This window comes from Vigna umbellata, chromosome 8 (genome assembly GCF_029865625.1).
Source record: "Vigna umbellata cultivar VRB3 chromosome 8, Vumbellata_1.0, whole genome shotgun sequence".
Taxonomy (NCBI): Eukaryota; Viridiplantae; Streptophyta; class Magnoliopsida; order Fabales; family Fabaceae; genus Vigna; species Vigna umbellata.
The window spans coordinates 24,097,087-24,169,175 of NC_142172.1; the positions used below are offsets into that span (position 1 = coordinate 24,097,087).

A 72,089-nucleotide genomic window follows, 5' to 3' on the forward strand; every position below is an offset into this window, starting at 1 on the left:
TTCTCCAAGTTGATGGAACATTTCTAACGGGCAAATATCATGGAACTTTGCTCACCATCATAGCTCAGGATGGCAATAGAAATCTTTTTCCATTGGCATTTGACATTGTAGAAGGTGAGACAAAGAAGGCCATGATATGGTTCTTTCAACTACTTCGACAACATGTTTTCCTTGAACAAAATATTTGCATCATCACTGACAGAGGAAAGGGTATCCTATCCGCCTTAAGATCAGAAGAAATTGGTTGGGAAGAAGATGGTTTGAACTCTGTTTATTGCATATGTCATCTAGCCTCCAACTTCAACAACAAATTCAAAAATCAGGACCTCAAAAAACAATTCATCAACTTAGGTACTACTACAAACTTTTTTACTACCAATTTACTGGTTATATTATGATAAATAATTGTCCAAATTTTTTATTTATTACGTCCTTACAGCTTACGAGGTGAAGCAACCCACTGTCACGGCAAAGCTTACTGCACTAAGACACCAATACCCACAACAAGTTGATTGGATAGATAAAATTCCATTAAAAAAATGGTCTCAAGTTGTTGATGGAGGGAGAAGATATGGACATATGACTACTAATCTTGCTGAGTGCATGAACTCCGTTTTAAAGGGAGCACGTTCATTACCAATTTGTGCTCTCATCAGAACAACATTTGAGAGGACACAATCATGGTTTGTTGAACGAGGATTAAAAGCAAACTACATGCTACAAGCAGGCCACCAATTTCCTGAACAAATCGCCGACATTATTAGGATAAATCAACAACAATCCGCATTTTGTCATGTTCATCGCTACAACCGTGAAAATTCTGAATTTAATGTTCAAGAAATTTCAACACCTCACCATTACCGCCCTATTCTAATTTCTTATAAGGTTAGGCTAAATGAATGGTAGTGTCATTGTGGTTACTTCCAAGCTACTGGTCTCCCCTGTTATCATGTCATTGTCGTTTGTGTATATTCCCATATACCACTAACCCAAGTAATTGATCCAGTGTATAGTCTTAACAACATTTACAAGGCATACGAAGTATAATTTCACCCAATCCAAAATGAAGATTATTGGTCTGCGTATACAAGTCCGAACTTCATACCAGATCCTCAAATGCGACGCAAGGCATCCGGAAGACCATCTACAAATAGGATTCATAATGAGATGGATCAATCCACTCCAGATAAGCCAAAAAAATGCTCTTACTGCCGCAACGAAGGTCATCATAGGGGAAATTGTCCATTTCGTCAGTAGTTATTTATTAATCTTACCATTTTGTAATCCAATCAATAATTATTAAATACCTATTAATTTTTCTTATTAAGATTTCATATTAATTTTGTTTTATTTTTTCATTAAGTTTTTCTCCATACACTAAATTATAATGACAATTTCTTTTTTTCTCTAACACAAACAACAAAACAAAAATGTGAATAAAAAAAATTGTCATTCAACACCCAAACACTCTGGTAATCCATTACAAGAAGGTTGTAATCGCTTACCAGGGAGTTTTTGCCCACTGAACACTCTGGTAATCGATTATAACCTTTGTCAATACCAAATTTCGTCCGGATTGGTTTTTGGCTTTATCGTATTCTATTGTCTTATGTTTTATTATTTACTCAGTTTGATTTACATTGTTATTTTCATTTCTTTTCTTTTTTCTTATTCTTATTTTATTTTACTTTTCCTTTCATAATTTCCACTTTTAAACTTTGTCTTTACTTCTTATTTTTATTTTTAGTTTTGCTCTAATTACTATAAAAAAAATAAAAAAAATAAAGAGATTGGAATGTTCTATTTTGTCTTTAGTAAAAAAAAAAGTAAAAGGAAAAAAAGGAAAAAACTTTTGTCGGGAGAAAGGACGACGCATGGGAGGAGTAAGTTGGCACAGACGCGATTTGGATTGGCAGAGAAAAAACGGTTACGAGGAATCTCAGAAAAGGTAGAAGAAGGGAATTTTGAGGGAGAGAGTGGGGGACCGAAAAAGAAAAGACTGGAGAGCCTTCAGGAAAATCATCATCGATTCCTAGTGAGAGCTTCCGCGATTCACCGAGAAAAAACAAACAAAGACGCCAGCCACAAGGGGGAGAGATAATCGGAGACGAAGAGGACAAAGGCAAGCAGAGCTACAAGAGGTAACCCTGCTCATATAAGCTGGCTGCATTGTATGTCTTTTTGTGCGTGATTTTGCTCTGTTTGAGTATGATATTATGGTGTGAATATTTTCCTTTCTCTGGTCCAACGCATAAGCACACTTCCACTTTAACCTGAAACCTGCTTGATTCGTTCCTTAATTCCTATTCCATCTTTGCCGCCAAAACCATCACCATCTCCATTTTCATCCTTCTGGATACACCTATTCACAGTTCCCCTACATAAAAAAAAAAAAAAACAACAAAACAATGGACAGAAGAAACCAAATCCATCCCAACTCACGCATTACATTTATCATCCTCCCCAGCCACCACTGATTTTAGTTCCGCTGCTCTTGAAACCCATCCCATTCGGTCAACATGAACCACACCTCACGAACATCATCGTCACCCTTCCCACACACAAGCTAGTATCTTGCCTACACTGAACACTCTCTTTGGTCGCTGCGAAATGGTATGCTTAGGCGTTTAGCGAGAGTGAGAGTGATAGCAGTACCTTCGTCACCTAAATACCTTCTCAACTTCCGATTCCATCCACTTTCAAACTCGCTTTCTCCCTATCATCCTCTGCCATGGCCGCCACCGATGACTCCCTTCGCAAATCCCCTACCTGTTCTCCCCTTTTGTTTTCTGCCTTTCTGCTATCACACAACAATGTATAAATCGAGGGCTGGAGAGCATGGCTTTCGAATGAATGCGACGGAGGTGGGGGAGCAAGGCTTGGTCGCTGTTGATGGCGTGACGGCGTTGAGTTCCCATGGCCTGAGCTGTTGAGAGGAACTCTGTGGCGCGATGATGGAGGAGATGAGGGCGTTGTCGCGACGGTCACGGGGGTTGGCGGTCCTAGTGGCGCCGGTGAGGAAGCGCGCTCCAGCTAGAGGCGACGGTGGCCGGCTCTGGCAGAGGCGGCGGCAGGAGGTGCCCAAGGTGGAAAAGCCTAAACCCTAGGCTAGTGCGAGAGAACGCCGTGGCCGGCCGTGGTTCCGGTGGCGCTTGGGGTCGCCGCTGACGCCGAGACGGATGGAAGGTGGTGGCGCGGTGGTTGGTTGGAAGAAGTAGTGGCGCAGGTGTTCAAGGGAGGCAATCCTAGCCCTAGGCTAGTCCGATCAGAGAAAGAGACCCTGGGTTTCTCATGTGCTGATTGTGAATGGTGGAATGAGTTGAAAATGCCAAACCCCTAGGGGATTCTAGGTCAGAAACCACCCGGATGGGCCAAGCCCAAAAATAACGCGCGACCGAGAACCTTGAGCCTTTTTCGAACGTTCGCCCAACGAACGCTCGTTCTTTCTCATCATTCTCAACGAACGTTCATTAATTCCCCCAAACACTCGTTCCTCCTCATTCTCAACGAATGTTGGTTAATCCACCCAACGAACGCTCGTTCTTTCTCCCCACTTTCAACGAGCGTCCGTTAAATTTCCCCCAACGCTCGTTCCTCCTCATTCTCAACGAACGTTCGTTAATCCACCCAACGAACGCTCGTTCTTTCTCCCCACTTTCAACGAGCATCCGCTAATTCCCCCCAACGCTCGTTCCTCCTCATTCTCAACGAACATTCGTTAATCCACCAATAGAACGCTCGATCTTTCTTTTCATTCTCAACGAGCGTCTGTTAATCCCCCCAACGCTCGTTCGTCCTCCTCATTCTCAACGAACGTTCGTTAATCCACCAAACGAATGCTCGATCTTTCTCCTCATTCTCAACTAGCGTCCGTTAATCCCCCCAACGCTCGTTCGCCCTTCTCATTCTCAACGAACGTTTGTTAATCCCCGAAACGAACGCTCGTTATTTCACTTCATTCCCAACGTCCGTTCATAATTCCCCCAACGCTCGTTATTTCTCCTCATTCTCAACGTCCGTTTATGATCCCCCCAACGCTCGTTATTTTTATTTGTTTATTTTTCTTATTTTATTTTATTCTATTTCATTTATTTTTGTCTATCTTATTTCGTTTGTCTTATTTATTTCTTTCATTTTTATTTTTATTTTTATTTATTATTTTATTTTGTTCTATCTACTTATTCTAGATATTTACTTATCCTAAAATATATATTTAATAATGCAATATTTACAATTTAAAGAAAGGAATTTATGAAAATACGTTTTAAAGTTTTAGGCACATGTGTGATCGCACGCATCGTCCTTGTGCTGAAAATCTTTTCTCTTTCTTAATTAAAATTACAAAAAATACGTTTTAAAGGTTTTGGCACATGTGTGATGGCACGCATCGTCCTTGTGCTGAAAACCTTTTCCCTTTCTTAATTAAAATTACAAAAAATATGTTTTAAAGGTTTTGGCACATGTGTGATCGCACGCATCGTCCTTGTGCTGAAAACCTTTTCTCTTTCTTAATTAAAATTACAAAAATATGTTTTAAAGGTTTAGGCACATGTGTGATCGCGCGCATCGTCCTTGTGCTAAAAACCTTTTCTTTTCCTTAAGTAAAATACAAAAAAAAGTATAAAATCTTCAAAAAACCCAAAAACATCAGCAATTTTAAACGTCAAACAATCCTCCTAACCAGAACTACGTGATCCTTGATTCTCCATCAAAAGTGGAGATACGTAGGAGCAAGGCCAGTCCTTGTCAGGTTCACTTTCCCAAAAAACCAAATTTATCCATAATCATTTTCCAAACAAATTGTCTAAACAATTTTCAAACAAATTTTCAAGCAGTTTTCTAAAAGAACTACGTAACCCTGATTTCTCATTTTGAATGAGAATACGTAGGACCAAGGTCAATCCTTGTCGGGCCCAAAAAACTAAAAAAAATATGTTTTGTTTATTTTAGAATTTTATTTTAGGGGATAGTTAAACATTTTGAAAATCACATCATATTCGTGCATTTAGTTAAAGGTACTGCCTTAGGGCAGGCGTTGTGGGGTGCTAACACCTTCCCCACGCGTAACCGACTCCCGAACCCAGAATCTGGTTTTCGTGGACCGTGCTTTATCGTTTTATGGTTTTTCCGTAGTTTCCCATAATAAACTATGGTGGCGACTTCAAATCTCTTTTCAAAACCCGTTTCTTTTTGGATCGTCATCCCGTCGCGATTCCGGTTGCGACAACCTTCTTGTAATCGATTACCAGGAGGTTTATCCACACTAAACCTCCTCGTAATCGATTACAACAATGGTGTAATCGATTACCACTATCATTTTTGCCTACAAAGATGAAGTCGTGCAGGGGGCACGACTTCAGCACGTTGTAATCGATTATAGTGGTAGGTAATCGATTACAACACCATGACTTCATTTTTGGGGTGCATGACTTCATCACTGGTCAAATGAATAGTGTGAAGTCGTGTAGTGGGGCACGACTTCTTCATTAGAAGTCGTTTGGGCCCCCACGACTTCCCATTTTCGTAATTTGAAAAGAATTTTCCTATTTTTGTAATATAGTATGCAAATTTTCCTAGTTTGGTACATTTTCTGGGAGGTTATCTTAAAATGTAAATCTTATATTAAAATATAATGGTAATGGGAGGTTATGAGAGGTTTTAAAAAGGAAAAAAGAGGCGCGAGGATGAAGAAGAAAACGTCGTATATCCGTAGAATACAACGTATCCTTTGTCTTTTGTCAAACTCTTTGTCTTCTGGCTGACAATTAGTACGTCGAAGCCTAGTAAAATTCGACGTAACCATTATATATTTTAAGCTGCGAAGTTGAGAAGTTAAAAACTACTAGATTGTGAAAGACGTTCCAAGAATTCTATACAGACATGGCTTCTTCATCATCATCATCTAGAAGAAAAGAGAAGGTTGCCCGAGTTACAAGAAACGCAAACCCATCTGGATGGATAAGTGATGAACAGATCCGAGGAAAGTTTTTATTCTGGAGAGTTATAAAATATGTAGTTCCTCACAAGTATCTGGACCTGCAATTGTTCAAGAAAGAAGGGTTCCTTTTTCAAGAATGGATTGCATATCAAGGGCTTACTGATTTTGTCCAAATGAAAGCAGATTGCTATCCAGATTTGGTAGAGGTTTTCTACACAAACCTAAAGGGTGTAAATGGGGTCATTCACTCAAGGGTAAAAAGTGTTAACATTACTATTGACGATAATGTTATGTCACATATTGCTAGACTGAAAGCTGAAGGTTTGGATTCTCATATCCGTGATTCTGAGTCAAACAGATGGCTAACAAAGAGAGCTATATATGTAAACTGCTTAAGATATCCACGAAGGTACAAGGTGGATAAGCAGTACCTACATGATGGCTTAAACAAGGAGGATAAACTGATTGCTTATGTGCTAACTTGGCTACTGCTGCCAAGAAGATTTGTCAATGACAGAATGTCAACAGAAGATATATTTTTGTTGAATGCTATCAAGACCAGAATCCCAACTAACTAGGTTACGGTACTAAAAGACCACATGATCACTGTAGGAGATAAATATGCACACAAATTCCTATATGGAGTATTTATCAGCCAGGTGCTGATACTCCAAGGAGTAGATGTATCTCAAGAAGTCAGATATGTGTGCAATAAGTCACAAGAAATTGATATGCTAAGTCTGTTTTCTATTGGGCTGGAAAGGACTGTGAATGGATGGTTCTTCAAAGATGAGCTAACTGTTGGAAGTACACCTACTCCTGCTGGAGATCATATTGCCTTCATTCCACAAAATGATTTTGAGAAATATGTTGTTGATCAATTTAGGAAGAAGTTTGAAAGGGATGAGAGAGTTGAAGATACTCTTTTCAGATGGGAGAACAAAAGAAACAAGAATGGCATTGTCTTTGAAACTGAAGATTTTGATGATGAGTCAACTAATGAAGATTGAATGGAATCTTCTTCGTAAGAATAGGGACTACTTTTCTATGTGGATTTTTTTTATATATTTTGTAATCATGGCTATTAAGTCACCTCTGGTTTTATGTATTGCTTTTGGTTTTAGTTTGAAATGAAATGAAGATTTATTTTAGTAAACGATATGTGAATTGTGAATGTTGATTGCATTGTATGTGGACTAACCCTCAATCTAGTTGAGAAGAGAATATTATGCAGTTCTGATATTGATCAAAAATTGATCACTGGTTTAAAAGTGAAAATTTCAGTACACTGCTAACTTGAATCGATTAAGGAAGAAGTAAAAAGAAAAAATTTCGTGTCTGATTTTAAAGAAAAAAGAATCATAAGAGCGCCACATTTTGCTATTGGCGGAAGAAAAAAATGTCGAAGCCCCATCGAATATGACGTTCTATTAAGCACATAATTAATGCTCCCAAGTACTTCAGTTCCCTTCATGTCCCAGCCCGGCAGCCTACGACGTTCTATGGGAGGGCAGAAAAGAAAAAAGATCCGAAAGTATGGTACTTTTTGGCCTAAGAACAAAACGTCGAATTCCAACAGAACTCGACGTTCTATTGATGCTCTCGTGTTTAAAAGAAGAAACTAAAAAGAATTAAAAAGGTAGAAACTTTTGGCTTCCAATACTACGTCTAAGCCCCTTCTAATTGGACGTAACCTTTGCAATTTATAAGAAAAATTAATAAAAAAAGGTGCGCTGTTTTAAGAGAAAACGTCGAATGGTTTGGGACTTTGACGTTGTTTTTAAACATAACGTCAAATTTTTGTTGTATTTGACGTGAAATTTTTTTATTGAATGTAAAAACAAAACATAGTCTCACTGTTTATTCATGGTTCCATTTTTGCTTAAACTTTCTTCTTGGTGGACGACTGCGATAAAGAAAGAAGGTTATTTTTAAGTCGTTTCTATCTTTGTAATGTCATTTGGTTCTCATTTCTAAGGTTGACCGATTATTTTTCATTTATCTTTAGACTGTTTTTCATACGTGGTCAATGAACTTCATCATCTTCTTCAGTGACACCATTTGAAGTATGTTTTTTTTTCTTAAAATACTCTTACGTATGATGTATGTGCTCGTGTTTGTGTTGTGTTTGTCGATTCTGAACGTATGATATCTATATGTATAGCGATACTATGATATTTTTTTTTCCTTCAACATATGATATTTGTGTTCGTTCGTAGTCAGCAAACTTCGTCATCTTCTCTAGTGACACCATTTCAAGTTTGGTTTTTTTTTCCTTCAATATCTCTTACGTATGATATACGTGTTCGTGTTTGTCGATTCTGGACGTATGATATATGTATAATGATAGATATTTGTGTTCGTGTACGTATACTATGATAGTTTATTTTTTTCCTTCAACGTATGATAAGTATTTATTTTTGTTTCTCTACGTAAGTTAGTTTTTTTTCTTCCGTGGATTCTTTGCTTTTAGTGTAGTAGTATGGATCGAAGCTGGATTCATCAGCGTCGTATTAGTGAAGAGTATGAGCGAGGGGTTTCTGAGTTCATACAATACGTTAAAGAACACGCAAAACCAATGAACGGGGCATATTTTTGCCCTTGTGTTCGTTGTCTCAATCAAGTATATGAAGACTTGGACAACATCCATGATCATCTGTTCATTTATGGAATAATGAGAAGTTATACAGTTTGGACTTGGCATGGGGAAGTATTATATAAGCCAACAACTTTAAGAGGTTCGGATTATGTCGACGAATGGATGAGTGATCATTTAGACGAAATGGTATGTGACGTTGGCGAAGAAAATTTTGGAAGAGCTCATTTATACGATAGTCCTAAGACCAATTCAGAGCAAGATTTGTATCCAGGATGCATCAATTTTACAAGGTTATCGGCTACTTTGAAATTGTTTTGTTTGAAAGCAAGAAACGGATGGGCTGATAAAAGTTTAACGGAATTGTTGGAGTTGCTGAAGGAGAGGCTTCCAGAAAATAACACATTACCTATCCGTAATTACGACGCGAAGAAAATTCTATGTCCAATGGGTTTGGAATACCAAAAGATACATGCATGTCCCAATGACTGTGTATTGTATAGAGATCAGTATGCTTCAATGAAGGTGTGTCCAACGTGTGGTTCGTCACGATTTAAGAAGAAACTTGATGGAAATAACGATGAACACAATGAAGGTCCACCGGCTAAGGTCATGTGGTATTTACCTATAGTACCTAGGTTGAAACAATTGTTTTCTGTTAAAGAAGATGCGAAGAATCTTATGTGGCACGTTAATGGAAGAAAATGTGATAATCTTCTTCGACACCCAGCTGATTCCCCACAATGGAAGAACATTGATGGCACATTTCTCGAATTTAATGCAGAGCCGAGAAACTTAAGACTTGCACTTGCTATCGATGGTATGAATCCTTATGGCAACTAAAGTAGCAAGCATAGTTCATGGCCAGTTATTTGATTATTTACAATCTATCTCCTATGTTGTACATGAAGAGAAAATACATGATGTTGTCTATGATGATATCGGGTCCTAGACAACCTGGAAATGACATTGATGTTTATCTAAAACCGTTAATTGATGATTTAAAAGTGTTGTGGCAAGAGGGCGTCGAGGTCTTCGATTCATATTCAGAAGAAAACTTTCGTTTGCGTGCAATGTTGTTTTGCACCATAAATGATTTCCCAACATATGGGAACTTGAGTGGTTACAGTGTTAAAGGTCATTTTGCATGTCCGATTTGTGAAGAAAATACTAGTTATCTTCAACTGAAGCATGGGCAGAAAACTATGTACACAAGACACTGAAGATTCCTTCCTCGAAATCACCCTTACCGTAGATTGAAAAAAGCGTTTAATGGAAGTCCTGAGGATGATATAGTGTGCAGACCACGTAATGGGGAAGAAGTATATGACCAGGTGAGGAAAGTTGATGTTGTCTTCGGAAAACATAAAAAGAAGACCGTTGAGAAAAACATTTGGAAAAAGCGATCAATATTCTTTAATCTTCCATATTGGTGTAAACTTCATGTGCGACATTGCATAGACGTGATGCATGTTGAAAAAAATGTATGTGATAGTGTTGTTGGGACTTTACTAAACGTTAAAGGAAAGACAAAAGATGGAGTAAAAGCACGACAAGACTTGGTTGACATGGAAATCCGTTCTGAGTTACATCTGCAATCCATAGGAAGACGCACCTATCTTCCTCCAGCTTGTCACACTCTTTCAAAAAAAGAAAAATAATTTTTTTTGTCAATGTTTACATAGTGTGAAGGTTCCACAAGGTTATTCGTCGAATATTAGTAGCCTTGTTTCTATGAAAGATTTGAAGTTGGTTGGTTTAAAGTCTCACGATTGTCATGTCTTAATGCAACAACTTTTACCAGTAGCTATTCGAGCCATATTACCTGCCTCTATTAGAGGTATTCTCACACGTTTGAGTTTGCTTTTCAATTCCATTTGCAAGAAAGTTGTTGATCCTCGACAATTAGATGATTTGCAAAATGAGGCCATCAAACTATTGTGCCAATTGGAAATGTATTTCCCACGCTCATTTTTTGATATCATGGTTCATTTGATTGTCCATCTAGTGAGAGAAATTCGAATATGTGGGTCGGTTTTCTTGAGGTGGATGTACCCGGTTGAAAGATACATGAAGATCTTAAAGGGATATGTTAAGAATCAATTGAGACCAGAAGCTTCGATTATAGAGCACTACATTGCAGAGGAAGAAATTGAATTCTGCTCAAGTTATATGCCAAGTTGTGACCCAATAGGACTTCCAAAGAAAAGACATGAAAACAGACGTTAAGGAAAGGGAGTTCGAGGAGTAAGGATTGGAAGTGTTAGTGGAAAAGAAGTTAATCAAGCACATTTGTATATTTTAAACAATATAAAGGATGTTATTCCTTACATTTCACAACACATGGATGAAATTAAGTCATCCCATCCACGTATGAGTGAAAAGTGGACACTTAATGGACATAAATCTTTTTTAGCTTGGTTTAAGAAAAAGATTTATGCGACTCCGAATGTTTCTAAAAATCTATTGAGACTAGCTCGTGGACCTAACACTGATGTGATACTTTCGGTGGCTATTACATAAACAATTACTTATTCTATTCAAAGGAGGAAGACGATAAAAGCAGAGTTCAAAATAGTGGAGTTACCCTACAAGATGAGGTTGTACACTTTTCCAGTTCCAAGGATAAGAATCCAATTACATCATCAATAAGTTATTTTGGAATAATACAAGAAATTTGGGAAATTGGTTATGTCACTTTTAGAGTTCTAATTTTCAAGTGTAAATGGGTTAACAGTAATTCTGGTGTGGTGACAGAAGACCTTGGATTCACTTTGGTGGATCTTAACAAAATGAGTTACACGGATGAACCATTTATTATGGCTAGTCAAGCAAGACAAATATTCTATGTCACTGACCCAGTAAATCATAAATGGTCAGTGGTATTGGAAAGAAGAGCCATCCACACAACTGATGATGAAGACTCTCTAGATATACTTGAGACAAGCTCCTTCTCATCAAGAACCATTGAAAATAAGGTTGATGATGTACCCGATGAAATACATGTAACTCGATGTGATCACAACAAAGGCATATGGGATAAATAGGTGTCTTAACATTGTTTTAATTACTTGTACAATTTATTTATTTTGTTTGTTCTAACTATAATTTACTAACACTTTGTAAACAGGTATGACGAGCTCTGGATCAGGTCCGACGGGAGGAGGGGGTAGATCTGTGACTCGGATGCCTGATGTCACATCCCGTCGGGTAATGAGAAACCAGTGACGGTGGAGTTTGATCCCCGAACATTTATGCCTATTGGGGCACATGCAGCATCGTTCAGGAGTTACTTCGGCGTGATGGAAAAATATCATGTCCCTATTGTTGCTACCTGTTGGGATGATGTCCCACAGGTTGACAAAAATCTACTATGGCAGGATATTATGGTATGTTTAAGATGTCTTACTTTCATCATTGACTTATTTTTGTTGATCATACTTTAACATTAATTTTGTTTTTAATAGGAAAATTGGGATATCCCTAATGATGAGAGGATAAGGAAGAAGATTTTATCCCACATTGCAGTCCAGTGGAGGGACTTCAAGACGAGAATGACACGTCAATACGTCTTTGGCTCTAAATAGAACGACACTCCTTGTACAAAATATAAAATAACTTAGGAGGAGTAGGTGTAGTTTAAAGAATCTAGACTTACTCCTGAGTGGCAGGTATGTTTTTTAATATTTTGCTCTAGTCACACAAGATGTTAATTTGTGATTTATGCTTAATGATTTTCATTTTTTCATAGGTGTAAAGGATAGTCGCCCAACAGAGGCAGAAGCTTAATGATACACCACATGTACTGTCACGGGTGGTTATGCGTTATTAGAGAAAAAGATGAGAAAACGTCGTGCTGAGGAGTTAGGTCTTGAGTCACCTGATCTAGCACCTCCACTAGTCAGACATGAATTGTGGAAGGTTGCACGAACAAAGTCCAATGGCCAGTTTACATCCCAGTCTTCTCAGGAGATATCCTAGAGAATTGTAAATGGAAACTTTTAACTAATTACCATAGTTCATAAAAAAATTATGTAACAAACTTTTTAATGTGTCTAACTTCATTATGATATGCAGGATGACTTGGTTGACCAATAGAGTGAAGGCACATTTGTGGCACAATGTAAGGAGGACCTCCTAGTAAAAGCCACAGGTCGGCTAGACCGTCTAGGTCGTGTGCGTGTTGTTGGAGGAGCTATTAGATTGAGGGACTACTTTGGCCCTAAACTAAGAAGCACAGAAGTCGTGACTCAGGAAACCGTTAGTAGCATTAGGCAACAGGTGCAAGTCGAATTAGAGGAAAGCATGGGTGAACGCTTAACAATACTCGAAGAAAAACTTGCGATGATCACCCAACAACAGCAACAACAACAACAACAGAAACAACAAGAACAACAAGAGCAACAACAACAGTCACAACAAGAGGACGCCCCTACAGATGATCCTACTGCACCTCGTGTGAGAACCAAAGGCTCATGCTCTACTACAGATCGTACTGATTACAATATTCAGTATGAGTTTTTGGTTGATGAGGATCCTCCGCGTGTAGTGGCCGTGGGACGACAGATTGCAGGAGGCCAGACCATTCATGGTGCTTCTTTATTGCCCACTCACGCGCGGGTAATGATTGATGATCCAAGAGACCCCTAGGCTCGAGTGCTAGTGCCTACATCTGAAATCCAATTCGTGGAGGAGGCCTTAGGCACATTTATAGCTTGGCCTAAGGCTATGATCATGTCATATTTTGGCCCACCAGCGGTATTATATTCTTCTTTTTATTATCTTAAATCTTCAAGTTATAATTAAACGATTCCTAACTTTTGTAAATGTGAGCTGTAGGTCTACCGTCCTTAGAAACAACCAATTGCTCAACCTGTGAATGAGGCTCGTGAGGAAGCAGAAGACCATGATGTTATATCCATATTGACCTCCAGATTAAATAAGTTGAGAAAAGGACTGGTAGAGATGTTGTGGGAGTTAAGAACATTTGGCCTCAAGTGCCATGTTCCATTGTATATTAATTTTGATGATGCATATGAGATCATTGGTGGAGAAAAAATGTTGAACATTTCATGCATACAACTATGGTGCATTTAAGTTTTTTATTTGTTATTTTCCAATTTGTATATTAGTATTATTACTTTTTAATAAATATACTTAACTTTATTCTTACAGGTACATGGACACCATCGTAGTGGAATCAGGTCGGGCGTCAGTTTATGGCTTTCTTGAACCTCAGACCATTCAACCATCTGGAAACACATTAGATTCCAAAAAATCATATATTCAAACATGGATGACTGAGTCTAACAGAGAGATATATATTGCGCCATACATTGATGCGTATGTGTTTCCCAATATTGTCAAGTTTTATCAAATTTTAATCAATAAACTAACTCACTAGTTGTTGGTACATGATAGGGGCCATTGGCAACTCATGGTACAAGTTGTATGGTTTTGTTTTCTTCATAGGAAGATTAAAGCGGAGTTGAAGTCCTTGATACAAACGTAAGTATTACATTCATTCTTATCAATTCATTATTATATTAATATATTAACTTATGTTTCTAATGTTTCAAATGTTTCAAATTTGTTTAGAGTTGTGACTAGAACAAGAGGACAACAACTTGAAATTATATATCCTAAGGTTGGAATTCGTTGATCTTTAACCTTTAATTTTCGTAGTCAAATTTAAACCATTACATTTGACTAAGTTCTTTCACATGTTTAGTGTAATAAGCAGAATGATTCCTGGGCATTGGCTACTACATCATGTCATGGATAAAGGCAATCATCCAAGCAGAAATCAGAGGGGAATGGACTGATGTAGAAATTTATATTTGAAAATCTTACAAATATCAATAAACTTTTGACATTAAAATGAATATAATAGTAAAGTTTCCTTGATTATGCAACGGTTCAACACTACCTCTTCATTGTCCACTTTAGTAATAAAGACGATAAGAGAGGATTGGGCAGAATATTTGAATAAACATTTTAAATAGCTATAGCTTTAGGTTTTTCCTTTCATGATAGTAGCATTTGCTTACTTGTGCAGCTTTTAAACTGTTAATAGATTATTGTGAATAGATGAATACTGTGAATAGATGAATGGAAAACTGGGTTCTTTTAAGTTTTGATGATAGCATTAGCGTCTTTTAGTTTTACTATTTAATTGGAATTGATGAATTGATGATAGCATGGTTTAAATTAATTAATTCTGTGAATATATATGAATTGGAAAACTGGTTTCTGTAGTTCAAGTTCGGTTAAATGAGCTAAACCGAATCAAATTAAAAAAAAACACTCAAGGTAACGTCAAAGTATACATCGTTCGACGTTCAAACATCGACACTAACGTCCAATATCGACAAGTTCGACGTTAATCTTACGTCCATTCCCTTATACTTGACGTCAAATATTCCTTTAAATATAAATATTTATTCAAATATTACTCAAAAATTGACGTCCTCTTTGAACTTCTACGTGAACATTATGTCTGTTATCTTCCGTAACGACGTTAACTTTAAGTCACTTCCCTCGTACATAAGACGACAAATCTTACTATAAATATAAATATTTATTCAAATATTGGACGTCATTCTCTTTACTAATGGATGTAACCTCACATTGTTGCACAAAATCGACATTAGGTTTACATCAATTCTCGATCCACTCGACGTCAAATTGTCCTATTAACGTCGCCCAGTGATATTCGACGTAAAATTTACGTCACTCGCTATGAGGTCAGTCTCGAATTCGTCGTTAAAAGCCAAAAATAATCGACATAATATGCTGTTTTTGTACTAGTGCAGTCTTATATTAGTATTCGGTATCAACTCTAAGTGTTTGGCCTAAGCTATAGGTGTTCGGCCTAAGGCATAAGCGTTCGATCTAACTTAGTACTTGACCTGGTGGTAGTGTACGGTCATGTTGTGGTACTCGGAATTCTCTAGTTGTCAATCATTAATAGTGCTCGACCCTCTCTTCAATTGTACTTAGTATTGATCGTTCGATCTCCAACATTCACAGGTGTTCGACCTTGTTTATATGTGTTTGGTAATTTCTGTTCGGCCTATATTTATATTTATTCTAGTGTCTTATTTTAATTAATTGTTCCAATTGCTTTGATGGCTTATGTATGCATTATCATAATGATGTCAAAGTGAAAGTATGGTATGATAATTGTAATATGGATGTGAAAGAGAATTCAAAGGAGGAATGTCTCAGTAATTGGTTATCAAGGTGGTGGTAAAGTATGAATATTGACAACGAAATCCACGGCGTTCATCTGACATTCTAATGGTTACCAAGTCTCAAGTAGAGATGGGTAAGTCATGTGGTGAGAATAGCAGGAGGTCCTAGCCTATAGGGTGTTATAGGTGTGTTATAACGGACTAACCCCGGGTGGCAGCTGAGGGTATCCAGTTACTACATCACCCAGCTGCACGAACGGCCCCAAGCTACATATTCATACAATCCGGATGGTCAAGTCAAGTTTTCGGTCATTGCCTGTAATGTATGTTCGGTCATTGTATGCTTGAAATGGTCGGTTGACACATGCTTATGTATTTGTTTAATTTGCATGATTAGTGTAATCAATTAAATTACTCTAGTTTACCCTTCTTTTCTATCTTGTTCATGTTTCCCGTTCGGTATTCTTTATTTTCAATCATCACCTTGTGGGTGTGAGCAGAGGGAGGCGAGGGTTCTCTGGAGCAGACGTTGGACGGCAAGGACCCAGTGGTTTAGTCTAGGACCATTCGGTCATATTAATATATTATGTATAGACCGCTCAGTCATGTACATAGTTTTGCAACTAGGGTAGACTTTTGTAAAGTTTAAATTTATAGTTATTTTGTGGATAACTATAAGTTAACTTTCTTTACAGAAACTGTTCTACAATATTATGATGTGATGACTCTTAGATATATAGTTTTAACTATATTTTTGGGATGTTATATTAATGGTATCATAGCAGTTCGTCCTTAGGATGACCTGTGAGTTGTGAGTTTACCGTGTCTTTCCTGTGGAAAGTTGAGTTTAAATGGTATGTTCTACCATTTTCTCCAAGTCTAGATGGTAAAATTATGTATCTAACTGGAAGTTTTGATGACAAAAAACGTCTTGATAGGAGTGATGAGGGTGCACACTCATGACTTTTACTAGAAATGGTTTTTCTTTCTTAATTCTGAAGGTTTAGGGTAAGAAAGAGTTGGGGTTCCAGCGTTGTTTCCTATAGTAATTTTTGTCTTGTTCTTAACTTTGTGGTAGTGTACTGTGCTCTATAGTAGTAGAGGAATGCAGATTCAAGGACAACTTGACCTGTATACCTTCATTAGAATTGGTTTAAGCCTTTGAGACAATTGATTGTCTCGAAGATAAGGAATTGGAAGACCAGGATTTAAGTTTCGCGAGATGGATGGAGATATTGGTAATCTAGAAGTTATGTTTTTGGGTAAAGCAAGTTTAAAGGACCAAGTCAGAAGATCAGAGATAGTACATTTCACAAGAAGAGTTGAGTTCAAAGACTATAACAAGACGAGATTTGGGTAAGTATTGGTGTCACAAGATTTGAGAAATTAGTTTGTTTCGGTGTATGGGCGACGTTTGAGATTTAAATGAGAAAAATGGTGAATGGTTGAAAGCTTAAGTTAAGGGGGGAAAAAAGAATTCTGAAGTGGACTAAAGGGAATCAATATTTAGAAAGGAATTATAAGAAGAAGAGTTTGAGAAGCAGTTGTGTAAGACAAAGAGCATATTTAAGGAGGGTGTATTAAAATTCGAAATTTCCGAGTTGAGAGCACGTGAAGTCTTTCAAGAGAATTGGAGTATCGTAAGGGTTCTGAGTTAAGTGATAATAAGAAGGAGTTGGATAGGTCTTATAAACAAGTGGATTTGGTATATTCAAGTTTAGAATGATGTTTCAAGATTTTTGATTCGTTTAGAAGAAAGGTTTGACCATTGGCTGAGATGAAAGATTTCAAGTGTTGTAGGAAGGAGTATATCAAGATGTCAGTTTGGTTGAAAGTGTAAGGTTAGAGAATTAAGATCACGGTGAATGAGGAACGGAGAAGAAAGGTCTTAAAATAGATGACAAAGGGTGGTTATAGTATAAGTTGCTAAAGAGGGTATCAAGACTGATTAGAGAATTCGGGTTGATTGAGATGTTCAGGGTTATGAAGCGGCATGTTGGGGTACAGTCAGTTTTCTTCGGGCGTGGTTTTATGGTGATGTTCAATGATCGGCTGAGTTTGATCAAGAGTGAAGTAGATGTTGGATGTTGAGTTACAAAAGGCAGTAAGTTGGTATGTTCAGATAAAGTCAGAGGGTTGATGTTGCGAGTTAAGGGTATTATGAGGTTCAGAGGATTAGAGGTAGGGTTTTGTATTTTTAATGATTCTGAGTTGAGGAAGGTGATTCTGGAAGAAAGTTGTAAGCTACGTTGGCATTAATGAGTACATGAAGAATTCTAGGTGATGTGGCGTTTGTGGAGTCGATATAAGAGCTTAGGTTTGAACTCTATAGGAAGTGATTTCTTGGCAAGGAAGGAAAGTGAGGGTGATGCATCAAGTGTAGTTGAGTAAAAGATGGTAGCAATTCTTATGGGAATCCAGGATGTCTGATGAATGCAAGTGAAGAAGATATGATGTTGTTCTTTCCTAGGTTTGAGGTGTGATCATAAGAGAGGTTTGATTGTTTCAAATCGTTTTTGGGTGGTTATGGCCTTCAAAAGAAGTGTTGTGTTTTGAGAAGGAGAACCAATGGTTATGCTTTAGAAATGGATCAAGTTATAAATGTGAAGAGAAAGGGTTGTGGAAGTCAGAAGAATTTAACAAGGATAAGTGGAGAGGAGAAGGTAGATATTTTTGGTGTAAGGGTTTCGATTGGTGTTCTGCAATAAGTATGGGATTTTTATAATTTGGTGAAGTAGAGTTCACTTTAGAGTGGTGTCTAAAATATAACCGGGTTAGTAATATCTTTATGGATGGTTCCTGTTCAAGTTGTGTAGTACAAGAGGAAGGTGGAAGTTTTATTAGAGCGGTAGTGTTTTGGACTCAGTGTAATTATAAAGGAAAGCTACAAGTTTGATGAATCTCAAGAGAGGAGTAGAAAAACAATGGAAACGATTTAGTATGAGTTTTGGTAGAATGAATTGGCTTTTGGGAGTACGTTTTCATAAAATAGAAACAAGGTTGAGGAAATAAAATGATAAGGTTATTGGGAGCTGGTGCCTCTTCCCCAGGCAAAAAGGCGGTTGGTTGTCGATGGGTGTATGCAGTTAAAGTCGGCCCTGATGGTGAAATTGATCAGCTCAAAGTTCGTCTTGTTGCAAAAGGTTACACTTAGGTTTATGGTCTTGATTATTGTGACACTTTCTCTCCTGTAGCCAAGATGACTACTATTCACCTCTTCTTTGCCATGGCAGCCATTCGTCATTGGCCACTTTATCAATTGGATATCAAGAATGCCTTCCTACATGGTGATCTTGAGGAAGAAGTTTATATGGAGCAACCTCCTGGTTTGTTGCTCAGGGGGAGTCTGGTATGGTATGCAAATTGCATCGATCTCTATATGGCCTCAAGCAATCCCCACGTGCTTGGTTTGGAAAGTTTAGCTCCATTGTTCAAAAATTTGGGCTAAAACGCAGTGAAGCAGACCATTCAGTTTTTTACTATCATTTTTCTCTCGGGAAATGTGTTTACTTAATAGTATATGTTGATGATATTGTCATTACAGGAAATGATGTTGTTGGAATATCTCAACTAAAAGAGTACTTGTGTAGACATTTTCAAACCAAGGATCTTGGAAGTCTCAAATACTTCTTAGGCATTGAAGTAGCGCAATCAAGAGATGGAGTTGTAATCTCCCAGAGGAAGTATGCTCTTTATATATTACAAGAAACAGGCATGATTGATTGTAGACTGTTAGACAATCTCATGGACCTAAACTAGAAATAAGGACAGAAGAAGGCGAATTATTCTCCAATCTAGAGAGGTATAGGAGGCTGGTTGGAAAACTGATTTATCTCACTATTACAAGGCCAGATCTATCCTTTGCAGTTGGAGTGGTTAGTTAGTTCATGTAGGCTCCATGTGTTTACCATTGGAATGCTCTCATTCGCATTCTAAGGTATGTAAAGAAGGCTCCCGGACAAGCTTGCATCTCTTAAAATGGCAGACCATGATATGGTGTCCTTCATGGCTGAAGCCCAATCTGTTGTCGAAGAACTCAGGATGTTTTTGGAAGTGGACCCATTAGAGGATATCAAAAAGAAACTAGACAAATTTTACATGGTGTTGATCCTTCATGCCCTACATCCCGATTTTGATCTTCTCAGAGAACAACTTCTAACTAGTCATGAGGTCCCCTCTATGGAAACATTGACCACTCACCTTCTGCTTGTCCCGGTACCTCAAACTCAAGAAGCACATGAACTAGTGGAACCATCTGTCATGGTTGCCACACGAGGAAGAGGAGGACGTGGCACTAGAATAGGAGGACGACGAGGTCGGGGACGTCCTCAATGCACATACTGTAAAATAATTCTAGAGGGCTTGATTGATCCCTCTCACAATCTTCTATTTATAAGAATAAATTGATACAAAAGTACATGATAAATAGGGTAACCCTAGACACAATATAATCATGATAAATAGGGTAATCCTAGACACAATATAATCATGATAAATAGGGTAACCCTTAACACAATATAATGATGATAAAATAGGATAAATATCCTAACAAATAGAAACAAGGTTGAGGAAATAAAATGATAAGGTTATTGCGGACGAGAAGAGTTCTAAGGGTTTTTACTAGATCATAGCAGTTTTGAAGGAGGTTCTTAAGAGGGATCGTTTCAGGTTACAATTAGTGTGAAGAGAGTATCCGGTAAACAGAGGAGTAAGGAAGTATGGAATCAGAGTAGCATATCGGATGTTAGTTGGCAAGTTCTTATTAGTAAGTGGCATGTCCGAAGCACTTTCTTAAACTTGGGTTAATGGTTTATGAAAAGCGAGTTTCGTTAACAAGGTAGTGATAATGTTGTTTGTTTTGAGTTAAGAATGTGTGGTGATCTTCAAAGGTACTAAGTGAAAGTATATGGAAAAATTTGGTAAGAGGCAAAGAAGACAAGTGAGCCTACAGTTTAATCTGTAGTGTCAACTTTGAAATGATAAAGTGTTATAGGACGTTGAACAAGGAAAGTGGGTCAATGTGATGAAGAAGAGAAACTGAGTTTTGGTTTCAAGTTGTAGCGTCAGTCTCGAGGTGAATAAGCATTAGTAGTGGTTGGAACAAACAAGAAGGTTTAGGTTGTTGGTTGATAAGGGTATAGAATAAGAGTTGCTTGAAAAAGTGTGAAGGCTAGTTGTCTAAAGAGAATGTGGTGAAGAGAACTCATTAGTATAGTTGAAGCACTATAACTGGTGAGTTTCTCAAAGTGGTTCAGCTAGGGCGATTGGATAAATCCTAGTTTGAGAGGTATCTTAAGGTGGATAATTATTGATCAAGCTAGTGATTTTAAGTTGAGAAGGATATAGATCCAAGTATGGGCCGGGTTGGCAAGTTGAAGAACAAAAGATGGAGTGCTAAAGATGGTTTTGTCACGACAATGGATAAGAGTTCTAGTTTGGTAATACGATAGCATAGTTGGAAACTATGTTACTCAAGAATGAAGATCAGGAAAGCAATGTGCAGGCATCAGAATGGTGGGGATTAAGGGTGATCAAGAGTGTTAACAGTTGGTAGAAAAATCAGAATTTGTTTTGATCAAGCCAGTGGGATAGTGGTTCTTAAAAGAAGCAAGAGGAGGTAAAAGATACCAGTCAAGAGTTGAATTGAATTCAAGATTAGCAGAGGATAAAAGCGGGGTTAGTATTGTGGCAGACACAATAGAATGGATTATGTGAAGGAAAGATTCTTAATTGAGGTTTAGAGATTCAGATTTGTTTTGAGAATGATGGCTAGACCAAATCTACATTATTGATCACTAGGGCATTTTAACACAAAGGCAAGGTTTTCATGTCATTCAGGTTATGGGGAGTAGTATATTTGTCAAAATAGGTGGTTGTACTAGAGAATGTGATGAGAATAGGTTGTTCCTTCTATCTGATAAGCGAATTTTCAAGGACGAAAACTTTTTATGTTTGGGAGAATGTAAGAACCAAGAAAATAGCCTGTTAAGAGTAGATAGATGTATTAAAATAATGAGACCGAGCAATTTGTGTTAAAATAAGCCAATAGTATAAAAAGAAATTTCAAACACTCGGTTCATTATCTAAATACTTTCCATCTCCCTGAAACACTATTTTCTACTATTCCTCTCCCTTCACTCTAAAAATTCTCACTGGTGGCTCATCTGTTTGACGATCAGGAGGCACCTAAGTGATCCTGGCGTCAAGGGCTTCCTGTTTCACTGTTTGGTTTAGTGTTTAGAACTGGTAAGTTTTGTTCGTCGGTTTTAGTGATTTTTGGTTTTGCTGCATGCAAGGAACAATCCAGTTTGCATGTGTTCCGTATTCTCCTTCTTCTTTTCCTGATTTCATTTTGGTTCTACGGTTGGTCTTCTTTCACCAATCGGTGGTTCATAGGTGCTCTTGGGATTTTCTTGAGGTTGAAACAAATTTTCTAAAAGGATAGAAGTTGTTCGGTTCAGCTAAGAGGTAAGGGAAGCTAGTTAATTTAATTGTGATTTTCTATGTATGAAATTACTGTTTTGATGGTTGCATGTGTGTCAATTGAATTTTCGATTGAATTGTGTTGAATTTGTAAATGTTGGAACCTGTGAACTGGTTGGAGTTTCTCTGCATAAGTGTTCAGCCTGTTCTGATCTTGAGGAAGTGGGTAGGTGAAAATGAGAGTTTGGGGTTGGAAGTGAATTTGGTCAGTGAGGAGAGTCTGAGAAAGTGTAATTGGATCTGTTAGAACCTTTAAGTCCCTCTAAAATGTGTAAAAAGTAGGAAGATAGATTTTAGGTCATTGAGTTGTTGATTATGCAGAATTTGGAGTGAAATCTGGTATGAGACTCTTTAGAATGATGTTAGGAAGATTTAAGTACCGTTGGATAGGTGTAAATTGATATATGATTCATGTATGGAAGATTAGAAGTTGGGAAAAATGTTTAGTTTTGGTAAAGTCTAGCCTGTTCATCTCGATCATTAACTAGGTTCGGTCCCTTTAGAGTCTTACCCGTTCATGATCGTTCGGTCTTAGGTGGGTGGGTGGTCTCTTAGTAGTGCTCAGTCTTGTACTAGCACTTGGTCTCTTAGTAGTGCTTGGTCTTGTACTAGCACTCGGTCGCCTAGTAGTGTTCGGTCTTGTTATAGGGTTCGGTCTAACCTTAGTCCTCGGTCTTACATTAGTATTCAGTCTTGCACCATTGTTCGGTCTCGTAATAGTATTCGGTTTAGTCATAGTGTTCGATCTCGTAATAGTATTCGGTCTTAACTGTGTTCGGCCTCTGATGGGCCTTACCTGTTAATGACCGTTCTGTGATATTTTAGTAATCGGTCTTATATTAGTATTCGGTATCAACTCTAAGTGTTCGGCTTAAGCTATAGGTGTTCGGCCTAAGCCATAAGCGTTCGGTCTAACTTAGTACTTGACCTGGTGGTAGTATTCGATCATGTTGTGGTACTCGGAATTCTCTAGTTGTCAGTCATTAATATTGCTCGGCCCTTTCTTCAGATGTACCTAGTATTGACTGTTCGGTCTCCAACATTCACAGGGTGTTCGGTCTTGTTCATATGTGTTTGGTAATTTTTGTTCGACCTATATTTATATTTATTCCAGTTTGTTATTTTAATTAATTGTTCCAATTGCTTTGATGGCTTATGTATGCATTATCATAACGGTGTCAAAGTGAAAGTATGGTATGATAATTGTAATATGGATGTGAAAGAGAATTCCAAGGAGGAATGTCTCACTAATTGGTTATCAAGGTGGTGGTAAAGTATGAATATGGACAGTGAAATCCTTGGCGTTCATCTTGACATTCTAATGGTTACCAAGTCTCAAGTAGAGATGGGTAGGTCATGTGGTGAGAATAGCAGGAGGTCCTAGCCTATAGGGTGTCGTAGGTGAGTTATAACGGACTAACCCCGGGTGGCAGCTGAGGGTATCCAGTTACTACATCACCCGGGTGCACGAATGGCCCCAAGTTACATATTCATACAATCTAGATGGTCACGTTAAGTGTTCGGTCATTGCCTGTAATGTATTGTCGGTCATTGTATGCTTGAAATGCTCGGTTGACAGATGCTTATGTATTTGTTTAATTTGCATTATTAGTGTAATCAATTAAATTACTCTAGCTTACCCTTCTTTTCTATCTTGTTCATGTTTCCCATTCGGTATTCTTTATTTGCAATGATCACCTTGTGGGTGTGAGCAGAGGGAGGCGAGGGTTCTCTGGAGCAGGCGTTGGACGACGAGGACCCAGTGGTTTAGTCTAGGATCGTTCGGTCATATAAATATATTATGTATAGACCGCTCGGTCATGTACATAGTTTTGCAGCTAGGGTAGACTTTTGTAAAGTTTAAATTTATAGTTATTTTGTGGATAACTGTAAGTTAACTTTTTTTACAGAAACTGTTCTACAATATTATGATGTGATGACTCTTAGATATATAGATTTAACTATATTTTTGGGATGTTACACTTTTCTTCCTTCTCCTCACATAAACTTTCCATTTGCTAGGGTCTGTATTTTCCCAATAAGAGTGGACCAATGGTTCTTTAGACCTCATCTCTTTACAGGCCTCATCATATTGTCTCTAAATTTTTGGTGTTAAAATTTGTCAATATTCAAACTAGAAAGAATACAGTGATTTCATTTATGGATGTAATATGGAAAGTTGTATTCGCTAATTGGCTCAAGATAAATATTGATTGTGCAAACTTTTATTTATGTTAAGTTTATAGGAGTTATTTATGCTTTGGAGCATGTTTGAAGGGAAGGTTTTGAGAGGGTTTGGTTAGAGGGGATTTTTAGTTTGTTTGGATCAACAAGTGGTTTATTTGAGTCATAGAGGAGATGACATCAATGCTTGAATTTTTGTAAAAATATACAATTAAGAGTTTTTCATGTTTTTCGTGAAGAAAGTCATTGTCTTGTTAAGTTAACTAATTTATCTTTGATTCATAATGAACAATATAAGTGGTTTAATATTTTATCTCCATGCATTTATTTTTAATTTTTCATAAGTATAATTTGTTTATGTTTAATTTTTATCATAAGTTTGGTATGATCTTCTCATGTTTTGTATTCTTTTTAGTAAATTTTCAAATGATTAATGAGCTTTAACATGTCAATATAGCTGATATATCAAAATTTATAGTAATGCCTAACGTGACCTTATTTGAAAGTCTTTAAAAATTTATCTAAGATATAATTTTTTTATAAGCATTTGATATTCAAAATACGACCACATTTTCTTTATATTTGATAAGGAAAGATTCATATTCAGGAAGATCAAAGTTTTTAAAGACTCATTTGTATAAATTTTTTATTCAAAACCTATTTCCGAAGGCACACACATCTTTTATATATCAATGTGGTGTTGACTCAATATTTTTATATGAAATTCTAAATGAATCCAGAAACCTTGAGTGAAGATAGTACAACAAAGATAATCCACAACAACATGAAGAACGCACACGTAATCCATGCCCAGAGCCTAGGCCCTCCTAGCTCTGCTCCAAAAATTATACGCCTGAAAACCAAAACTGATATACACCCAACAGAAGTGCAAAAGAAAACAATCAGTGAAAAGCTTAATCCCCCTGCACTTTGGATTCTGAGAGGTTCTCGATATGCTATGAAGTTGTACAAAGTATCAATAAGCCATGGAACACCAATTCCAACATATATATTCACTGAGTTGCTGCAAAAAGAATAAATAACGAAGTCAATGACCAACTTTATAGAGGAACTTCATACAAAAAAGATTTGGCTAGCCATAAAAGAAAACGATATTTCACCTATGCTTCATAAATACAGGATTCAGATGGGTGTAAAAATAGAAGAGAAAAAACATATAACAAACTAGTAAACTTTCAATCTGAAATCCAAGAAAATATATTTTTTTTTAATTATTTAGAAGGCAATACAAGCATTACTATATTAGTATGCAAGATTTCCTAGTATCCGGAAGGCTTTGCAAGGACAAAGTGAATAAAGAATATGTATAACTGTGATCTCTGCTCTATTGGGTTATTCCTTGTACATACTGAGTTATTTCTAATTGTCATGAAAATGGATATCTAAGGTTTTTAATTTATGAAATTAACTTCATGGGAAAAATATGTTATGTTCAAAAGATTTATTCATAGATAGACATTTGTCAATTAAGAAACATGTGTTGGTGCCTTCGATCGAAGTTTTTCTCAGAAAATAACTCTACCTATGTTCATAACCCTCAAGAATTAGAGGACACCTTTAAGATAACCTTTTTTTTTTTTTTGCAATTAACATTTCAATTTTCATCTATAGCATGACATGATGCACACATATTTCATGAACTTCCATAAGCCAGCTCCACAATATCAGTACTAAAAACATAATCAATATCAATCAAATTATGTTTTAAATCTGATGAGATGCTAGAAACACATAATCACACGAATGAGGAGTTGAACCTCTTGAGATAATAACATTCTTTTAGAGAAATCAAGTTATAAACTACTAAAGTGTAAAATATCAAAAGCATCCAAGAATAAGTACTAATGTAAATTCAAGAAAAGTGTTAAGGCAATTCATGATGTAATGATGACATGTGAACGATTCTTAAAGATAGAATGAGGTGAATGTCGCAATGACCTGCAAGTGATATTTGCAATTGCAGAATCAGCAGTTTTTTGACGTTCAGCAGCAATCTTGCTTGCCACTAGATCAGGCCACGAGGTTCCACTGGCTAGGGCTGTAAATGCTATCACGTAACCATTTATTCCTGTCAAAGAGGGAAAAAACTTAGAAATGCAAAACTGAGAATTGTAAAGACTACTTTGGATCTATAATGATCTGCAGAGAAGAGAACAGGAATATCATCGAGTGAGAAAGAAACCTGTAACACAACTTATAAGTTCTGTGATCTTAGTCACAATGTAAGCTATCCCGCTGATGAAAAGCAGGGAGCAAATGAAGGAGATCCATCCATGAGCAATTTGGCAAGGAGGAACAAAAGCAAAAAGAAATCTCCATGGTAAAAGCAGCAATTGCCAGAAAATTCGAGCTAGGAGGAGATACGTATTTTTTAATTTTTTTGCTTCTGGGTTCTTCAACTGTTGAAATCAGAGATCAGACTTCAGATATTGATAATATATTGTTCTAAATTTTCATAAGCAGTATTTGTTAGTACATTAAGGTTCACAATATTTTCTGCAATACATTAATAATCATTTTATCCAAGTCCTAACTTCAGCATCAAGTTCAAAGTTTAAAATAATGTCTAAAATTTATGACTACATAAAGTAACAATAAGGATATATCTACTAATATGCAGCTTGACTATTTAAGAATTTTCATTTTATAATTTTGCATGTCATTTGATAGTGCAGGATCATAAAATGATTCAAGGAATCTGGAAAAGCGACATGGGAGGATGATGGAATCATAATTACGGGAATTATCAGGTGGAAAAACATAAAAGTGTGACATAAAGACAGGAGGCAGGCATGATCTCCAAATTGAACTTTTCTTTGAAAACCTTGAGGGTCATTCATCATTTTTTTCCCCTGCTTATTATTGTTTTCTTTGTGCTTCAGGGCTAGAAATAATTTTATATTCAATTGATTTTCAATAAAAAGAGTGAATTTATTGACAGAAAACAAGCATATAATTCATTCATTGAAGAACACATTAGAACATAAAGGTTAAACTTAACTATGTCAAACAAAGTGTGTTTGTTGTGACATTTATGTGGGTATATCTGAGAATATCAATCGCACTATCGCAAGAGAATACAAGAGGCCCATATCCAAAAAATCATAGAAATTACCTGATTGACCGAATCAGTTAGTTACAGCTTCGGTAACAATGTTAGAATAAGATCTCAAGATCTCAAGATCTCAACAATGTCAAATTGATAATGTAGTAAGGCTAGGCTGTGGTTCTTAATGACATCACCATTTAACCTTAAAGATACACTTGCAACATAAAATAAAGTACCCTCAGTGCATCCACAAATTGCTGTCTCCAAATTGTAAGCAAGTGGGTATCCTCCAACGTTGTTTCCTTAGCTTTGTCCAAAATTTCAGCCTCATCATCTGTTTGAGGTACTGTGACACACAATGGATCTGCAAATTACAAAATTTGGACACAAGATGGCTATGACATTTCAGGATGTTTCTAATGCTGAACAAGCTGCTTCAGGAGAAGAAAGGATTTTGATAAGTCAAACCAAACTTTACTACATTTAGGTGGGAGAACTACCAGTGGGGTTTTCTGAATGAATGGAAAAACTATCAACAGTGTTGCGATTTTCATCACTAACATGCTTTATCTCAGAGGAATTCATCTTCTGATAGACTTCCTGTTGAAAATAAGGAGTCTCCTCTGGTACCCAATCCTCTGGCCTCTCATCTCTTGCACTTTAAATGAAAAACAAGGCATCAAACTAGAAAAATTCAAGAGAATTATGAATTTTAAGTCCTTTTAGTTAAATATAATAAAAAAGAAGCAAATAGAAACACATACATGGGTAGAGAAATATAGGGCCAACGTTTATCTTGAGCATAAGCATGGATCAATAGTAATCCATATTGTAGTACTGTCAACAAGGCCTCCCACAGAGTCACAACGTTTGGAGTCCATACCTACATTCATTTTCTTGATGATTATTCCCACAAGAAGTGTGTTGTTTTTAAATACTTTTGTTTTTAAACTTATCTAACCTTAAGTATCAAAAGTAATAATTATTTTGACTTGCTGATTGGGACACATGATTGTAATTAAGTGCTAACTTAGGAAATGCAGTTGCAAATGCACTTATAAACATTGGGCATGTAAACCTAAGAACCACATCTAACATTCTTGGAAGCGCAAAAGGCTAAGAACTTTTCTCTCTATCTTTCTCTAAATTTTACACAGGTTAAACTACAGTTTCTATGGTGAGAAGTCTTTTAGCGAGGAATGTAGGCCAGGTCAGAGTTCTTAAACAAACAGAAATAAGTTAATGAAAATAAAAAGGAAGCAAACAATGGCTATTTATAGAATTTTGGAACGTTACCTCCAAAATTATGTATAACCAAATGTAAGCCCAAAATGACCAAAACAGCTCCACCAGCCATACCCCTAGATCAGCAATCTTCTTCAGCTCTCCTGCTTTTGGAACTACTACACAAATGGCGTGGATGGGGAAAAGATCAAATGCAGCAGAACCAACAAGTGTTCCGGGCCCCAAACCTGAATATTCAGCAATTATAAAGCTTTTATTTTATTGATTAACAGTTTAAGGCCCCTACGCAATTCCATAAAGAATTTAAGCTCATAATAAAACAAATACTGCACCATCAAATATTATTCAAAACGAAGAAAGTCACAGTATGCACCCAAGTCACTCATTAGAACAATCTATTAGTCATTGTGTGGATGTATGCGCATATATATGCATACATATATATGTATATTAACATTTATTTAGCAATTTGAACAGGGAAAATAGCCACAGGTGAACAAGGAAAATAATGAGAAATCATTTGCTTGGCCTATTAACATTAGTTTAGAAATTTCAGGGAATTAGAAGGGAAAGAAGAGAGTACTTCAAAATATACCGAATCAGTATTCTATATAGTCTAAAACTAGATATACAATTTAAGCTTTAGAAGGACTGTCTGTCAAAGTAGAAAGACATAGGATTAAAAACATGAAAAATAATAGCAAAAATTTATTACTTATTGAAATATAATCCCCAAATTTTAAATTCACCAAGATGATAATCGAAAAATAAATCAAGCTTGATTTTAATATTCCTTGGTAAGAAAGGAACAGGACAAACGCTTTGGATAACAAACCTCCAGCATAGAGCTTCCCCATGTTCTGTATAGCATCAATGGTGGCTAATGATATCTGGGGAAAGCTAGTCCCAAAGGCCAAGAGGCTAATATCTGCAACAGTGTAATTCCAAACTTTTTCATGTCTAATGGTTTCAGTTTTAGTAACAGGATCTACCTCCACTACCTTCCTTGTGTGCTTGACCACATTTTCCATCGATTGAAAGAAGCGAGCGGTTATAGCCGACAATCCGATAAAGCAGTAAGCAAGGCCAAGAAAATACAAAAATGCTCGAAAACCATCCCCAAGGGCAGATTCTCCACTAAAAATTAAGTATCTGTCACACTTTTCGTACCCCAGGATGCTGGACAAGGGAATCATTCTTCTTCCCTCTTTTGGCTAAGTGCCGGAGATTATCTCAGTCACTACAAATCGCAGTTCAATTTTGGGATTTGACGCAAGAAAACATTCACACGACCTGATAACACCAAGTCCGTAATTAGACGACATACAATAAAATAAATCGAGTAACTTCATTGATTCGATGACAAGAGATCCCTTTTTAATTTAGATACAACAACCATTCAACTGGCAGCATGAAAACCTTCAAGTAAAGTCAGCATATGTAAATTTGGATTCAAAAGAATTAATATTTGTTACTCTTTTTTTCTGAAGAAGTTGTAAAACTAATCAAGAGCTGGTTTCGAGTGGACGCAGTTACTGAGTTCATTCAGTAGTGAAGAACATGAGCTAAAAAAAATCTGCAAATGAAAACTATGAATTTTGAATCAAAATCAGAAGCAAAAACTGAGAAAGAGAAGTAGTAGAAATCGTGAAAAGAGGAAAAATCAGTACCGGCGAAGAGCAGGAAACCTTTTTATTTCTGGCGAAACCTTTTGTGTTAGTTGAAAAGGAAATGTGAACTGAATCTGGATTTGGGAGTGGCTTCGCAGAACGTTGTATCGAACGGTGGAGGAGCTTCAGTTCTGGTTTCTGTCTTCCGTTGTCACCTTCGTTCGTGAATTATAAGCATGAATAAATGTAACTGGTGTGACGCCATTTAACTTACATTAGAAGTATTTTATTTTCATTATTTTTTATATTATATTAAAAAATTAAAAGTAAAAAAATAAAAAATAATTTTAAAATATAAAAATTAAACAATGAAAAAATGATTAAGAATATAAAGGTTAGACAATAAAAAATGTAAAGAAAAGATGATATAAAAGTAGAATACTAAATAATAAAAAAATTAAAGAAGGAAATTACTACAGATAAAATAAATAAATAATTCAAAAATATAAGTAGACTTTATAAAACTATGAAAAAAAAAATAGACTCTATAAAAATGCAAATATTAACTCATAAAAGAAAAGTAAATAATAGACAACCTAAAATTACAAATGATATTCCTATACCTTACACAAAATTAAACGATATTCAATTATTTGTTAATTAACATATAAATAATTTCTTATTTCTTTTCTGTTTTCTTCAAGTCAAACACTTTTAAAATTTAATTTATTTTTATCTATGCTTTGTTTAGATGGTGAATCAAAACAGGAAGAAGAAAACATACTGATGACAGAAAATTAGGAGAACTACATTATAAACTCATTATTTGAATAGATATTTTAATTTAAAAACATATAAAACCTTATTTGGTTGAAAATGGTTGTTGTTAAAAATCGAACTCAGGCAATTGGCAAAAGTTTGACTTTATATTGAACACAGTGCGAAAAGTTTGTGGGTCCATATTTTGCGTGATTGATGAAAGAAATAATATAAAAATATTTATCACAATTAATAATCACGTGGAGTTGAATTACGTGCCATCCGATATAGAAACAAGAATCACGTGGCCTTGGATGTGTAAATAAATAATAAACTTATTTGCCATCAATTTAAATTAAAACTAAGAGCATAAAACATTTCTCCATTTTTTCTTTTAAAACCAATATCCTTTCATGTTCTCATGATCATTAGCTTCAAACTCACATAAATAAAAGAAATAGCTTCAATAAAACAAAATTCCTTAGTTTTTCTAAAAAGGAAAAAACTATTTTTATCATTTTATAAAATACTTAATAGGTATAAAAAAAGTATGTCCTAATTCTTTTCGGAAAACATAAATCATACGGAATTAAATAAAAAATACTTTTCAGATTATAAAATTTTAAAGAATCTTTTAAAATTTTGGAAGAGCCATGTTTCTTCAATAAGCTAGCCTACTTCGACTTTGATTAATGATAAGGATGTGAAACCGAATGTATTAACATTAATTGTCAATATTTAAAGTAGAAAATGAAATAGAAATTAACATTCATATTTTTAAAAGAATATTTTATCTCTAATGTCTTCTATTTAGAAAGAGTGAAATAATACTTCATTTTTACTACTTCATTTACATTTTGAATCCTTGAATTATAAAATTTCTACTGCTTTATAGTAATTCCGTTTTATTGTTCCCACTTCTTACTAATTGTTTAAATATAGTTTAACAGTCACAATTTCAATAGATACTTTTGTATTGTATTCTTCGGCTATACTAGTGTTATTTAATAAGTATTTCGTCAAAAAATTAATTATTATTTTGAAAATTTAAAAGCTAAATTTTTTTTTCCAAATATCCTTATTAAGTATACTTTAAGTAAGCTATAGAAAAATTAAATTTATAAAAAAAATTACAAAGGCCTCTTATATCGCTATTTATAAATTCATGTTGTCCATTTCTAAAAATTAAAAAGTATAGTTTTCCCTATCTCACTTTCCGTCTTAAGCAAGGCTTCTTATATTTTTTTTTAAAAACGTTTTAATGCAGGGGATTTATATTTGCTACTATTAAGTGAATAATGCGAGATATTTATTATTATCGGAGAATAGGGAAATATATTTTTCTAAAAAAGTATACATATTACATCAATCATAATCAATTAAATTATCATAATTAAACAAGGTGGCATAATGAATTGCTGACAATTTTGGCAATATCAAATTGTCAACATTTTGTAGTATTTACTACCCCACCACGTCATAAAAAAACAGTGCAAATGATCTTGTATCCCACTTTATAAGTTATTAGTAATTTAGTTCTTAAAGATATAAAAATAAAACTTGATTTAGCTTTTAAATTATAAAAATAAAAACCACGTCTTATATAATTTAACTCTAAGTCTTACATTATCTAATACCATAGAGATCCTTAAACATTGCAATTTAATTTAATTTAATAATAAAATGATCATATAAACTTGGACATGATATAACCATTATTCTTTTTACATACAAAAGTTATTCTCATAAAAGCTAAATCAATACGTATTTACATAATTAAGGACTAAAATCTTCGTTTATTTACGGAAATAGTTATTAATTCTTTGATGCTTAATTAATTTTTGTACTCTCCGTGATCGAAGAGCCGTCACAACATAAGAGTTAAAGATCGAATAATTCTCATTTTCGGCTCTTTTGATTTAGTGGGGACAGACACTGGCAAGAAATTTCACTTAGAGCAAAAGACGAATTCTAAATTTCACCATAATATATTAATCTCATAATAATCTTGTCATTATAGATTGTACTCGGAATAATCAATGTTTTATAAAGTTAACGTATAAATGTGAAATGCATGATCTTAAATTAAGTTTTGGCTTCACCTTGGTGTAGCAACGGATCCAACATTTAACTCTCTAGGATGATAAACTACCAAAAACGGAAGCTTACGAATTAACTTTTTAGGTAAGAGATAATATTATATCTGTACTGCACAACCTTCTAACAAATGTATTTTTCTGTCTCCAAAAATCTTGTCTTGACTGCTCCCTTTTTCTAACGTACAACATATACAATATTTTGTGTTGCAGTTATAGATTTCAGTTGCAGTGCTTGAATGAAAGACTACTGATATAGGAAGCTCACTTCTTGGGCAAGCAAGCTTCCGAGACAACATAGACTTAGCAATGATCCAATAAGAACGTTATTTTTAAATCATACAAATACAAGACGGACGCAATGATTTTTATTTCTCTATGGCAAACAAATGATATTATGTTTGTTCCGACCTTAGTGTCATGGTTAATCATTACATAAACTATTGTCTGATTGTTATCTTTAAAGTCAATAACCAGATTTAAAGTATTGTTCAAATATAATCTAAATTATTTTTCTAAAATTAAGTTAATTAGTAATTAATCTTTTATAATTAAATTAATTAAAATTTTTAATTATATTATTAAATCTTCTGTAATTATGTTGTTGTGCATGATTATATATATATATATATATATATATATATATATATATATATATATATATATATATATATATATATATATATATTTATCTCAAATTTCAAATGCGACATACATTCAAATTTTTTTTTCTTACATAGTATCACAAGTTTCTCTCATATTTAGACATCGTCTCTCTCATGTTTAACATTGTGCTCTTCTTTTCTTTTATGCAATGTTTTAAATTGTTTTTTAGTCGCTTAAAACAGAACAAAATTGGTCCTCACTAATGTTGCATAGGGCAACCAAGATATCAATTCTTGGACTTGGCTAAATCAAGTCACTAGTGCAGAAAGGACTTTAGACGTCTGTAATTTTGGGTTTTTAACGTCTGATTTCTGTCAGACGTTTATATAGGTGACGTTAATGAGACATTTGACCCAATAGGTCAGACGTCTATATAGACGTCCGATCCATACAGGTCAGACGTCTATATAGACGTCTAACACTATAGATCACACATCTAAAACGTTGTCGTATTTGATTGGATCTTTTTTCTGCTTGAGGCCTCTCGGGTTGCTCCTGGCTCATGGTGATTCGAGTTTACAACTTTATATTTTAGTTGAAGAGAATGTATTGTACGTTTTTTTTTGTATTGGATGTTTAAAAACGTAGTGGAGAGAATTGGAGGAGTGCAAAACGCAGGAAATCGCCGCCCAAGAACGCCGCCCAAGGACACGAGCAAAACTACACCAAAACTCAACGAAAACGAATTTTTATCGGTTCAAATAAAAGATAATGCATCAAAGAGTGATTTAATCATAGTAAAATTAATTTAAAATGGTGCAAAAGTGAGAAAACGAACCTGAAAAACGTAACTCGTAGAGAGCAAACGCGAGGAAGATTATGAACATTAAGTGCGCGTAACTACTACCTCGCGTTCGCAGTGTTTTAATGCAGCCATATAAAATTCAGTTCCCCCCACATCAGACGTCTATATGGCTGTAGAAGTCGGATTGGCGGGATCATACGTCTAAATGGAGTTAAAAAGTGACTTTTTAGGTTTCAAAATGAGTATATAGAAGTCGGTTCCCCCACATCGAATGTCTATATGGCTGTAAAAGTCAGATTGGCGGGATCGGACGTCTAAATGGAGTTAAAAGGTGACTTTTTAGATTTCAAAAATGAGTATATAGAAACCGGTCCCCCCACATCGGACGTCTATATGACTGTAGAAGTCGAATTGGCGAGATCAGACGTCTAAATGGAGTTAAAAAGTGATTGTTTAGATTTCAAAAATGAGTATATAAAAGTCGGTTCCCCCCACATCGAACGTCTATATGGCTGTAGAAGTCGGATTGGCGGGATCTGACGTCTAAATGGAGTCAAAAAGTGACTTTTTAGATTTCAAAAATGAGTATATAGAAGTCGGTTCCCCACATCAGACGTCTATATGGTTTTAGACGTCTGTTCCCTCCAGAACAGACGTCTATATGGTTTTAGACGTTTGTTCCCTCCAGAACAGACGTCTATATGGTTGTTTTATTTACAGAAAATGTCATCGGTCATTTTTTACGTTGGATATTTGGAGGTCGGACGTCTAAAGGGTGATGTTAAAGGCCTTTTGTGCACTAGTGAGTTTAAAGTGTTGAGTATAGTCATGTTATTATTTACTATTTATTATCTAAACTAGGTGGGAACAGAAAGAAATGAAAATTTAAAAGAAAAAGACAACAAGATAAAATTTGTTTAAAGAAAGAAAGAAAATAAAGTGAAATAAAAGAATATGAAATATAAATCTAAACTACTGTGAAATGAACCTATAATGTACAATGAAATGTGATATGAAACAAAAATCGAAACAGTATTTAAAATTAGACAATAACAGAACCTAATCAATATCTATACAAAATAAGATTCATTACTCAAAAAGTCATTCAATTCAAAAGAAAATATGAAATCATTACCTAAGATGAGATAAACTAATATAAAGTATATTCATCGATTATAAAAGCCAAGAAACTAACTAAAGATAAAATCAGAACCCGAAATCAGAGGCGAATGCACATTAGTTTGGATGAAAGAGTCACAAATGCACACTTACAAGAAGACATCTTGTTAAAATTAAAATCTAGTCTGGATATTTTTTATTCATATTCCAGAACCTAAATTAGCACTTTTCAACCATTCATCCAACCAATATGCATCACACCTAATTCGAAATTTTGATTGAAGAAATAGTAAAATCAGCAAAATATTAGCAACAACATGATCTAAAATACAACTATCCAGAACAGAATCAAAGACACATTCCTAATTTCACTTCAAAATACACCTAAACTAAATCAACTAAAGCATCAAATTCTATCCTAATCTAGGTAAATGTAAAAGCAATGGCCAAATCTACAAGCACTACTATGACTATTTACAACTAGAACCATTAAAATTAGAAACATATAGAAATCATTATTCAATCATAAAACCTAAATGCATCACGAAAGAATCAAAAGAGACATACCTCTACCTAAACTAATTTCAATTCAGAAACTCTAAACAAATATGCATATCATAAGCTCAAATACTAACAAAATCATCATAAAAACTACAAAAGTAAAGCATGGAATCCAAAACATACATCAAAATTAAATTCTGAATGTTTCTGAATGTTGTTAGGGACTCTCAAATATTTATAATTAGTTGCTGAATCTTGGTGCTCTTCTTATCAGTCATCCTTTGGTGCTACAACTAGTCTTTGGTTTGTCTGAATCCTTTTGATGTGAACCCCATTTACACTAGGGCTGATTTAGGATCTTCAACGTTAGAACCTTGTACGAAATTTGGAAAAATTAGTGAGAAGGTTGACAGTATTTTAGAAACGTTAATATCTCAAACTATAGAATTGGAATGATTCTAAAACGAGGTGAAAGTTCACATTTCGAACTTCAAATTAGGCTCAAGAATCACTTAATTTGGACACGTAGAACGGAAGTTATAACTACAATACAAAACTAGGAGGAAGGAAATAATCACTCTTTCTAAGAGAGGCAACACACAAAGGATGAGAAAGTCCTTTGATACAACCAGGGATTCTTGAATCACTCAAGAACTTAAGAGAATCACTCCCACTAAGATAAAAGAGATAAAACTTTAAATTTCTTTTTCTTCATAAAACTTCACTTGTTTCTTTTATGAAAATGGTTAAGCTTATTTAAAAGCTTTAGTCATCAGAATTACAAAAGAGTTAATGGCTGATTGTAACTGCAATTGTGGCAACCAAAAGTCACCCAAAAGCATTCAACTATGCATCATTTTGTTCTCACCAAAGGCTGATAACTAAGTTGTCAATTGGGCCCTTATCACAACTTGAAATAAAACCAAACTAAAGCTCATTAATTGATTAACCCGAAACATAATTTGGTCAGCGAATCTTACAAAGGATTGCACCATTATTTAAACAAACTAATTACTTAAAAGCAGCATCAAAGTGGTGCTTTAGTCTTCCTCCATTTGGGCCATGATGCAATTCACCAACATGGTCTTCTCTCTTTGAAACTTAGGCTTGTATTCAACTAATATAGACAACACTTGTTTGAGAGCTTCCTTTGTTTTTCTTGCTTTGACCCTTGTCATAGGTTCTCCAAGTACTTCAAGTGGATGATTTTTCCCTTGCTCATGGTCACGTCCCTATAATTCATTTGTCGGAGACATCCTACAATTAGGTCATGATGCAATTCACCATCTTGGTCTTTTCTTCTTGAAACTTGGGCTTTTTTTCAATTAATATGGACAACACTTGCTGAAGAGCTTCCTTTGCTTTCCTTATTCTCGCCTTTGTCATAAGTCCTCCAAGTTCTTCAAGTGGATCATTTCCCTTGCTCATGGTCACGTTCCCGTCATTCTCTCCCTTTTGAGAAGGGTCCTCAAATAAGATTCTCCATTTACCTTCAAAAAGAGATAAATCAGACATATTGAAGGTGGAACTAACATTATACTCATTGGGTAAATTAATTTTGTAAGCATTGTCATTGTTGAGATTGTTGATAAGGGAGCACTGATTTAGCTGAACCCACAATCTCAGTAATATCTGTGTTTTTAATGATGACAACACATAATTAATAACACATGAGTATTCTGTGTTACATGTTCTATGATTACATGTTATATGCTTTTGCTTATTGTGATAAATTTGTATAAGCATATTTGTGAACATGATTGTGTTGTTCATTGCATATCATTGTGTTTAATATGTAATTCTATATATGTATGCATGACATAAGGTGTTGGAAATGAAAAACCACAAGCACTTTGGTTGAACTTTAATGTGTGGCAAAACAAACAGTTTTAAGTTGATTACATTATAGAATGAATCGATTAAAACTCGAGTGTTTGCACAAACTCTTTTCAAGTGCGTTGTGAGTTATTCTGAAGAGAAATGTTTTCAAAATTGTACTAAGTGATTTTACTTAATCGACTACATGTTATCTGCATTCGACTAAGTTAGTTATTATTTTGAAAACTGATTGAATGCTTGACTCAACTGATTTAATGGTTATATTTTCAAACATATTGACCAAGCATATATTGTGAGTCGACTGCATTAAATGTGCATTCAATTAATAAGTTTGATTGATGTTAGTTTGTTATAACTGCAAGATGTATTCGACTACATTAGTTACTAAGTCATTTAAAATGCGTCTGATGTGTGCATAATTATAAATTGATGCTGATTTGAATTCTATAAGAACTTTTGTGCAATTAACACTTTCATATCTTTCATAAACTCTATGATTTCTTATAGAGAAAAGAGAAGCTCCAAGAACCAGAGATTGACCATGGTGATCAAGTCTTAGAGGTTTCTTGAGAAGCAAGATTTGCTGGGTTTGAACGTCTGATCTATCTGCACAGAAAGGTGTAATCTGCGTGATTAGAAATTTCTGCAATCGTGAAGATTGGTTGGTTTCCCTATCATGATTACAAGAAGAAGAACTGTGTTCTTGACTTTGAGGGTGGCTCAAAGGGTTTGACAGCAGAAGAGGGTGTTCTTGTTGCGTGTTTGTATTGTTTACTGCCTATATTATATTAGAAGGTTAAAGAGGTGTTTTACATTTTTGACGTGAGGTCGCTGTAAAAACCTTGGTGTAAAAACCTTGATCTTTATAGTACATTTGCTTCTTGGTTGGAAGGACACTGGATGTAGGCTTGGCCGAACCAGTATAAAAATCAGCGTTTGAATTCTCTAATCCCTACACTCTTTTATTAAGTCGATTACGCTATTAGTATATTCGATTAAGTTTACTGCTGCATTGCATATCTTTTAACTTGCGATTCAAGAAAAGTGTAAAAGCATCTTATTTTGTGAAATAGTTTTTGAAAGATTATATTTTTTACACTTCATCAATACACCCCCCCCCCCCCCTCTTGGTGTGAGAAACTAAACCATTCTATTTTAACAGTCATTGATTCGTTTAAGCACTTGGAATAGACTATTCCTCCTTTGTTGAAGCTTTGATTTCCTTTGTAATGAAAACCTTTCCTTTCTCATGTGTACCAAACCTAATCTCTTATTGGAAGACAACCTTCTTTCTACCCTTTTCAGCTTGGCTTGTGATAATGTTAATTTTGACCATTATCTTAGTCACATTTTATGAACAAAATCAACTCTTCTCTACCTTGTAACCTTCTTAATCCTTACTTTTATCTTGCTTTTGTAAATAATTACATTTTAGGTTACAGTAAACCAATTATACCACTAATCCCATTTTTTATATCTAATTTTGTGACAGGAAGATCCTATTTCAAGTTAAAGAGTTTGGCAATCTAGAGAAGTAGGAAGAACAAAAAAAATGGGATTTCATGAAGTCCAAGTGGTGCTAAGTGTCACCTCTTTATCATTGAGCGGCCACATTACAAAAAGCAACATAGCAATCCACTGTTGAGTGCCACATCCATCGCTGAGTGTCAACATTATGAGTAAACATAGAATTCCCAAATATAACGTTAAGCAACAAAGTCACGACCCTAAGTGGCCTTTATGTTGATGTGTCAAGTTGCACCATATTTCTTCTTGTTGCTCGAAGGAAGCTGGGTTTTTGGTGGTTGAAGGCACGGAAACATATTTTAAGAGCACTTGGAGGTCTACTAGGGCTTGTGGGAGCAATCTTTTTTTCCTCTTCATATCTCATTCTTCTTCCATCTTCCATTTTGTAAGCTTGAGTTGTTCATGACAATGGAGAGCTAAACTCATCTTGTTGGGGATAGATGTAGCCATTAAACTCTCTTGTATTTTATAAATGTTTTGAATATATATATATATATATATATATATATATATATATATATATATATATATATATATATATATATGCCTCTTCCATTAAATGCTAGTATTTGTGTTTCTATTCTTAATGTTTGCTTTAATATAGCCATTGATAGCTTGATGATTGGTTCATTAGGTATTGGAAAGTATGATTTGAAACCTAGACTTTGCATATGATACCTAATGGAGCTTGACCCATTAGTTATCTTAAACCCTAGTTCATAAATCAGGTTTGTTTGTTAAGGGCTCAAGGGATTAACCCTTAACAAGAAAGCCTAGGCTCATTCTACTAAGGGAATAGGGTTTGAGTAGGTTTGTGGGTTGACATTAGTATTTTAATGGAGAGGATGTAAGTTCTATATGCATGAGAGTGAAGTTGGTGAAATCTAACCCCAACAATATCGATCTATACCATATCTACTCTTTTTCATTTCCTATGTGTCTTTAACTTCCAAAGCTCAACTCTATTATTTTTGCATCAATTTACGTTATTGCTTATAACCTTAAATTATGGAACTATTCTTTAGTCTAGATTAATTATTAATTGTATGACTATTTAGTGTTACACGAGTCGCTTGCGAAACGATACTTGATCTTATCATCTTTATTACTTGAACGATTTGGTACGTTTGCCAATGAGTTAACACCTTGCATAACTCTCATTTTTCTTTTCAATTTCAGCCTTCACTTGTTCATGTAGCTTCTTCATATACTTAACTTTAGCCTATGCTTTTTTATGCTTAAACATAGAAATGTTACGCATAAGGAGTAAATCAAGAGTAGTCAAAGAGTTAAATCTATATATACAATCTCAAAAGGTGAAAAATCAGTTGTGATATGGAAAACCCTATTATAAGCAAACTCAACATGAGGCAAACATGTTTCCCACAACTTAAGATTTTTCTTTAAGACAATTCAAAGTGATGTGCCTAAAGTCTTATTGACTACCTCAGTTTGACCATTAGTTTGTAAGTGACAAGTAGTAGAATATAATAATTTAGTACCAATCTTGCCCCCAAGGCTCTTGACTTCGACTGGAGTCGTCCTTTGACATAGATCGAGTTTGCTCGATCTTTAGTTTAAGTTGACTTGATTGAACCTTTTTATTTAGCTGACTCAGCTAAGCCTTCAGTTTAGGCCAACTCGACTCGACTTTAGACATCTTGGACCAAATCGTCTCACCCTTCAACATAGGTTGACTCGTCTCGAATTTCAACCCAAGTTGACTCGCTTCAAGCATCCTAGATTGACTTGTCTTGACCTTCGCCTGACCAACTTGTGTTTTAGGCCAACCTAGCAAGACTTTCGGTTTAGTTTAACTCGACTCGATTTTTGGTCTATAGTAAGCCGTCTTTACTTCGGCTTGAGTCGACTTGACTCGTCCTTTAACCTAGGTCGATTTGGTTCGATCTTCAGTTTAAGTTGACTCAAGTGAACCTTTTTCTTTAGCTGACTCGATTAAGCCTTCAGTTTAGGTCAACTCGACTTGACATTAGACATCTCGGATCAAATCGTCTCGATCTTCAGCAGAGGTCGACTCGTCTCAAATTTCAACCCAAGCTTATTCGCTTCAACCATCCTATATTGACTTATGTTGACCTTTGCCCGACTGACCTGTGACCTTGACCAACTTAGCAAGACTTTTAGTTTAGTCTAACTCGATTTGATTTTCGCTCTAGACTAACCCAACCTGACGTTGGCCCAAGTCAACTTGACTCGTCCTTTTACTTGGACTAACTTTGTTCGACCTTCAATTTAAGTTGCTTTAGTGAACCTTTTGCTTTATCTGACTCAACTAAGCCTTTAATTTTAAAATAAATAATAATCACTTAGAGACTTGAATCTTCATTATAAAATTATATCAATAATTTTATGGGAAAAGTATTTATTACATATATACCAACATTTATGATAGTATTCATATGGAGTTTCAAAATAAATTGAGAAAAAAAATAATGACTTAATATTAGAAAATACTATACCAATTACTATAATTTTATTTAAATATATATAAGCATTGTATCACACTAGAAAGTTAAGAAAAACAGGATCTAATGAGATGGTGGCCTCAATGGCCTAGCTTTCCTCATCCAAATCAAGCAATACTTCCCCAGTATTATGTGCATAACCATACTTTTCCACCCTCTTCATGATCTCATCAAGCATTCTATTTATTTCTTGCATTTCTGGATGAGAATTATCCCCCGCAAAAAACTCACGAAAAACGCCATCTATCTCAACCAAACTACACCCTGGAACTTTTTTGATACCCCTAACCTCCATAAGCTCTCTTAAATGCCGCGCTTCCTTCCTCCGTTCAAGCTTGACATACACGTTAGAAAGAAGCACATAGGCACTACTATTTGTGGGGTCCAACTCAAGAAGCTTCGTTATCGATACCTCACAAGTTTTAATGTCCCCATGCATGCTAGCCCCACTGAGCATAGCTCCCCATATCATCTCATCCGGTTTCATAGGCATTGATTTCACTACATTCCAAGCATCTTCAAAACGACCAGCTTTGCTGTATAAATCCACCATGCAACCATAATGTTGAATCGTAGGACTAACACAATACTGATTCAACATCCTCTTGAAATATTTCTCTCCTTCATTAACCAATCCTCCATGCACACAAGCACAAAGAACACCCACAAACGTCACAGCATTTGGCCTCACTCCATCATTTACCATCCTTGCAAACAGTTCAAGGCATTCCTCCGAGAGTCCGTTCATGGCAAAAGCAGCAATCATGGCACTCCAAGCCATTACATCCTTTTCACGACCCATTTGATCAAATATGCATTTCGCCCTTCCAATGCTTCCACATTTGGCATACATGTCTATCAAAGACGTCCCGATCACACCACCGATTTTCATCCCACTTACGTAAACGTAAGCATGAAGCCAATTCCCATGCTGAAAGGCACCTAACCTCGCACAAGCTGAGAGCACTGATGACAAGGTGAACTCATTGGGTCTGAGTTTACTTCCTTCCAACGTGTGGAGCCTACGAAACAGAGAAAGCGCCGTCTTGTACTCGCCACAGGTTACGTAACCGTGAATCATGCAGCTCCACGAAATGACGTTCCTCTCAGGCATCTGATCGAACATTTTCCGCGCAATGTGAATCATTCCGGCTTTCGCACTGGCGTTGATTATGGCGTTCCACGAGGGTAGGTCGGGTTGCGTAATTTCGTCGAACACTTGGCGGGCGAAGGTAAGGGTGGCACAGGAAGAATACACATTGATAAGGGAGGTTTGAACAAAAGGGTTGTCAGCAAGGCCAAGAAGGAAGATTTGAGCGTGAAGTTGGCGTCCTTGAGTAGGGTTGTTGATGGATTGGAGAAGGAATGGAAAGGTGTGAAGATCAGGGAGCACGGCATGCAGGCGCATGCGAAGGTAGAGTGAGAGTGGTGGAGGAAAGGCTGAATTTGCAACTCTGCTTCTGAAGCTGGCTCGAATGAGGTTGTTCCACACGAATGATTGAATGTTGGGGTGGGAGAGGTGAAGACTCGGGTGTGTATATGATATCGCCTTCCTCCAACCATGCATTATTCGTTACCTATTCAAACCATAATACTCCTGCGGTTTAAAGGACCACCATAGGAGTCATGGGATAGAAAACCGATATACTACCCGTAATACATGCATTTTCCTTAAAGGAATAAAAATGATCCTAATAAAAATGATTTTTTGTATTTCTAAAAATAATAATAATAAAAACTAGTATCAAATGAAAGTAAAACCTTTATTACTTTCAAAATACTATTGTTTTTTCGTTAAACTAATTTATTACTCTTTATCTTAATATAATAATTATTAATAAAAAAATCAGTATTAATAAATGTTTTTTTATGTACACATCTTATTATAAATTTTGTCTTTGTTAATATAAATTATTTTATTTTCTAGAGTTTATAAATATTTTTGTGAATATAATTTTTATAAATTTAATAACATCCTTTTGGTTTGCTTTGTGAAAATTATTTAGTTTTACATTGAAATTAGATTCTAAAAATTTATGATTTTTAAGTGAGTTATGTATCATAAAAAATCATTTTTCCAACCGAAGTCGTGAACCATATAGAATTTTTGATCGGGTAACCAAAGTCTATAATGCAATATGCAGTTGAATTTGTAGTTACAACTGTTGAAAATGAGTCTAAGTCCCACATTGGGTAGAAATGAGAAAGTGGAGCAAAAGTGAATACTTATTGCCTTAAGGAGTTTGATAGAAAGTGGTATCAATTCCTTATGTAGTTGGGCTCAAGTCTCATTGATGTATCTCTCTAGTGAACATTCTTCTCTATAAACCCAACAACAACTTCAATGATTAGTCACAAATAGTATGCCGGAAACAAAACAACTAATAACTTTGTTGAAAAAGTTAGCATTGAGATGTACGACTAATATATAAATCGTAATACTTTTAATATCTTTCAAGTACGATAATAAACTATCCATATAGGAAAACAATATTATAGGAAAATACTAAAAATATTCATTCTATTATATTGACACATGTCATAAACAATGATTTTTTATCATTTATATTTATACACAATTTACAATTTTACTCTTGTCTTGTGATTTGACACAACAACACTTCACTTCGTTTAAAATATTGGAATGTTGAGCAGTTCCCTTCCGTCTTCCATTATTTTATTCTCAGCTCATCTAATCTTTGTGAGCTTGACAAGCACCACCACAGCAAACATGTCAACGTTAATCCTCTCTATGCACAACCCAACATGATTTCAAAAATTGGAACGTGCTCGCAACACAACACTTCACTTTATTTAAGGTGAGTACTTTTTGCCTTCCTCAACTGCATCAACCTGACATCATAAGGAAGCTCGTCCTAGAAAATTCAAAAACCAAATATTACATTTTGGATGACAGGAAAAAAATCAAAATTAATTGGACTGGATGGCCAAGATGGATCGAGCTTGTTGAGATGGACAAGCTAACGGGATACTCGAGATGAACCAAGTTGACATGATGACCATAATGGATGGGCTAACGCAATAGCCAGGATGTATGTGCTAGTTAGGCTAATGCGATGACCAGGATGAACAAGATGGATAGGTTGCCGTGATGACCAATATGGATAAGTTGGTTGGGCTTGCCGAGATGGATTGGATGTCTGAGATGCACCATTCTGACGAGATGACCGAAATAGGCGGGCTAGTGGAATGGATGTGTTTGACAATATGGTCGGGATGGATCGAACTAGCAAAGATGAATGACCATTAGATTGACAGGATGAGCATGCTAATAGAATGAGCATGTTGGTCATGCTAGCATGATGACCAGATTGGACAAGATCGACAAACTAACATAATAATCGAGATGGACTGATCGAGTGAACAAGATGAGAAAAGGTTGACATGATACACAAAACTGACAACTAATAGACTAACTAGATTGACAAATGATTGATGGAATGCCTGAATTGATCATACCTACAAAATTACCACAATAGCCAATTGGACATATTTACAAATATTAAACTTATTTATACAAATATATTATATTTTAAATTTATTATTATTCAAAAAATAAAATTAAAAAAAAGACCCGTTCGTACACAAGCGTCAAGAGACTTGATTTGATAAAAAAAAACCATGTAAAATAATAACCAATATATTTTATTTTAATAATAATTACAAACAAATAACTTTTATCTTTTTTATTTTAGGTAAAAGTGGACCAAATAAGTATAATCGAATATGTTTCCACTCATTTATAATTCAGCAATTTCCTACCACGACATCTTCAATAAACTAGTTTATTACAACCCAATTTCAGCCACGTTTATACGGACCCAATTTCAGCAACGTTTTTACGGACCTTCAATTTCTTTTTCTAAACTACAAAGAGAAGTAAAACTTGATTATATGAAGATTAGCACTAAACGTACATCGATTACAAAAGCGATCCATCAAATGATTTCTCCTCCTTTTCAGTTTCTTCAGCCTTTTTGTATGGTATATATCATTCTGCATCGATACTACCAGCCATTTCTACTTTCTATGATGGCTCTGGATATATTTAGTGTTGTCCAGCAATTACACTCACATTCGAGGAAGTACAATGCTTAAGATGGACCAAACATATTGAATCCTTAATCTGAAAAACTAAAACATTTTAATGAAAACCTCTCAAATAATCACTATAAAACTTAATATGAAGGCATAATAAAGTCGATTCCAAATTAAACACAGGAATATTTAAACAAGTAACAAGTCAAACAACACATGATAAAATGAGACTCCACAATTACTAATCCTAATGGAAATGCCTCAAGACAGAATTGGATCTTCAGTCTTCCTCTTCACCCTCATTCTCAGCAATGTTGAAATATCTCAACTCATAGACATTCCTGTCCTTGTTGGATGCAATCACCCGAAGCCAATCCCTCACATTGTGCTTTTTCAAGTACTTCTTGGTCAAATATTTCAGATACCTGAGAAAAGTTTTGATGAAATGAAAAAAATATAAGCAAAGGAAATTACTAGCACCCAAAGAAATTGGGTTACAAAGGATCGAGTTTAATTCATGCGGGGGATTAAGGGAAAACAAATTACAGCAAACTAAGCAAATGGACGGGAAGATTGAATTTTTCCAATTTAAACATTAAAAAGCAAAACCACACTATCACATACTTAATCACAATAACATCCCAAGTCAAAACTGAGGCTTCACGCTTATTACCATTTTCTTCAAAAGACTCTCACAAGTCACAATATTGACGCTTACAGTGAGACATGATAGCAAGGCAATCCCTGTTGTGAACTGAAGGCAATATTTTCAAAATACAAACAGGATAGAGCGTACATACAACAGGTAAGCAATCTGACTATTCACAATATAAGCACTAAAAATAACACCTTTTGAATCGTACACGACTAAATAATACAGGCATACAAATAACTGAAGCACTTCACAACATTATTACCACATTCAGCATTAAACCCAATAACCAATCTTTCAGTACAAAAATTACTAACGGATATGCTAGAAAACTTGGTTGAAAAACCCAAAAACACATGAAGCTTTATGCTAAGTACTTTAGCACTTTTTCTTAATACGCTTATCTCAGTGTCAATAACAGGTTGCTAGATCTATTCTCTCTAAAATTTAAATATCTCAGCTAACTAAACAGTGACATAAACTAACCATGAATAACCACACGAAAAAAATACAGCCCCAAGATTTTGATAAATGCTATGGCGGGTTAAAAATCCACTCCCACGAAAGAAAACGCATACAAGAGCAGCATGATGAATAGGACATTAAAAAGAAAAAGAAGAATGAACCTTTTAGAGAAGTTGCTGTCAGAGGTAACGGTGATCTTGCTCTTCTCCCGTGTGACAGTAACGGAATCGCCGAGTGCACCGGCCTTGCCGCCGACCTTAATCCTCTCTTGAAGAAACTTCTCGAGAGAAGCAATGTCCATAATCTTGTCCTCAACAGGCTTCGCGCAATCGATCACGAAGCTAGCTCCCTTCTTCTTCCCCTTTGCTCCGCTCATTTTCGCTTCTCTCTCTCTCCCTCGGCCACACGCACACTCTCTCTCCCTCGTGACGGTGATAAGCAGCAGGGGCACAAACACAGAGAAACTAATATAAACTAGGGTTTATGTCCTGTAAAACGGCAGCAACACCTGCCGTTTCAACTGTTTATTATAAGCCCAGTCCAAAATATTTGGGCAGAAAAAATTATTGTGGGCCGAGACCCAAAAAAGCAGGCCCAGTTGTGTAAAACTTTCCCCTCCCTTGCTGTTCTATTCTACACGCCTACGTGGCGACGGAGGGAAAATGGAAGAAAACTTGGACGGCGTCGCTCCGTGCTCCTCCCTCGCCGTCGAGGCTATTATTCGTGTCGGAGCGGTAACATCGTTTATTCCTCCTTGCTTCAATCGAAAATTAATAGAACTAATGACAGAAACTCTGAATTGTTCTTCAGGCCGGTGCAATCTGGGGCTTGTGCTCTGGTCCCTACGACGCTCGTCAACAGGGTAATTTTCTTTTATACGTGGGTACTACTAATGCGGCTTTTTTCCTACTATGGATCCTCCTTTGATTTTCAATTGCTAATTCGTGACCATCCATTTATGTGTGCAGGTCTAACAGGCATTGCTAAAGCTTCTTTTGTGGTAAATGATTTTTTTTTTTGTTGTTTATCAAATTTTCAAAAGCTGGTGGTAGGGTTTTTTGTGAGTTGATGACATATTTTGGGTTGCCAATATCAGGCAAACTCGGTTCGCAGTTTTGGGATTCGATGCGGTAATCTATCTATGCTCAAGATGTGTTTGGGCTGTGTAAGAATCCTATTGTGGCGTTAACGTTGCTTGATTTGGGGTTTTAGGGTTTGTAGCTGGCGTTTTCAGCATTACGCGATGCGGGGTTCAGAAATACAGGGGGCGGAATGATTGGGTTAGTTCACTCATTCTTTCTCTTGAGCCTTTTGCTTTAGTTACCAAATGATAAAGAAAATATTCAATCGCCATATGACGAAATATAGATTTTGTATTGGGCAATGCAAGTGGTGCCACAACACTACAGCGTAGCATTTTTCAACCATTGTAGACGTGTAATGAAGCTTAGATTGTGCTCTTTAATGATAGTGTCAGGAAATCGAGTGCATGCTTCTTGTAACGACAATGAATGATGATTTTATGCTTCTCTTGCTAGATGGGTTTATACGTTGCTTCAGTCATGCCAGTTGTGTTGATATCTATAAATATCAACACTGCTTGGTGATGACCGAGAGCTTTCTCACAGTTTATAAATATCAAGATTTATGGTTTAGGGTTTAGATGCACTGGGATGTCTACAAAGACAATATACTCTAGTAACCAAAGACGAATGAGTATATGCAGAGATATGAATGTTCCTACCTATCCACCCCATGTAGTCTCAAATTGGCAAAAAATATTAAGGTTGCACATGTACGATGCCTAGGTACATATTTTAGACACCTGCTCTCTTCTCATCCTTAATGAAGCTTAGACCTGTAATTTTTTCGACAATGCAAGACCTGTAATGTAGCTTGGACTTTGGTCTTTAAGGACAGTACAAGGAAATAGTATGTGTGCTTCTAAGAATGCCAATAAAAGGGCTCCGATTGGTTTAGACATTCCTTCAGTTTTGTCAGATGTTTAGATATCTGTAACTTATTCTTGGCTATACTTGATGGGCTGCCACAATACTGCTTCGTGCTGTCAGCATCTTCCCAGGTTAGCAATGTAGGAAACAGGATGTATACTTTCAAAGACACTCCATTCAAGTAAGCAAAGATGAATAGGTGTAGGCAGACAGATGAATATCCTATTCAGCCCAGGTAGTCCAAAATTGGCAAACAAATATTAGTGTCGCACACGTCCATTCTTCCTAGATACATACATATCCTGTGAGTATCTCGAGTTTTAACTTTATAAAATTTAGTTTGATAGATACATTTGGGGTACTGCTTTATAGAACTTGCCTCACAAATACATAATTTTCTGAAGATGCAGTACCATGGTTATTTTCAATTGAAATGGTTGTGTTTCAATATTAACTCCAATGCTTCTGTTACTGTCTTACACATAATACTTCAATAATAAAATTCACAAGGACTATGCAGGTCTCACATTTCATATTCTGCTGCTCTTGCAAAGCTCTATTTTGTTATGGGTTTCACATTGCCTATATCTGGTCTCACATCCTCTGGTCTCACATTGCATTTGTTAACATCCTCTTATCGATTGTTCAAGTATGATCTTCCTGACCCATCAAAACAAAAATCGGTTGTGGCTCTAGTGTCTTTACAATTATTTTTCTTGCTAGGTAGAATCATACCACATCAATTTCAATATATAGGATGAAGTCGTGCACCCACCAAACGTTTTTAGGCTCTAGTAATTGATTACACAGTACCAAAGTCGTGTAGGAAGGCACGAGTTCACCTGTAATCGATTACATCCTTCTGTAATCGATTACATGAAGTGTAAATGGGGAAAAACACTCTAGTAATCTGGACTTGTGGATCTCATTTGTTTCAATTTATTTTTAAAAAAAATTGAGATTTTTGGTGCTGTTGCCGAGTTTCAATCTAAAAGAAATCAGATTTCTTATTATTTTGAATAGCTGTTTGAGGAAGGCTGTAATCGTAGCTAACTTTTGAAATAAGGTCTGTTTCATAATTTTAACCAAACAAATAATAGTTTGGGGAGCGTACCAAGCATTCTGGACTATCTGCATGGTTGCATTTGTAGGCATTAAATAACTGTGATGTGATGAACAATGTAAGAGGAACATGGTTCAATAATATGCTGGAAATTACTTTTAAATGTCCTCCTTTTCTTTTTAAATTTCCCCGACAGGTGAACGGTTTGATTGGTGGTGCTGTTGCTGGCGCCGCTGCTGCTGCTGGAACGCGAAATTGGACACAGGTGATTGGGATGGCTGGTTTGGTTTCTCTTTTCTGTGCTGCAGCCGACTATTCTAGAACATCTTAAAATACATTAGTAGCCTGGACAAAGAATATTAGAGACGTGTAATTTTCTCTAATGGCATCAACAGGCAAAATTCTGGTTTTTGGCAAATTTTGCATATTGTATATTTAGGAATGTATTCTATTGAAATTTTAGAAGATACCAAATTTTGTGGATTAAAAAAAATTATGTTGAAGTATAACTACTTATCAGAATTTTCATAATAAAAAAAAAAGGTTAAATATGTTTCAGTCCTTAAATTATCATGTGATTTTAATTTTCGTTTCTCTCTAAAACTTTGATCAATTTCCATTTCTCTCCTTCTAAAATGTGTCATATTTAGTTTTTTCATGGTCAACGATGATAATTTTTTTCTCTGATGTGGTTAACAGTGTGCTATGTGTAAGGTCAATTTTAATTTTGTTTTATTGTAATTAAAATTAAAAGAAAAAACATTAAACTATAGGGTCAAAATTGGAAAGTCTTTTCTTCTTCGTTCATGGTTCATTCTCGTTAGGACACTCTTTCCTTCTCCATTTTTAATACAATCATGACCAACATCAAGTCCAACTGTCGTGCCACCTCTATCCAAAGCCACCATCAGCAAAGCTGACATCGTCTTCACCCTACTTCACGTGACATCTTCCTTACTTCTAGATCCACAACAACGTCAACTAGCAAGCTTCCACCGACGAACCATGCGACTCCAAACAATCGTCGCTTCAAAACCTAGTACGAATGAACCTCTGCAATGCAGTATGTTTATGTTCGCAATAAATTTGTGAAAAAAAATGAAGAAGAAAGAGGAGAGTTTATGTACTTGATGTCCTAAAGAAAATAGGTAAGTTGAAAATTCCTATTAAACAATATCACAAAATTGAAAGTGAATGAACTCACAAATAGAGTTTTAGTTACCAAACTTGATTCTATGATTATATTGTTGTAACTGCAAAAAACTTATAGCTATTTTGATTAAGCTTTTTCTTACAGCTCAATAGTATATAGAAGTTAAATTTTAATAAATTTTTGGAAAATTTGAAGTCATATCCAACATCAACTAAATCCAAACATGTCAAACAAATTCAATACAAAGTAATATAGAAGAAGTGCAACATGAATTTACACTATTATCACATTCCCAAATTGACAGGGTCTCTGTCTATGTATCTAGTGATCTAGAACTTTTATTAGTCTAACAAAGACTTCTATGGAAACCAAATGCAGAAGTTTCTTTTCATAAATAGATGTTATTTCATTGACAAGTAATCTAAGATCAGAAAGAGGCAGTGACAACCATTTTGCTTCACCTTTGTCATCACTATTTAGTTCAGATTTGCTGCATAAATCCTCCAAAAGCTCACAAAACCTTTGAATGTGGGCACCTAGAAAAAAATTACAAATACCAGTTGATTACGCATGTAACAATAGCAACACGTTTATCTTCATAAATGTGATGACAAACATAGAGATAACAAACAGAAAGTAAGATTTCTAGGAAACAAGCATGCACCAACCTTCAAGCTCAGTAGAATTAGGTGCTATAGATATTCCATCCCGCCTCCCTTTTTTAATTTCGATTTTTTAGAAGACAACGTGGAAATATCTTGCCATGCAATTTTGAAAAATTAAAAATGAAAATCAAATATCAACTAACACTATAATATATAATATATTAATACATTAGTGGAAAAATTATCAAGCTGGTGACTATGTGTTGCATTATAGTCTTTCTGAGTCTGACTTGGGAAAAAAAATTGATTCCGATTACCTTTTTTTAGGTACTGCACTGCCAGAGATCTGCTCATTAAGAGGACCTGAGAAACTTGACCAATACAATAAACAATAAGCAGACATTAAATTATTTAATGGAAAGCCTAAAGAGCAAAGTAAAACATAAGTTTTAGGTGGAAAAGGTAAACAACTTTATAAGTTTGACATCACAAAAACAAATCACATTAGCCATCTTGAAAGGTACAAAAGGCAGTAATTTGTCAATATGAAATCAGACTTCATTCTATTACGACAGTTTCTCTTCATAATAAATTTCAACATGACTAAACTTTCCTAAGTGCAAAGAAATCACATCATCAACTTTTGTCACACTATTATAGAACAATGAGCAACAACAACTCCATTAGATTTGAAACAAAATCCACATTAGTGATATTCGGGGCAGAAACCAAGCACTCTTTTACCTCCAGTGCTGTATTCAAATGCTTCAGGATTGCACTTGAGAACTTCATCATGGAGTTCTAAAGGCTCAACATATATATAAGGAACACCTTTGGCTTCATCTCTTAAATTCCTACATAAGAAAAAATTAAAAAGAGTTGTATTAAATTCAATAATAAATACAATAGTTACAACATAATCAACATTGAAAATGATGGCAACAATATGTATCCTGTCAGAACCATTTAAAACGCACCAAAAATCCCTCTGAACGGACCCTAGGTGTCAAGCAAAGAGGATTCTGAAATCAGATAGTGGAATACAGGTGTCGACGGATGAGTGGACGTTCGTTTGACATGGGAAGCAAAACTGAGTTTTGGAAAGTTTACGTCACACTCTTTGCATGCACTTTCTTTTCCAAACTCTGATATTCTCAAATTCTCCTTCTTCTCACTAAAAAGCTCTCCCTTCTCTCTACCAAATCTCATCTTCTCTCTTCTCCGATCTCCGTTCAGGCACCGTAGAAGCTTTTCCGGCGTCCAGAGCTTCAGTTTGAACCGAACGGTTTCGGGTTCTGAACTGGTAAGTTCTTTTTCTCATCAGTCGTTCGTTATCTGGTACATGCAAACCAAGTTCTGGTTGCACGAGTTCATAGTCTCTTTCTGAACTATTTTTGGTCTGTTGTTTAGTTACTTGAAGAATTGTTGAGCATGAGGGTAGAAGGATTTGTATGCAGGAAAACTGCGTTCTGTCTCTAGGACGTTCATTCACGCTCAGAGGTAAGGGAAGCTTATTAATTTAATTTGTACGATTATGTGTGTCGCATGAACGTTCATTGACTTGAATGAATTAATATATGATGGTTGATATATTTGGATTGTATGAAAATTGATTATGATATGAATGTATAAAGTTATGAAACTATATGTTAAGAAATGAGTTCAATATAAATGAATTCTGAATATGAAATTTCCCTATGATAGTGTACGTTCGTCACTGAACGCTCATTGACCGTTCAGTAATGCTAATAAACTTGGTTAGAATTGGATTCTTTCATTTGGGAAGAATCCTAGTTGAGGACGAGCGTCTTCGCGTTTAATACTATGCTTGAGCGTTCGGCCAAGTGTAGTTGTATGTGGGTATTCTGTGATAAATTTAAATATATATATATATATATATATATATATATATATATATATATATATATATGTATTTGTATATTTTAGTTATTCTTAAACACTACTCAAATAATATATGATTATATTTATCAAACCTATTCTCTATAAGTTTAGTAGCACTTGGTCGTATACCAAGTGTTCGTTCTAAGCAAGTGTTTGGTCTTACACCATGCACTCGTTCTAGTTCCTTAAGCCAACTTCATAATAAGAGCGTTCGTTCAAGCCCAATAGGGTTCACTCAATATAGTGTTCAGTCTTTGACTGGCATTCAGATGGTTATTGGTGTTTAGCTACTTCAAAGGCTAAGTATATTTATTAACGTTCGGTTTCATCATGTAAATTCTTATAAGTATTATTCTTTGAAGTGCCTGTATTCATTGGTTTCGACCTAGAGTTTTAGCAATTAACATCATCTTTGAAGTGTTCATTTAATCTCTCAAGAGTCAGTTCATTTAATTGGCTCACTTTGCAAGTAACGTTCGTCCTGATAGTTTCCTTGAGATATGATTGTACTCAGTTCTTTCTCAACCCGATAATAATCCTCTCGGTCTTAATCTATTCTAGAACTGGAGGTATTTGGTACCCTTAGTGATCCTTGAACGAATGGTTTAATTGAGATAATTTATAATGAAAGATAAAGAGAATGTGATATGATTTGAAATGTTTGGATTATGGACGAGCGTGTCGGGGAGGAACGACTCATGGTTGAATATTGGAATTGGTAAAGTATGAATGTGGTCATGCTAAGCTGGCGGTTCATCCTGATGTTCCGTGAATACTCGTCCTCACGTAGAGGAGGATAGGTCATCTGTGGGAACGACAGGAGGTCCTAGTCCTTAGGGTTACTTTGGACAGATAGGACTAACCTCAGGTGGCAACTATTGAGGGTATCCCAATTACTACATCACCCGGGTGTACGAACGTCGTAGCTACACAGATTTCATACAGTCCGGACAGTCAGTCTAGCATTAGGCTTTGTATAAAACGTATGATGAAATATATCTTGTGTGTTTGATTGTGTGAAAATTTATGTTTATACATGAATTAAATTACATAAGCTTACCCTGTGTTTTCCTGTCTTGTCTTGTTTTTGTACGTTCGTCTTGTCATTGCAATGATCATCCGTGTGGATGTGAGCAGAAGGAGACGAGCTGTTGGAAGATGCGCTGGAAGAGGAGAACCTGGTCGAGGTAGAAGTGAAGACCGAAAAGTAGGACGTTCGGTCAGTAGATTAGTTTGTATTAAGGTGGTCGTTCAATCACCTTCCCTTTTGCTAAGTATGACCGTTCGGTCAGAATTGTACTTCTGTACAGCTTTGTTTTCCCGTACTACTTTGTAAGGTTGTTCGGCCATAACCGTACGTTCTTCTTAGTGTAAGATTGATTCTTATATTACTAAATGTGATTATTCTATTATATAGTTTTAAATTGTATTTTTGGGATGTTACATATCCCTATACTGAAACATCCAATTTTAACAAAACAAGAGAAATTGGACACGTGGAAACAGCTTGAATGAATGTCGTTTCTTACATTCAACCAAAATGTTGGAGTTCAATGATGCATATTTCTAAAAATGCTTGTTAGCTTTAAAATTTTGAACTTTGGAGCATATGCAATCTTAGATTTTTTTTTCTTTGGGATACAGATAAGACATAAAATATATGACCCTGTTAAAGAACTCATTGGACTGTAGATGTTACAAACACTCAGTGACTATTTCGGTTAGAATTATTTCAGTCGAAAATAATCATTAAATTACTTTTTCGTTCATATGAATGACTACAATAAGCAATAGTTTGGTTTGTTGATTTGGGATTGATTCCATTGAAGATAAAACAGTTGTTTGGAGTCGCATGGTTTGCCGATAGGGTCTCGTAGGTTGACATTGTCGTGGATCTTGTGAGTGTTTGAGAAAAGAGAGAAAACAAGAACTTGAGAGAAAGATGAAAAAATGTGAATGAATTCAAGAAAAAAGTATTTTGGGTTACAGAGGAAGCAAACTATATATACAAAGAAAAAAGGAAAAACAAACTATTCAAAAATACTATAACACTACAACCTAATGGTTTCCATGTTTCCACCGTTTGGTAGTATAAAGCCGCTCGGCAACCTCATGCCTATAACCGTTCGATAGCCTTCAGCCATTCTGCCATCATCCGTTCGGGAGCTTGGTAACCTTATTGTCTACAACCGTTGGGTAGTATAAAGCTGCTCGGCAACCTCATGCCTATAACCATTCAGTAGCCTTCAGCCATTCTGCGATCAGCCGTTTGGGAGCTTGGTAACCTTATTGTCTACAACTGTTCGGTACTCTTCATCTCCCTTATCGCTTGGCATGTTCCTGCTTTCTACCGTTCGGTAACAACGGAAGAAGCAATCTGTGAAGATCTCTATCACCCTCCCTCAAGATGAACATGGATATTATGCATGTTTAGCTTGGAAGTAATAGTGTTAAAAGGAGAAGGATAAAGAGATTTGGTGAAAACACCCGCAACTTGATTGGTAGAAGACACATGGAGAAGCTTGATGAGATCATCATGAAGCTTTTGTCTAGTAATGTGGTAATCTATGTCTATATGTTTGGTTCTTTCATGAAAGGTGGGATTCTTGGCAATGTGAATAGCAGAATTGTTGTCATAATAGACTGAGTAAGGAGTCAGACATGGTATATGCAGATCTTTTAAAAGATATTGCAACCATTGCAGTTCACAAGTTATAGAAGCTAAGGACCTGTATTCGGCTTTAGAAGAAGATTTGGAAACGGTGGTTTGTTTCTTTGACTTCCAAGAAATAAGAGCAGTTCCAAGAAAAACACAGAAACCAGAGATGGATCTTCTAGTGGTAGCACAAGTAGCCCAATCGGAATCAGAGTATGCATGAATGCGAAAGGAATTATCAGTAGCATATAATATACCAGAACCAGGAGCATTCTTTAAATATCTAATGATCCTCATGGCTTGTTGCATATGAGGTTGGCGAGGAGTATAAATAAATTGGCTAAGTTGTTGGACGACAAAAGCAATGTCAGACCGCATATTAGTGAGATAGAGTAATCGTTCAATAAGACGCTGGTAAGAAGAAGGATCTGTGAGAGGGATACTGTCATCAGCATGAAGTTTGACAGAAGGATCAGCAGGTGTGGAAGCAGGTTTACATCCTAACATACCAGCTTTAGAAATCAATTCAAGACAGTATTTTATTTTATTGATACATATTCCAGCTTGAGATCTAGCAATTTCGAATCCTAGAAAATATTTGAGATCTCCAAGATTTTTAATGTGAAACTTGCTGTGGAGATTATCTTTGACAGTAGTGATTTCAGACAAGTTATTTCCAGAAAGAAGGATATCATCAACATAGACCATAATAATGGTGATAGTAGAGGGAGAATGTTTGATAAATAAGGAGTGGTTGACAAAGCTTTGTGTATACCCGATAGAAAGTAATTTTGATGTGAGTTTGTGATTCCAATTTTTGTTGGCTTGTTTTAAACCATAAAGAGACTTTTGAAGCTTGCAAACAAGATCAAGAGTAGACGGACAAAGACCAAGGGGAGGCTTCATGTATATTTCTTCAGTTAAATCACCATGAAGAAAGGCATTGTCAACATCTAACTGATGAAGAAACCATTTATTGATGGTAGCAAGAGCAAGAACAAGACGAACAATGGTGATTTTAACAACAGGGGGAAAAGTTCCATAGTAATCCAATCCTTCAGTTTGAGTGAAACCTCTTGCCACTAAACGAGCTTTATATCTGTCAATAGAGCCATTAGCTTTATGCTTGATACGATATACCCAATGACAGCTGATGGGTTTCTTACCAGCAAGGAGATTCACCAAAGTCCATGTGTGATTTCTTTCAAGTGCAGAAAGTTCAAAATTCATAGCCTGTTGCCAACATTCAAACTTGTTGGCCTTTTTAAAGGAAAATGGTTCAACTTGTGCAGAAATATTATGACAAAAAGAAGCATGGTTAGAAGAACAATTATCATAAGAAAGAAACAAATGCATAGGATACAGGGTAGTATGGGATGAGGTAATGCTAGAAGTAGTACCACAGTAGTAATGATCTAAATATTTAGGTCTAGTTTTGTTTCTAAGAGAAACTCTTTGTTCAACAGTAGGAAAAATGATACTATCAGAAGTATGATTAGAAGTGTTACTAGGTGGATAATTTGGGGCAGTGGAAACAAGGGTCAGATTTGGAAAATTAAAAAGAATAACATCAGAAATATCATCATGTGTAGGAGTCGGTGAAGTTAAATAAGTTTGATAGAGAAAAATATGTTCATGAAAAAGGACATTTCGTGAAACAATAGTAGAATGTGAATGCAAATCATACAACACAAACCCTTTGGTTCCAGATTTATATCCAAGAAAAATGCATTTGTTGCTTCTGGAATCAAGTTTTGTGCGTCCTGTAGTAACAGAGCTGGAGTATGATAAGCATCCAAAAACTATCAGATTTGAAAAATCAGGTTTGATGGAATAAACTAGTTCATAAGGAGATTTATTTTGAAGAAAAGGTGTTGACAGTCTATTAATAATATGAATGGCAAGCTTTATAGCATAAGACCAAAAAATGTTAGGAACTTTAGATTGAAAAAGAAGAGATAGACAAACATTGAGAATGTGTTGATGCTTCCTTTCAACAATGCCATTTTGTTGGGGAGTAGCAACACAAGTAGTTTCATGAAAAATGCCTTTGGTGGAATAAAAATCATTAAGAAGAAATTTTTTTCCATTGTCAGATCTTATAATTTTAAGTTTACAAGAAAACTAGTTTTTCAGTTAAAAGAATGAAGTTTTGAAGTAAAGATTTAACGTCAGATTTGTGTTTCAAAAGAAGAAGCCATGTGAAACAACTATAGTCATGAACAATGGTAAAAAAATATTTATATCCATCAATGGAAGTAATAGAAAGGGGGACCCAAATATCAACATGAATGAGATGAAAGAAACAAGGAGATTTAGTTTTGCTAATGGAATTATGGAATTCCCATTCTTGTTGAAGGACCAAAGAAAAGGTTTTAGGGAGAGTCGGTATAGGTTCCATTAGCATAATTTGAGAACAGACTTGGCAAAATTCATCGTTTAATCCACAGAGAAACTTGATAACAGAATCATCGTTGCGCTCTTGTTGAATCTTGGTCAATAAGTCACAATTTCAAGGACAATTACAGGTGCAGACAAGAATGGTCTTATATAAAGAAAGTTCTTTCCAAATTATTTGAAGACAAGTATAATACTGAGAGACAGTAGAATCACCTTGTTTGCAAGATTGAAGTACTTCTTGGAGATCAGCGATGCAAAACTTATTGCCATGAGAAAAACGTTGAAGGAGATCGGTCCAGATCTCGTACGCAAAATCCATCCACATAACAGGTTGTTTGATGGGTAGATTCATGGAGCGCATCAGCCATGAGATCACCATCTTGTTGCATCTTTTCCAGGCTTCATGAAGAACATCATTAGGAGGAGGGCAAGAAATGGTACCAAGAACGAATTTGTCTTTATTCTTGGTTTCAAGAGCAACAAGCATATCGTGCCTCCATTGTTAATAATTGGTGTCGGAGAGAGGAGGATTGACAAGAATGAGGGCTAGGTTCTCACCTGGATGAAGAAACAGAGGGTGGGCAGGATTAGAAAGATGATCGGTGGAAGAAATTGAGATAGCCATGAGAAGAGAACAAGAGATGAAGAAAGGGGGCAAAAGAAGAACCCTAATTATTTTCTTTCTTCTGATACCATGTGAGTGTTTGAGAAAAGAGAGAAAACAAGAACTCCAGAGAAAGGTGAAAAAATGTGAATGAATTCAAGAAAAAGTATTTTGGGTTACAACGGAAGCAAACTATATATACAAAGAAAAAAGGAAAAACAGAAAAACAAACTATTCAAAAATACTATAACACTACAACCAAACGGTTTCCATGTTTCCAACGTTTGGTAGTATAAAGCCGCTCGACAACCTCACACCTATAATCGTTCGGTAGCCTTCAACCATTCTGCCATCAGCCGTTCGGGAGCTTGGTAACCTTACTGTCTACAACTGTTCGGTAGTATAAAGCCGCTAGGCAACCTCACGCCTATAATCGTTTGGTAGCCGTCAGCCATTCTGCCATCAGCTGTTCGGGAGCTTGGTAACCTTATTGTCTACAATGGTTCGGTACTCTTCATCTCCCTTACCGCTCGACATGTTCCTGCTTTCTACCGTTCGGTAACAACGGAAGAAGTGTCCTGTTGATTTGGGATTGATTCCATTGAAGATAAAACGGTTTTTTCATAGTCGCATGGTTTGCTGATAGGGTCTCGTAGGTTGACATTGTCATGGATCTAGAAGTCAATAAGACATCGCGTGAAGTAGGGTGAAGCCAGTGCCAGCTTTGTCGACCTTGGCTTTGGGTAGAGGTGACACGGTTCTTGGACTTGATGTTGGCCATAACTATGTTGAAGATGAAGGAAGAAAGAGTGCCCCCACCAGAATGAACCCACACGAATAAAGAAGAAAAGGGATTCTCAATCCTATAGTTTAATGGTTTTTCTTTTAGTTTTAATTACAATAAAAAATAAAATTAAAATTAACCTTACATGTGGCATATCGTTAATCAGTTAGAAAAAAAATTAACATCGTTGATCATGAATGATTGAATATCACACTTTTAGAAGGACAAGGATGAGAATGGATCAAAATTTCGAAGATGAATGAAATCTAAAATCATATAATAATTTAGGGACTAAAAACATATTTAACTTTAAAAAAAATAACTTTTATAATCAAGACTAGTCTAGATTTTAATAAATTTATAATATTAAGATTTATATGATTAAAATAACATTGTTTATAGATTTATAAGATTTGAAAGGATTAGTAAACATTTAAATTAGAGTTTGAAAAAAATTATATTAATGGTGATTAAGTTTGATAAACAAAATATAACTTTTTTTTCCTAACATTTTAAAAGATAATTGTATACAGTTTTATATTCTTTATTTATATTGATGAAACAATGTTTAGTATTACGTGATTATTTATTTGTTGCATGGTGATTTCTTTATGTATTGTGAAAAAACTATTTCGAAAACTGTTTGGAAATAGTTATAAATTATTTTGTATCTGGACTTTGACAATAATTGACCTTGATCATATGTATCACCATTTATAATGGAGAATGAGCGATCATGTAATTGTTTTTTTGGTGAAAACTATTTGAAAAATTTGTTTCAAAATGTTGGTTGATTTTTATTTTAAAGATTTTACATGTTTTGTATTTTGGAATTATTTGAAAAAGAATGTCACAATACACAAGGAGTCAGCACATATAAAAACCAAGTAAAGGATAAAACTAATTTTTTATTTTTTTTTATCATTTGAAAATAGGTGTCACACGACTCGACCACACACATTAAAACAAGTTAATGATAAAACTAATTTTTTAATTTTTTTAATTTTGATTTTGAAGGTTACAACCTAGAGAGGATTACACGACACAACATGTCTGAAAGACATTAAAACAAGTTAATGATAAAACTAATTTTTTTTATTTTGATTTTGTTTTTTTTTTATATTTTTGGATTATTTGGAGAAAGATAACCTAAGTTTGAAATTGAGGGTTGAAAAAATGAAATAAATATAAAAGAAAGTAATAAAAATAAAAGAGAACATTTTGTCCTAATAAAAGAGATCATCTCCTCGTAATAAAAGAGATCCTTTGGAGTTCGATACAAGCTTGCCATATGCAGGTTTCTTCCTAGCTTCGTTCGTCTTCTCCAAACTAGGTCAATTAGACAATATTTTTCAAATTTCATCATATAACATCAAAGTGAGTCAAATAAAAACTTAATTTCAACTCAATCTATCAAATTTCATCACAACTTCATCATGAAGGCAAATCATAATACAATCATACAATTAACAATTATAATGTATCTATATCTTAAAAGTAATGCAAGTAGCTTCCTTTACCCGTGAGACAACTAAAATAACTTAAAGACCAAAATTCCCTTAAATGCACAAGAAGCTCTATTTATACCTAGAAAAAACACAAACATGATCAAAACATACCATTAAGATCAATTATCAGTAGAGATTCTTATAAAATACTCAAATATCACATGCAAGCAATAAAACTCACATGCAAAAAAATTAAAAAACAAAAAGAACAAACAAACCAAAAAAATGTAGAAAATCAACTTACTCAAATGGAAAAACTGATCAGTTAGAACTGGAGAACTCATCGTGAAGATACTCTAGTAGTATTCAATCTTCAAATAAAAGAACGGAGAGTGAGAAACTTTATGATAGACTCTAGGAAAATGATTTATAAAGATGATGTTTCTTTAAATAATGAAATTAGTTTATAAACTTCTATTTATACTTTAGCTTTTTAATATTAAAATAATCAAACATTACCGTTTTAAACACATTATTAATTTTTAAATACCATTTTTTAAACCTTTACAATTTCTTTCCAATAAAAAAGTTTTGAAAACAAAACTATAAATATGTTTATTAGAAATGTTTTATTCACGTTAAAATATTTTCAATATTTTCTAATTTAACAGTGAATTATATTTAAAATTAGAATATACATATTTCAAATTAAGTATTAGGCATTGAACGTAAATACTAAATATTTAATAACATTTTTAACATTAAGCTTTTAATATTGATTATAAAATACCGGATTTCAAATAAAAAATATTAAGTACTAATTAGTTATTCAATTTTAAAGACAAACTATTACACATTAATTACTAATCATGAAATAATAAATATTAAAATAAAATTATTAAAATTTAATTACTAAATAATAAATATTAAATGATAAATAAATAATACCAAATACTGAATCGCTAAATATTAAATAGTAAAAGTAGCGTTTATTAAATATTAAATTTGTAAAACTGAATTTAAAAGTATGAAATATTTTATTTGAATATTAGATTATGGAATGAAAAGTAATAAAAATTGTGGTGATAAATATATTTATTAGATATTTTTCATTTTAATTATACGAGTGTATAATTATATGGTTTTATATTCGAAGTATAAAAAGAATTATTAGTTAAAGTATGAAATAAAATATTTAATAAATGAATTTATCATATAAAGTTTTAATACTCATCTGGAACAACAAAAGTGCAATTAATAACTTGATCGGCAATGGGCTCTCAAATGGCAAAAGTCCTACCTATTTTCCTTTTTTTTCAATTAAAAAAGAGATAAGTTGCAGCCTGCTTCACACAACTTTTCTGCATAACATTTGAATGGGTGGTAACTACGATTAATTAATAAAACAAAACTAGCCTTTTAACCTTTGTTTACTTTGCTTTAGCCTATTTACTGTTTGCAGGGGTGGAACGACATGAATTTGTGCTGAAAGTATAATGGACCCGGGGTAAAAAAATTCATTATTTACATATATAGCTGATTATGATTTTTTGTATTTAATAGTATTAATAATAATAAAAAAATTACTAATAACAAATAAAATCATCTTTCTTTTTACTCATTTTTATTCTTTTTCAAATCATCTAAACAATTCTATTTTTCACTCTTTTTTTGTTTTCTTTTGTATTCCCTTCGTTTCTTTTCTTTAGTACTCTAAATTTCTTTCGCACCATAAAAATAGAATATGCATTAGGGTCTTTTTTTTTTCCTCCTCTTTACTCCTTTTTAGAAACCATGCAATCTGCTGTCAAAACTATCTTGGCTGATTGTCATTTTTTCTCAATAGATACTTCAGACTAATATCTCCTCGCGTACTATTCTTTGAGAATTAATTATATAGCCAAAATTGTATTTTCAGCAAAACAAAGCATTAACATAGAAAAAAATCAATAAAATAATTGAGCAAGTCATAAAACACTATCCCAACAGGAATTGTATAAACCACCACTGAACAGTTTTGATTTCAATAATTGTTCCTAGAGGTACATAAATTGAGCTTGGCTTTGCGTGTGGGCTCCTCGGCAGCACTAGTCCTCTTCCGGGGGAGGTGAAAAAGTGAAGATCATACATTTCCTTTTTGTCACCGCAGCAAAGCCTTATTTTTTTGCCTTGGCAAATCTGAGGCAACGGTATTTTTCACCACTTACAGTAATTTCAAGAGCTCCATCTTGGTTATCTTGATTTGACGCAGTTCCCATCAACACACTTTTCTCTTTCTCCAGATTGTCTCTCTCCATCTTCAGCCTTGCTTCTTGTCGGGCAATCTCAGCCTGGAACATTAAAAAATTAAGGACAGTGAGGATGTCTGATTTTTTGTTCTTTAATTGCAAGGTCATAAATGGAAATTTCATACAATGGATATTTGTTTGGTAAATAGAAATATTGTTAGAATGTTCGGTCAATTTCAATCCTTTTTGTTTCATATTCCCAAATGCAACAATATTAATGTAGCACACATTTTCACAACGTAAAATAGGGCACTGAATGATATAACACATCTTCACAAAAACATAAACTAGGTCCCAGGAACGTGTCTGAAACATGTTATCAGTCATTAAAGACGTAAAAAGAAGTTTGGTGTAGAGTAGAAATGCCTGAAAAATATAACGCTCTAGTCTAAGGAAGAAACATTTTGCAGAGGGGCTTCTCTGGGTGTCAACTGATGAATTGATTGCAAGAACAACATTCACTAAATCAATAGGCCAAAGGCAGACTCCTAGGGCAAAGGAATTTCAAGATCTCATATAAAGGTCATGATTCAGATTTTAGATACTTACCGAAGATCTCACATTAACTAAAAATAAGGTTAAATAAACTATAAATCTCACTTTACAAGTCAATTTTATGGGATTGAGTTATTTATAACCGCACTTTCTAAAATGATATCAAAGTCATTCCAAGATGTTATGTTATCTGTTATAGGACTCACCCACAAATATTTAATTTTTCACTTGAAATGTTCATTCTTTGATGTGAGGAATGTGTCAAAGATCTCATATGGACTAGAGAAAAAATCAAATAATAGTAACTAAAACCTTACAAGTCAGCTATTTAAGTTACTGCTTAACCCTTTTTTGCAATTCTAACACTATTTATTCTGCTTCTTGCAACCATGAAGCAAAAGTTTTAGGGATTGTTGTTTTTATTTAGATTTGTTCCAAAATATTAATTGAGTCATAACTCCTACTAAGGGGTTTATAATGTGTCAAACACAGAAATTTGGGGGATGAAAAGCTTCATTTATTCAGATTGTGATACATAAAGAATCATTTCTCCGAAAACTGTTCATGATTAAAAGCCACTTTGCTTTCTTTCTTCAGTTTCAGAAGCATTAGACTAAAATTCGACAATATCAATGTATCTGGTACAAAATAATCAACCTCACATTGTTCTAGTTAAAGAATCACTTCCTTGTATCATTTCAAGTGCCTAAAGGCCAGTTTGCTTCCTTTCTTCAATTTCAGAAGCAGTTCACTGAAATTGCATCAATATCAATATATCATCAACTTCAAATTAATCTACTGCATTTCACTTTGCCAATTATTCACCAAAACAAGAGATGCAAGCTCACAATTTAGAAATTTAAAAATGTAGGTCATATGTCACATAACAGGATTCCTGTCAAAAGTCAAGTGAAATTGGCATTGCCACATTGCTATCACAGATCTTGCATATAAATACCAGAGGAGCCTAGCAGAAAATTTAGGAAAGGGTACAAATACTAAGACAAAAATCTAATAACGACTTGTTTAAAAAATTATGTACTTTTAGACGAATAGAAAACTACCTAGTAATTTAAGCCATAATTCATGCAAAGCCATTTCAATGCCCCGTAGAAGTGTAAAACACAGTTAACATTCCCATTTTTTTGTTTATATTTACACATTGAGAACTACCTACCTAAAAATGTAAGCCATAATTCATGCACAGCCATTTCTATGCTCAGCTGATAAAAGGAAGTTAACCAGAGTTTTACCAATAAAACTAAACTAGGAACAACAGTATTCTTTCACTTCATCTGATCAAACATAAACAGTATTTTACAACCATTGACATCTTTCATTGATTATTGTGCAATGTACTACTAGAGTCTAGCAGCAACAGTAACAAAATAATTTGGGTTCAACTTCCTCAGATGTTCGCATAACAAAGACAATTATTATATGTAAAAATTATCAGAAGCATAGCTATGGGGAGTGTCCCAATGACACAGGTCAGGCTGTAGGACACATACTATAAACCCTGTAATGCAGTTCATCCCCTTCCCTATAGACTTACTCCAATGCCCACCTTTGTAGTCAGTCCTCACTTGAACCAAAAACAAAAGTTGAGAGGAAGTCTATAGTTATGCATCATCTATATGTTGGATATCCAATATGGATTAGAAATATAGCCAAATTATGATTTATAAGCCAGTGCAAACTTCATCTTACCAAACTAGTTTTATGAGGTTGAGTTAGATTTAAATTTCACTTTCTTAAGATAGAGTATTAAAGTAATGTAGAGCCTATCCTACTCAAGTTTAATCCCACACGCTTGAGATGTTCAGTTCTCGACATGTGAGAGTGTGTTAAAGAGCCTACATAGATTAGATATAAGATCAAATTATAGTAAATAAGTAAACACAAATCTCACTTTAAAAATCAGTCATGTGAGTTTAAGTTAGGGTTAGACTTCGCTCTCTCAAAATGGTATCGGAGTTACTCATAGTCTATGCGAAAGGAAATGTAGAATGCACATTACAACCACGGTTGTCAAACTTTTAAGTAAACTCTTATGATTCCAGGTAGGCCAAACCAGTTAATTATCCATTAAAAAACATTAAACTTGAGAAAACTCTGAAATCAAGAAGTGAGTTTGAAATCATAAGTAATTTTAGCCCTCATATTGACCCCACAAAATGTTTCACTGGAAACTCAAATTAATTGAAGAAATTAACTCCCTTTTAGAATGTTATCACTTTAATAAGTTGAGTTTTTATAAAGTTATATATGATTTGATCGGTTATGTAGTTTGATCTTATTTAGTACTAATGTATTATCAAACTTTATTATTATGATTTCTATTTTGCTTTATTATGAAGTTAAAATGTTAAATTATTGATGCGCGATAAAAGAGTATTTTATTAATAGGTCTTTTCAATATTATCTTTTGGAAGAACACAACGTTCAATTTTACAGGTCAAAATTTGAGAAGCTCCGTGATTAACAAAGAGGGTATTTGCATAAACGTTGCACTTAGTTGGCTGACGTTCCAAGGCTTCAGTTACTGAGAAGTAACAAACTGTATCTTTGAAATGAACGTGTGTTTGAGACCTTCACACAGGAAAAACAACAACCACACAGACTCTCAAACTTCACAACCTCTATTACAACAGCAATAGTCTTATCCCACTAGGAGAGAGCACATTAAAGTAAGAAGAATTAAAAAGATTACAAATTTGAGAGAAATGGGTAATCAGTAGATACCTCTCGACGAGAAAGATCAGCCTTCCAAGCAGCCTCACGTTCCGCAACCTCACGTTCACGTTCTTCAATGTAACTTTGCATCTCTCTATCCTTCATGATCCTATCCTGAATATCAGCATCCAACGCTTCCTGCAACTCCTGGACAAATTTATCTACCACTGCCTTTATTCGGAGAGACATCTTGTGCTGAAACCCCAATCTGAGAGAGCACACAAATCCAAAATAATCTTTATATATCCAATTACTCAATTTCATAAATGAAATTTGTAACACCCCAATTTCAAGTGTTACGAAAAAACGTGATAAAGTCAATTTCAAAAATCAATTAAAAAGAGGACTTATTACTTGAAATATAAATTATAAAATAATACAATAAAAAGTCGTCAAATGAATCCGAAAGCCTTATTCAAAACAATAATTGACAAAATTCCCCTTTTTAATCTTCCTCGCCCTCTCATCACTCCTACACAACATCTGTAACAACGACATCATCACCTGCTCCCATATAGCACAAACGTTATACGATTATCGCAACACACAAACAATAGGATGAGCTAACAGTAATAACATAGAGAAATAAGAGCATGCAAAACAATAAACAAAGAAATAACTCTCCAAATAACAATTAGTGACTAAAACACGATCACTCATGACTTCATGCTCTTAGCGATCTATTCTCAACTCTTCTAACACTCTAATATCCACAACAGGGTGGTCAAGTCATCCTGCCATCACAGTACCAAACCTGTCTCCCCTACTTCTCAAGGACTTACAGGTAACAACTTCGATGAATCTCACACCAGACATTGTACTTAGCAACGAGCCAGAGCTAAGGGACGAAACATCTTTTCCCTCCCCACTGCCTCACATAGACAAAAAGGTGCAACACTCGAACCCAACTCTTCCACTACCTTGCACAGGCGAAGAGAGTCTCTTTCCACTACATCGCACAGGCAAAAGAAAGACCTTTAACACTCACGGGAATTTACAAAACCTCATTAATGACCACTTTATACTCACGTACAACGACAAAAGTAGCACACTAGCTATCTCATGACTCATTGGCACTCACCACAACCAGCTATAACGATACCGATTATACCCTTGGACTCGAACAACCCCTACCATCATACATCACACAAGGACAGCCAAACAGACTTATTCTCACACCAGTCAAGCTAGCTTTAACAATCAAACAACCAAAATATATAAGTGCAGCAACGTAAGCGATCAATACGCCAGAACTTCCGAGTACATAACACCACGTAATCATACTAATGCAATCAAACAGAGTGTGAATCAATCATCACATAAGGTCAGACAGAATAAAGTATAACATATATTTACAGCCAAGGTCACAAGCTCCTCACGAAATTCAATTCCTTCACAGCCAAGAAGATAACATATATTAACCCAAATCAGGGCAAAATAAAGTATCAACTGGTACCAACCTTTCCACGCATTATTGCAACCCAAATTAGAACACACAGAATATCCAATTATTATAAGCATTGCAGTTCAAATTGCAATTAGCTCTCAGAATACAGCAAAAAGTGGAAACAATAATAACAAAGGCAGCACCATATCAAAAACAGAGCATGAATTCAAAATCATAGATTATCAAGAAAACTGTATTTCATCATCAATCACATATTCGTGCAATTATCAACACAACAAACAAGTTAGCTCCCCCATACCTGGCTCGATTTCCCGCACGACAAAACTCTCCTCACGAATTCTCTGAACCTCCCATGCTCAACCTTCACTTTCTCATTGGCTCACGATTATCTTTGTTTTCTCCCAGCCTTACTCACCTTTCCCAGCCTCTATATACTCGCTCACCGTGCTTGCCCTCAAAACCCCTGAAATCCCTAAATATTTCCCCAATTTACTCTCGGAATAACCCTCTTGCGATTCGGCATTTTTAAAAAACTCGATCAACCCTTTCCATTCTCGACTCTCACTCACTGTTGTTTTCTCCACGAATCATGCACGTTAAGGGTTGGGTATTGAATACTCTCCCTTCCTCTCTCTTACCATGACTCCCTCTTCCCCAAACCCTAAGTCTTCAGAAAAGCAAATAAAAAAAAAAAGAGGGTTGGGTTTCTCTCGGTTCAGAAGAAGAAATAAAAAGAAAATAAAACCCCTTTTTGGTTCCCCGCAGCTCTCACTCACTGCTGTTTTCTCCACAAATCACGCACGTTCTCTTCCCCAATTTGAATGACCTAATGAGAGAATAGCTAAAAAAATTTAAAATCAATTTAGAAAAGAAAAGAATAGGAAGGTTCGGAGCTGTGAGATCAATCTCATATTGCGGCAAAACAGAGCACAGTGGTTGTGCAATGCTTCCGACTAGAGATTATGTCAATGCAAACAGCGGTGCAGCCAATGGTTTAGTGAAACTTAGACAGCACAACACAGGTTGATGGTGGAGCTCGACCTGAACAAAGCAGACGATTGCGGTGGCCTTAAATTGAACAGAACTGTGTAGACCTGAGCTCGACCTGAACTTTATTTCAACCCTTATTCCATTTTTCATAATTTTGTCTCACTAGAATCTATGTCATACAAGTTAGCTTGAACTCACTTACCACCTACCCAAAACAGATTGAAAAATATACTGGTGCCTATTATTTCCAAGTTTAACTAATTTAGCTACGTTAATCATTTCAATCAAAATATAACAGTACATACAATCCTTCTTATATAGTTAAGTCTAACACATGTTCATTCATATGTTTCACGTCTCATAGCATATATCTTTTTCATCAGACTAACATTTCCATCCTGCATAACATTGACAAACTAATGCACATTCTAATTCAGAATTACAGTCACCACTCCCTTACCTTGGGTTCACCTTTGGTTCAATACACATATTAATATACCTTCAGAATTTGTCCCAGTTAAAGTTAATATGAAACAATAGCAACTCACATTACTCACATTATATTGGTAGGATTTAACCTTTCAACTCAATCATTCTTTAATATCCAAATCCCATCATTTCCCACTTCATTTTATCAATATACAACCATAAGATTTATTCCAATATACCAAAAACATTCCAGATTAAAATAGAAAATACTGGTTCAACAATATGCCCAATTATTCACTTTTATAAGCCTCGATATCATACAAGTTTCCAAATTTCCAGATTATAACACAACAATTTCCAATGCAATATCAATTGCCCATTTCATACAACCCTCCTCTAATTCACGTCGTAGAATCTCCAATATCAATTCCCTATCCATTTAATTTCATAAACAATATATTACTCCATTTCATCGTTCTAACAATTAAGCACACAATACTCCCTTCAGATATGATAACACCCAACCTCATGATTCAAGAATAACCTCATGATTCAAGAATCGAACCACAGCTCAAACAAAATACATGAAATCAAGAACAATTGGTTTTAGCTCCCCATACCTGGAATTTGATCTTCTTCACTGCACAAAACTTCCACCGAGCTCCGCAACCTCACACGACTCCCTTTCACTCAAACCCTCACTGTTACACTCTAAAAATCAATTGCTCTTGTGTGTATTTCTCAATCGCACACTCTCCCAATTTATAGGCTCTTTCTTCGACCTCTCAATTAAATTCCCAACCCTAGAAATTACTCCACCAACCTTGGATTCCCCCTTTTCCATAACTCTTCTCGAACCGCACCTCTCATCCTCTTAATTTCTCCTTTCCGTTACTTCACTTGAGCCTTGGATTCTCTCACGCCCTCACCCTTGTTTCCGTTAACACTATGGTTTGCTAAGAAGAAGAAAAAGAAGAGGGAAGACGGAAAACAAAAATAGAAAAAGAAAAAAAGAGGAAATGAGCACCTCACTCTCACTACCCCTTTAAGGTTATGGGTTTCGAAATTTGGCCCATAACAAAAGTCTCATGCAAAAACAAAAGAAAATGCAGCCAAATAAGCTCTGGTTTACCAAACATACACTTCCACTTTAATTTCACTATATATTAAGCATTTATTATTCCTTTAATTTTTTCTTTTTTTTGCCTAATTTATATTTTTTTATTTTAATTCAACAATTAATTATTTTATTTTATTTTGCACAACACCTAAGCATATTTACGAGGACTTTGTCCTATTAAAAATTAAACAACATGGTACTTTTATTATTTTATTTTAAAAAAAGGTTATATATTTGTTGAGCAATCTTAAGTGGGTTCTTTTGTTGAAAACGGTCTCAATTAGGTCCTACGTTTTGTAAAATCGTAATAATTATGTCATTTCTGTTAATTGGTAACAAACAACGTCAAGAGTTACTTACGTGTTGCACAGTAAATAGTTGATGTTAATGGCTTTATTACGTGGAATTAACATTTAAATTAAGATGGTGTATTAGTTTTTGACATGGCAAAATGTAATTGGTCATTGTAGTTAAAATAATAGATTAGGAATTTGGGCACTTTAGATTAGGGATTTTTGAACTAATTATGGTTTAGAGCATCATTCTCCTTCAACCTCTTCATCTCCTCGCATAGAGGGCGTCTCCTTCATCAAACACTAAAAAAAACGTGAAACCTCGAAGCTACCATGGCCGTTTCGCGCAATCGTGAGCGAAATAGTCGTCAAAGCCGCTCTTCTGTTTAGGCTTTCATCTTCTTGTTTCACGTACGGGAACTTATTTTCTACAACATTTAAGGCATCAGTTCTACAACCCGTCACCGACAATGGAGAGGAAAGTGTGCATGTCACATTTGGAAGAGGTGTGACTCCTTCCTTTTTCA

General features: G+C 35.1%; 5 protein-coding genes and 2 pseudogenes across 8 annotated transcripts; 2 read left to right on the forward strand and 5 right to left on the reverse strand.

The window, feature by feature from the left end:
• Positions 1 to 8,420: 8,420 nt before the first annotated feature.
• Positions 8,421 to 13,631, forward strand: LOC148194317 (uncharacterized; annotated as a pseudogene).
• Positions 13,632 to 25,057: 11,426 nt separating this feature from the next.
• Positions 25,058 to 30,558, reverse strand: MHX (magnesium/proton exchanger). 3 transcript variants are annotated; one of them, XM_047303221.2, is made up of 10 exons: positions 30,383 to 30,558; positions 30,188 to 30,288; positions 29,548 to 30,005; positions 28,764 to 28,939; positions 28,232 to 28,350; positions 27,968 to 28,125; positions 27,704 to 27,831; positions 26,601 to 26,817; positions 26,357 to 26,486; positions 25,058 to 25,421 (listed from the first exon to the last, which is right to left on the reverse strand). In XM_047303221.2, the coding sequence occupies exons 3-10, from the start codon at positions 29,906 to 29,908 to the stop codon at positions 25,124 to 25,126; spliced, it is 1,587 nt and encodes a 528-aa protein (XP_047159177.1). In that variant the 5' UTR covers positions 29,909 to 30,005; positions 30,188 to 30,288; positions 30,383 to 30,558; the 3' UTR covers positions 25,058 to 25,123. The 3 variants fall into 3 exon arrangements, with proteins under 3 accessions (XP_047159177.1, XP_047159178.1, XP_087954036.1); XM_047303222.2 differs by having other exon boundaries at positions 30,188 to 30,301; XM_088097910.1 differs by lacking the exon at positions 30,188 to 30,288.
• A 6,913-nt stretch (positions 30,559 to 37,471) lies between these two features.
• On the reverse strand, positions 37,472 to 40,835 carry LOC148194318 (uncharacterized; annotated as a pseudogene).
• A 1,211-nt stretch (positions 40,836 to 42,046) lies between these two features.
• Positions 42,047 to 43,708, reverse strand: LOC124829668 (Pentatricopeptide repeat (PPR) superfamily protein). Its single transcript, XM_047303224.2, has one exon. It carries the CDS (start codon positions 43,625 to 43,627, stop codon positions 42,149 to 42,151), a length of 1,479 nt encoding a protein of 492 aa, XP_047159180.2. The 5' UTR covers positions 43,628 to 43,708; the 3' UTR covers positions 42,047 to 42,148.
• Positions 43,709 to 46,208: 2,500 nt separating this feature from the next.
• LOC124829671 (large ribosomal subunit protein eL22z) lies at positions 46,209 to 47,684 on the reverse strand. Its single transcript, XM_047303228.2, has 2 exons — positions 47,398 to 47,684; positions 46,209 to 46,544 (listed from the first exon to the last, which is right to left on the reverse strand). The coding sequence occupies exons 1-2, from the start codon at positions 47,610 to 47,612 to the stop codon at positions 46,400 to 46,402; spliced, it is 360 nt and encodes a 119-aa protein (XP_047159184.2). The 5' UTR covers positions 47,613 to 47,684; the 3' UTR covers positions 46,209 to 46,399.
• A 129-nt stretch (positions 47,685 to 47,813) lies between these two features.
• ATOEP16-4 (Mitochondrial import inner membrane translocase subunit Tim17/Tim22/Tim23 family protein) lies at positions 47,814 to 50,800 on the forward strand. Its single transcript, XM_047303225.2, has 6 exons — positions 47,814 to 47,970; positions 48,047 to 48,098; positions 48,205 to 48,236; positions 48,333 to 48,366; positions 48,449 to 48,516; positions 50,448 to 50,800. The coding sequence occupies exons 1-6, from the start codon at positions 47,899 to 47,901 to the stop codon at positions 50,580 to 50,582; spliced, it is 393 nt and encodes a 130-aa protein (XP_047159181.1). The 5' UTR covers positions 47,814 to 47,898; the 3' UTR covers positions 50,583 to 50,800.
• A 12,933-nt stretch (positions 50,801 to 63,733) lies between these two features.
• LOC124829670 (uncharacterized) lies at positions 63,734 to 71,206 on the reverse strand. Of its 2 annotated transcripts, none has more exons than XM_047303226.2 (3): positions 70,770 to 71,206; positions 67,332 to 67,530; positions 63,734 to 64,133 (listed from the first exon to the last, which is right to left on the reverse strand). In XM_047303226.2, exons 2-3 carry the CDS (start codon positions 67,509 to 67,511, stop codon positions 63,960 to 63,962), a joined length of 354 nt encoding a protein of 117 aa, XP_047159182.1. In that variant the 5' UTR covers positions 67,512 to 67,530; positions 70,770 to 71,206; the 3' UTR covers positions 63,734 to 63,959. The 2 variants fall into 2 exon arrangements, with proteins under 2 accessions (XP_047159182.1, XP_047159183.1); XM_047303227.2 differs by lacking the exon at positions 70,770 to 71,206 and adding an exon at positions 69,029 to 69,843.
• Positions 71,207 to 72,089: the final 883 nt, after the last annotated feature.

Bases quoted from the DNA above. Each gene is read 5' to 3' on its own strand.
- MHX (XM_088097910.1), bottom strand. From the start codon at position 29,908: ATGATTCCCTTGTCCAGCATCCTGGGGTACGAAAAGTGTGACAGATAC. The intron at 27,832-27,967 runs GTAGTTCTCCCA...TGTAATTTGCAG, and splicing joins TCATTCAGAAAACCCCACTG to ATCCATTGTGTGTCACAGTA. The intron at 26,487-26,600 runs GTTTCTTTCTCA...CCTCTTTGACAG, and splicing joins ACTTATAAGTTGTGTTACAG to GAATAAATGGTTACGTGATA.
- ATOEP16-4 (XM_047303225.2), top strand. From the start codon at position 47,899: ATGGAAGAAAACTTGGACGGCGTCGCTCCGTGCTCCTCCCTCGCCGTC. The intron at 48,237-48,332 runs GTAAATGATTTT...TGCCAATATCAG, and splicing joins TTGCTAAAGCTTCTTTTGTG to GCAAACTCGGTTCGCAGTTT. The intron at 48,517-50,447 runs GTTAGTTCACTC...TTTCCCCGACAG, and splicing joins ACAGGGGGCGGAATGATTGG to GTGAACGGTTTGATTGGTGG.
- LOC124829671 (XM_047303228.2), bottom strand. From the start codon at position 47,612: ATGAGCGGAGCAAAGGGGAAGAAGAAGGGAGCTAGCTTCGTGATCGAT. The intron at 46,545-47,397 runs GTTCATTCTTCT...AACTTTTCTCAG, and splicing joins GACAGCAACTTCTCTAAAAG to GTATCTGAAATATTTGACCA.
- LOC124829668 (XM_047303224.2), bottom strand. From the start codon at position 43,627: ATGCATGGTTGGAGGAAGGCGATATCATATACACACCCGAGTCTTCAC.
- LOC124829670 (XM_047303226.2), bottom strand. From the start codon at position 67,511: ATGTCTCTCCGAATAAAGGCAGTGGTAGATAAATTTGTCCAGGAGTTG. The intron at 64,134-67,331 runs GTATCTACTGAT...TTAATGTTCCAG, and splicing joins CTGATCTTTCTCGTCGAGAG to GCTGAGATTGCCCGACAAGA.